The sequence below is a fragment of the Chlamydotis macqueenii genome, chromosome 29 (genome assembly GCF_036417535.1).
Source record: "Chlamydotis macqueenii isolate bChlMac1 chromosome 29, bChlMac1.mat, whole genome shotgun sequence".
In the NCBI taxonomy this organism is placed as follows: domain Eukaryota; kingdom Metazoa; phylum Chordata; class Aves; order Otidiformes; family Otididae; genus Chlamydotis; species Chlamydotis macqueenii.
The window spans coordinates 196,418-265,080 of record NC_141584.1 but is presented as its reverse complement, the minus strand read 5'-3'; the positions used below and the strand labels follow the sequence as shown (position 1 = coordinate 265,080).

At 49.1% G+C, this 68,663-nt stretch overlaps 5 protein-coding genes across 13 annotated transcripts; all 5 read right to left on the bottom strand.

The window, feature by feature from the left end:
- Positions 1-3,997: 3,997 nt before the first annotated feature.
- Positions 3,998-11,396, bottom strand: LOC104480022 (keratin, type II cytoskeletal 8-like). The gene is made up of 9 exons (XM_086768649.1): positions 11,148-11,396; positions 9,577-9,794; positions 8,902-8,962; positions 8,217-8,312; positions 7,302-7,466; positions 6,556-6,776; positions 6,332-6,360; positions 4,331-4,585; positions 3,998-4,155 (listed from the first exon to the last, which is right to left on the bottom strand). Exons 1-9 carry the CDS (start codon positions 11,394-11,396, stop codon positions 3,998-4,000), a joined length of 1,452 nt encoding a protein of 483 aa, XP_086624775.1.
- A 20,037-nt stretch (positions 11,397-31,433) lies between these two features.
- LOC147597022 (keratin, type II cytoskeletal cochleal-like) lies at positions 31,434-35,277 on the bottom strand. The gene is made up of 9 exons (XM_086768728.1): positions 34,768-35,277; positions 33,674-33,888; positions 33,428-33,488; positions 33,182-33,277; positions 32,843-33,007; positions 32,583-32,708; positions 32,138-32,358; positions 31,813-31,847; positions 31,434-31,705 (listed from the first exon to the last, which is right to left on the bottom strand). Exons 1-9 carry the CDS (start codon positions 35,275-35,277, stop codon positions 31,434-31,436), a joined length of 1,701 nt encoding a protein of 566 aa, XP_086624854.1.
- Positions 35,278-40,277: 5,000 nt separating this feature from the next.
- Positions 40,278-44,164, bottom strand: LOC147597021 (keratin, type II cytoskeletal 6A-like). 5 transcript variants are annotated; one of them, XM_086768723.1, is made up of 11 exons: positions 43,834-44,164; positions 43,601-43,791; positions 42,611-42,825; positions 42,365-42,425; positions 42,119-42,214; positions 41,780-41,944; positions 41,520-41,645; positions 41,075-41,295; positions 40,746-40,780; positions 40,601-40,639; positions 40,278-40,531 (listed from the first exon to the last, which is right to left on the bottom strand). In XM_086768723.1, exons 1-11 carry the CDS (start codon positions 44,162-44,164, stop codon positions 40,278-40,280), a joined length of 1,734 nt encoding a protein of 577 aa, XP_086624849.1. The 5 variants fall into 5 exon arrangements, with proteins under 5 accessions (XP_086624849.1, XP_086624850.1, XP_086624848.1 ...); XM_086768724.1 differs by having other exon boundaries at positions 40,278-40,498; positions 40,571-40,639; positions 43,601-43,776; XM_086768722.1 differs by having other exon boundaries at positions 40,278-40,498; positions 40,571-40,639; positions 43,601-44,164.
- Positions 44,165-49,296: 5,132 nt separating this feature from the next.
- LOC104480823 (keratin, type II cytoskeletal 6B) lies at positions 49,297-53,795 on the bottom strand. 5 transcript variants are annotated; one of them, XM_086768715.1, is made up of 11 exons: positions 53,465-53,795; positions 53,151-53,320; positions 52,276-52,490; positions 51,992-52,052; positions 51,647-51,742; positions 51,308-51,472; positions 50,707-50,832; positions 50,277-50,497; positions 49,765-49,799; positions 49,590-49,658; positions 49,297-49,517 (listed from the first exon to the last, which is right to left on the bottom strand). In XM_086768715.1, the coding sequence occupies exons 1-11, from the start codon at positions 53,793-53,795 to the stop codon at positions 49,297-49,299; spliced, it is 1,710 nt and encodes a 569-aa protein (XP_086624841.1). The 5 variants fall into 5 exon arrangements, with proteins under 5 accessions (XP_086624841.1, XP_086624840.1, XP_086624838.1 ...); XM_086768714.1 differs by having other exon boundaries at positions 49,297-49,550; positions 49,620-49,658; XM_086768712.1 differs by having other exon boundaries at positions 49,297-49,658; positions 53,151-53,437; positions 53,495-53,795.
- Positions 53,796-58,793: 4,998 nt separating this feature from the next.
- LOC104480824 (keratin, type II cytoskeletal 4) lies at positions 58,794-63,563 on the bottom strand. Its single transcript, XM_086768725.1, has 9 exons — positions 63,024-63,563; positions 62,199-62,416; positions 61,145-61,205; positions 60,788-60,883; positions 60,517-60,681; positions 60,175-60,300; positions 59,746-59,966; positions 59,477-59,511; positions 58,794-59,375 (listed from the first exon to the last, which is right to left on the bottom strand). Exons 1-9 carry the CDS (start codon positions 63,561-63,563, stop codon positions 59,071-59,073), a joined length of 1,767 nt encoding a protein of 588 aa, XP_086624851.1. The 3' UTR covers positions 58,794-59,070.
- Positions 63,564-68,663: the final 5,100 nt, after the last annotated feature.

The following is a 68,663-nucleotide window of genomic DNA, read 5'->3' as shown; positions in this document are numbered from 1 at the left end:
GAGATGGACCCTCTCCTGCCAGAGCTGCTGCCACCGCTAGAACTCACCCCTCCACTGTGGGGACTGCATCTGCCACTGCCAGAATTGGATCCACATACTCCAGAGCTGTGCCCACCTCCGGAGATGGAGCCTCCGCTACCCAAGCTTCCTCCTCCTCCATACCCTGAGCCACCGCTGCCTCCTTCTCCTCCAGAGATGCACCCGCCAAAACCAGAGCTCGATCCTCCATGACCTGAGATTTCTCCTCCTCCACCTCCTCCAGAGATGGACCCTCTCCTGCCAGAGCTGCTGCCACTGCCAGAACTCACCCTTCCACCATGGGGACTGCACCTGCCACTGCCAGAGCTGGTTCCCCATCCTCCAGAGCTGGTCCCGGCACCACCGGAGCTCGATCCCCCATGACCTGAGCTTCCTCCTCCTCCATACGCTGAGCCACCGCTGCCTCCACCTCCTCCAGAGCTGGACCCACCAAACCCAGAGCTCGATCCTCCAGGACCTGAGCTTCCTCCTCCTCCAACTCCTCCAGAGATGGACCCTCTCCTACCAGAGCTGCTGCCACCACCAGAACTCACCCCTCCGCCATGGGGACTGCATCTGCCACTGCCAGAGCTGGATCCCCATCCTCCAGAGCTGTGCCCGCCTCCGGAGACAGAGCCTCTGCTGCCCGAGCTTCCTCCTCCTCCATACCCTGAGCCGCCGCTGCCTCCTGCTCCGCCTCCAGAGGTGGACCCGCCAAAAACAGAACTCGATCCTCCATGACCTGAGCTTCCTCCTCCACCATACCCTGAGCCACTGCTGCCTCCTCCTCCTCCAGAGCTGGACGCGCCACCACCAGAGCTCGATCCTCCATGACCTGAGCTTCCTCCTTCACCATAGGCTGAGCCACTGCTGCGTCCTCCTCCTCCACAGATGGACCCACCAAAACCAGAGCTCGATCCTTCATGACCTGAGCTTCCTCCTCCTCCACCTCCTCCAGAGATGGACCCTCTCCTGCCAGAGCTGCTGCCACCGCCAGAACTCACCCCTCCGCCATGGGGACTGCATCTGCCACTGCCAGAGATCGATCCCCATCCTCCAGAGCTGTGCCCACCTCCGGAGATGGAGCCTCCACTGCCTGAGCTTCCTCCTCCTCCATACGCTGAGCTGCCGCTGCCTCCTCCTCCTCCAGAGCTGGACCCACCAAAACCAGAGCTCGATCCTCCGGGACCTGAGATTTCTCCTCCTCCACTGCCTCCAGAGATAGACCCTCTCCTGCCAGAGCTGCTGCCACCACCAGAACTCACCCCTCCACCATGGGGACTGCATCTGCCACTGCCAGAGCTCGATCCCCATCCTCCAGAGCTGTGCCCACCTCCAGAGAAGGAGCCTCCACTGCCCGAGCTTCCTCCTCCTCCATAACCTGAGCCGCCGCTGCCTCCTCCTCCACAGATGGACCCGCCACCACCAGAGCTCGATCCTCCATGACCTGAGCTTCCTCCTCCTCCATAACCTGAGCCACCGCTACCTCCTCCTCCAGAGATGGACCCGCCACCCCTAGAGCTCGATCCTTCATGACCTGAGCTTCCTCCTCCTCCAACTCCTCCAGAGATGGACCCTCTCCTGCCAGAGCTGCTGCCACCACCAGAACTCACCCCTCCGCCGTGGGGACTGCATCTGCCACTGCCAGAACTGGATCCCCATCCTCCAGAGCTGTGCCCACCTCCGGAGATGGAGCCTCCGCTACCCAAGCTTCCTCCTCCTCCATACCCTGAGCCGCCGCTGCCTCCTCCTCCACAGATGGACGCGCCACCACCAGAGCTCGATCCTCCATGACCTGAGCTTCCTCCTTCACCATAGGCTGAGCCACCGCTGCGTCCTCCTCCTCCACAGATGGACCCACCAAAACCAGAGCTCGATCCTCCATGACCTGAGCTTCCTCCTCCTCCACCTCCTCCGGAGATGGACCCTCTCCTGCCAGAGCTGCTGCCTCCGCCAGAACTCACCTCTCCGCCGTGGGGACTGCATCTGCCACTGCCAGAGCTCGATCCCCATCCTCCAGAGCTGTGCCCACCTCCAGAGAAGGAGCCTCCACTGCCTGAGCTTCCTCCTCCTCCATACCCTGAGCCGCCGCTGCCTCCTCCTCCACAGATGGACCCACCACCACCAGAGCTCGATCCTCCATGACCTGAGCTTCCTCCTCCGCCATACACTGAGCCACTGCTGCCTCCTCCTCCAGAGCTGGACGCACCAAAACCAGAGCTCGATCCTCCATGACCTGAGCTTCCTCCTCCTCCATAACCTGAGCCACTTCTACCTCCTCCTCCAGAGATGGACCCGCCACCCCTAGAGCTCGATCCTTCATGACATGAGCTTCCTCCTTCTCCAACTCCTCCAGAGATGGACCCTCTCCTGCCAGAGCTGCTGCCACCGCTAGAACTCACCCCTCCACTGTGGGGACTGCATCTGCCACTGCCAGAATTGGATCCACATACTCCAGAGCTGTGCCCACCTCCGGAGATGGAGCCTCCGCTACCCAAGCTTCCTCCTCCTCCATACCCTGAGCCACCGCTGCCTCCTTCTCCTCCAGAGATGCACCCGCCAAAACCAGAGCTCGATCCTCCATGACCTGAGATTTCTCCTCCTCCACTGCCTCCAGAGATGGACCCTCTCCTGCCAGAGCTGCTGCCACCACCAGAACTCACCCTTCCACCATGGGGACTGCATCTGCCACTGCCAGAGCTGGTTCCCCATCCTCCAGAGCTGGTCCCGGCACCACCAGTGCTCGATCCCCCATGACCTGAGCTTCCTCCTCCTCCATCCGCTGAGCCGCCGCTGCCGCCTCCTCCTCCAGAGCTGGACCCACCAAACCCAGAGTTTGATCCTCCAGGACCTGAGCTTCCGCCTCCTCCACCTCCTCCAGAGATGGACCCTCTCCTGCCAGAGCTGCTGCCACCACCAGAACTCACCCCTCTGCCGTGGGGACTGCATCTGCCACTGCCAGAGCTTGATCCCCATCCTCCAGAGCTGTGCCCACCTCCGGAGACGGACCCTCCACTGCCTGAGCTTCCTCCTCCTCCATACGCGGAGCCACCGCTGCCTCCTCCTCCTCCACAGCTGGACCCGCCAAAACCAGAGCTCGATCCTCCATGACCTGAGCTTCCTCCTCCGCCATACACTGAGCCACTGCTGCCTTCTCCTCCAGAGCTGGACCCACCAAAACCAGAGCTCGATCCTCCATGACCTGAGCTTCCTCCTCCTCCATAACCTGTGCCACCGCTACCTCCTCCTCCAGAGATGGACCCGCCACCCCTAGAGCTCGATCCTTCATGACCTGAGCTTCCTCCTCCTCCAACTCCTCCAGAGATGGACCCTCTCCTACCAGAGCTGCTGCCACCACCAGAACTCACCCCTCCGCCGTGGGGACTGCATCTGCCACTGCCAGAGCTCGATCCCCATCCTCCAGAGCTGTGCCCGCCTCCAGAGACAGAGCCTCCGCTGCCCGAGCTTCCTCCTCCTCCATACTCTGAGCCGCCACTGCCTCCTCCTCCACAGATGGACCCGCCACCGCCAGAGCTCGATTCTCCATGACCTGAACTTCCTCCTTCACCATACACTGAGCCACCGCTGCTACCTGCTTCTCCAGAGCTGGACCCACCAAAACCAGAGCTTGATCCTCCAGGACCTGAGCTTCCTCCTCCTCCAACTCCTCCAGAGATGGACCCTCTCCTGCCAGAGCTGCTGCCACCGCCAGAACTCACCCCTCCGCCGTGGGGACTGCATCTACCACTGCCAGAGCTCGATCCCCATCCTCCAGCGCTGATCCCAACACCACCAGAACTTGATCCTCCATGACCTGAACTTCCTCCTCCTCCATACCCTGAGCCACCGCTGCCTCCTCCTCCTCCACAGTTGGACCCACCACCGCCAGAACTTGATCCTTCATGACCTGGTCTTCCCCCTCCTCCACCTCCTCCAGAGATGGACCCTCTCCTGCCAGAGCTGCTGCCACCGCCAGAACTCACCCCTCCGCCGTGGGAACTGCATCTGCCACTGCCAGAGATCGATCCCCATCCTCCAGAGCTGTTTCCACCTCTGGAGACGGAGCCTCCGCTGCCTGAGCTTCCTCCTCCTCCATACGCTGAGCCGCCGCTGCTTCCTCCTCCTCCAGAGCTGGACCTACCAAAACCAGAGCTCGATCCTCCATGACCTGAGCTTCCTCCTCCTCCAACTCCTCCAGAGATAGACCCTCTCCTGCCAGAGCTGCTGCCTCCGCCAGAACTCACTCCTCCGCCGTGGGGACTGCATCTGCCACTGCCAAAGCTGGTTCCCCATCCTCCAGAGCTGTGCCCACCTATAGAGATGGAGCCTCCACTGCCTGAGTTTCGTCCTTCTCCATACTCAGAGCCTCCTCCTCCACATACGTATCCACTACTTCCAGAGCTGTTTCCCCACCCTTCAGAACTTCCACCTTTTTCTCCTCCCACAATTGACCCTTTCCTCGTGTTGCTTTTGGCTTTGCCAGCACTCATCCCCCCTTTCCCACTTTTCAAGCCTCCAGATCCTACTCCAAAAATTCCAGCAGCACTCTCGTTGTGGTCAATAACGCCTGCAAGAAATTGAAAATATGTCCATATTATTCTTTTTACCCCAAAATTATAAGCACAGCTTTTATAAATACTTATATATGGCCATCATTGTATATGACTATCATATGTGGCCTTCACTGTAGTGGTCACAGTTGTATCTTTGGAAAGGGGCAACAAAGGTCTTCATTGCTATATGTATCTGTGGCATCTTTTTACACATGGTTCTTGCTTTGTTAGCTTATCTTAATGTTACTTACTTCTCCATGCACGAATGCTCATTGTAGCCCTTCCTTTAAGGAGGTCAAGAGTACAGGTTTCTCTCTGCTTTAGCTGGCTTCCTTTTTCCACAAATTTTAGGAGGACTAGGGTTTTTTTTTTCATTCAGCTCTACCACATTAGACCTATAGAGTGAGATGTTTCCCACTTCCTACAAATTTGATTGATGTTAGTATGTTCCCAAGTCAGTAGCTCAATGCTGACATATTAATGCATATACAGGTACATTCACACACACACTCAGGAGACACTACTGTTTGTTTCATTTCCCTAGGAAACTAAGAGAGTGTCATGGTTTTGTTTAGTAGGGGGGGGCCTAAGGTGGTAGCTTCTGTAAGAAACTGCTAGAAGTCGCTCCCCTTTGTTCAGGGGACTTGGCCAGGCCTAGGGCGGACCCACTGCTGGCCAAGGCCGAGCCAATTGGTAGCAGAATGTCTCGTGATAACGCCTCTGCGATAACGTATTTAAGAATGGGAAAACAGGAAAAAAAAAAGAGAGAGGAGAGAAGATGTGAAGAAGCTGAGCGGGGGCAGAGGCGCAGAGGGAGAGGCGCAGGCAGCCGACTGGGCCCGACTCGGTCCAGCCCGGCTGCAAGAAGTGGAAAGGAGATGAGAAGTGAATAAGATGTAAAAAAAGAGATCCTGAGAGACATCTACCAGCCTGTTGTGAGGAACGGCTGCAGACGCCAAGGTCAGTTCAGAAGGAGAGGGAGGAGTAATGCAGCTCCTGGCCAAGATTCCCCTGCAGCCTGTGGTGACGACCATGGTGGAGCAGGTTGTCCCCCTGCAGCCCATGGAGGTCCACGGAGGAGCAGAGATCCACTTGGAGCCCGTGAAGGACCCCATACCGGGGGAGGTGGATGCCTGAAGGCAGCTGTGGCCCGTGGAGGGCCCGCTGGGACAGCTGTTCTAGAGGGACTGCACCCGTGGAAGAGATGACCCACACTGGAGCAGTTCCACGAAGGACTGTGGCCCGTGGGAGGGACCCCACGATGGAGCAGGGGAGGAATGTGAGGAGTTCTTCCCCCGACCATGAAGAAGCGGCGTGAAACAATGTATGATGAACTGACTGCAACCCCCATTCCCTCTTCCCCCCTATGCCGCTCGGGAGGGGAAGGTAGTAGAGATAATGTTAAGCCCGGGAAGAGGGAGGGGTGGGGGGAGGTTATCTTGTTCTCTGTCTCATTATCCTGCTGTTTGTAGTAATAAATGAATAGTTTTCCCCAAGTTGAGTCTGTTTTGCCCGTGACGGTAACTTTAAGGATTTCTCCCTGTCCTTATCTCAAACCTTGAGCCGTTTTTCCTTATATTTTCTCTCCCTGTTCTCTCGGAGTGTGGGGGGAGTGAGAGAGAGACTGCGTAGTCTGGTCCCGATCGGGGCTGAACTACGACAGAGAGGAACTAAGATAGGTTCTTCTGATGGTAAGCGTTAAGCACTGCAGACAACAAAATGGTAACAGTGCTCGTAAAGCAAAGTCCTGAGATACTTACAGATTGTGGCTGGTGAGCCTTCCTGTATCCTGTGAAGGAAAAGTGACATTGAGAAAATGCATCCAATAAAGGTAAAAGTCAAGCTAGAGTCTATCAGTAAGCCAATAAAAGAGGTCGCTCCTTCCAGGCAACAATTCATCCTGGAGATCTAAGTGATAGACTGAAGAATGGAACACACTGCTTTGTACAGCTGTTTCTATCCAGGATGAATATTTTGTTCCTACCTGGTCTCTTCCTCCTCAAGGAGTGATCTATACATGGCAATTTCAATATCCAGGGCCAATTTCACATTCAGGAGCTCCTGATAATCATGAAGAAGGTGAGCTAGATCATCTCTGGTCTGCTGCAGGGCATTTTCCAACTCCTGAAGCTTTTGCTGGCCATCTTTGATGGCAGAGCTCCCACGCTGCTCAGCATCTGTAACAGTTTCCTGGAGGCTGGCATTCTGCAGAGGGCACAAAGAGCATGTGTCCATTTCCCTTCTGTGGGACAGGGATTTTCAAACCCTTCTGACAGTCCTTGGAAGTTAAAAGACCTGTCTCAATGTTAGAGTTCGGAAGATACATTGGACTGGGTAAATTAACCCAAATTAAATCCCAGTGCAGACCAAAGTCTAAAAATCTGCTTAATTTTGAAGAGAAAACATCATCTCTAGGTTTGCCTCTAAATTACAGGCTACATTCATCCTCATGCACTAAGTCCCCATGTAAAAGTGACTTAAATAGTTTAGTCATGTTGGAAAGTATCAGCTTTACCTTTTTCCTTGCAATTTCAAGTTCTGGTTGTAGTCTTTGGATCTGCCTGGTAAGTTCCTGGATTTCCTGATAACTGTTCCTCAGTTGCTCACGTTGATTTACCCACATGTTCTGAAGGTCCTGGTACTGATGTGCAGAGAAGAGAACAGGTATTTTTGGTTTATTTTCCATTGAGCAGACAGACTTGTCTCCCTATCTTGTTGATGTCTACTCACCCTGCCCTGATACATGACATGTACTTCAGCTTTGCTTCTCTGAGCAATTGTTTCATACTCCTGCCTGACTTCTTCAATGATGCCATCCATGTTCAGTTCTCTGCGGTTGTCCAGGGACAGCATGACATTGGCGTTGCCAACTACTGTTTGCAGCTGGGACAGCTCCTGCAAGGGAAACAAGACTTTGGATTTTAACAGTCCATGTGAGCTGTCCAGGTTGTGTTATGAGGAAAAGAAAGGGCCAGTTCATAGAATACTTCAGGTGAGAAGGGACCTTCAAAGGCCGTCCAGTCCAAACTCCCTGCCAGGAGCACAGAGGTTGGACTGGACCAGCCGGACATCTCCAACCAGATCAGGTTACTCAGAGCCCCGTCCAACCTGGCCTAGAATGTTTCCAGGGATGGGGCATCCACCACCTTTCTGGGCAACCTGGGCCAGTGCTCCACCACCCTCAGTGTAAAAAAAGTCTTCCTTATATCCAGCCTGAATCTGCCTCCCTCTATTTTAAAACCATCACCCCTCGTCCTGTCACAACAGACCCTGCCAAGGAGTTTCACCCCATCTTTCTTCTAAGTCCCCTTTAGGTACTGGAAGGCCACTATAAGATCTCCCCACAGCCTTCTCTTCTCCAGGCTGGATTCAGTTACCCACTGGATCGTCCGTACCTGCATCCTCCAGGTCCTAGTTTTCCACCATCAGTTTTAATTTTGAAGTGTCTCTTCCAGCCTTCGTGACACAATAGTCCACCTTTTCACTCACAGGTGAAAAAGGACTTCATAACATCCAAGGCCAAGGATGATCTACTCTCCACACCACTCTACAAAGTCTTATTCAGGTGAAATTTCTGGGAACCTCCAAAAGATACACATCCTTTAAGACCTGAGGGTAAGTTTTTAATCTGAGAAGCATACTCACAGCTTCATGTAAGCATCTGAGGAACTCAAGCTCCTGCCTCAGTATTTCCACTCGAACATCAAACTCCATTTTTCCCATGTAGGCACTGTCCAGTTCCTGTAAAAAAAAAAAAAAAGCCATAGGCATGTTTATATTTCTTTGATGGCAAACTCACCACTGAAGTGCAATTCTTGCAAGACTTGGTACATTTCTTTAAAGCCTTCATTCCTGGAGTCAAATAATGGCCCATGAATCTCAGATCTCATTTGAAAAGCAACTGGAACAAAAGAAAAGTTTTTAACTCTTAAAATAAAATAATGGCTTGGAAATAAGCAAAATAGCCATGGCAATAAATATGTTCCTGGAGAAAATGCAAAATGTAGAAACATAGATTTAATTAATTCTTCTAATAAAAGGTTGTCTAAATTTTCTTTTCTCTTATCAATGTCATCTATAAGCAAAATGGTGTCTTACCTAGGTTGTGATTGAGTGATTAGAGAAAGACCTTTTGGATATCCTTTCAGTCTCTAAAGGAAACTATTCCTCTCCTGTCTTGCAGTAGAAAGCTCAGATTTTCAATTACTTCACTTAGAGGAGAGTTAGATTAAGTTAAGCAAAGACCCTGTCTTTGAAAACCTCATCAACCATTCAGTTACTGTTTTATTTCTGAGGCTTTGATTTAGCTCAATGTCTTGGATTACTTCACCTTTTTAAGGGCCACAAACTCCTCTTCTTTAGACGCACGCTTGTTGATCTCATCCTCAAATCTGTTGCAGCAAAGAAAAGAAATAGGTAGCTCATTGCCTGTCTTTTTCATTCAAGTGTGTCAGAAACCAAAGGGAACCATCCAAAAAGGAAATGTGTCGAGTTTTCATTTAACTCCAAACCCTCTGCAAAACCATATGCTAGACTGGCCAACAAAATGTGATACACAGCAGTTCTAGCATCCTTGTAATTCTGAACTAAATGTCCCATTTTTCAGAGCTGTGGACGTATATTATCTTTTGGGTGCAGCTAAACCAGAAGAAATGACAACTCTTCTCAATTTGACCCCACTGTCAGGTGTTGACCACAACTCGCAGCAGGAGCAAGAAGTTCCCCACTGCTTTAGGGAGGAAGGGTATGAGGAGACAGGAGGAGAAAAAGAGGGGAATGAATCTACAAGGCCTTTGATTTTCCTCTTACTGTTCTGGGTGCTACCAAATCTGCTTTAGTTGTCCAGCTTTGATAGTCAAGTTCCACAATTAATACACTACACAGTAGTGCTATAATGGCTATGAAATTCTGGAAAGTGAGAAGCTAAGGTATGCCATCCCGGGGCATGATTACCATTGCCTTTGAAAATTCCAGTATGCCTTTTCCCAGTCTTATGATTATTCACCTCTTTTTATAATCTTCAACAAGTAGAAGCATATTATATGCTTCTGGATCCAGCTGCTCCTTCTGGTCCTGGAGCGTTTCTAGCTGCCTCTGCAGGTTGCTGATGTAAGATTGGAAGAAAGAGGCGATATTTCTGCTCTCTTCTGGTCGGGCACTTTGCTGCTGCAGAAGTTCCCATTTGGCCATCAGAGCCTGGTTCTGCCGCTCAAGACATTGAACCTGCAAGGCAAAGCAGAAGAGCGCCTCAGGCACTGGAAAGCACTGGAGGAAACATTGACATCAGCATTAGTCCCAATAGCAAAACAAATCCTAGTTAATATTTCCATCTAAAGATTTCATTGGGTGAGACCAACTGTAGTAAAACTGGCACCAACACATGAGACAGTTTAGATTAAAGAGGGGGATGCCTCTTTTTTCCTGGATCTGTTATGTGATTTTACTGCTGTTTCTCAGAGTTGATATTCAAATCTTTCCTGGTTTTCATCTCCTAAATGCACAATATTTAGGATGTCTGGGGTGGAATTTCTAAAGTACCTTTGACACCCGAATACATGAGAAGATTCAGCCCACTCTCAGAAGACCACACAGAACCACTCTCTTCCTAGATACACCTTGCATTAGAGAAGGTGGTCAGAAACACTTATAACATGCAGAGCTGGTATTTTAGAAACCACAGGGATAGGATCCCTTCAGCTGGGACACTGAACAGGTTAGAACCTGGAAGCTGATATCCAGAAAGTTTCAACAAAAAAAAAAAAAAAAGAGTCAAAGGCGCTCTTATTTTTCAGGACTAAGCACACTTAAGACTTCTGGGGGTAACTAAAATCTTTTCTGTAGTGTAATATAAGAAGCCCTTAAGTCTTCGAGTGTAACAAATAATAGAATCTTCCACCCTATGCGGAGACAAATGTCGTCACCCAAACACGGTGCATGTTAGGTCTGCGTGGGTCAAAGTGTTTCTGTGGCTGTTTTATTTCTGTGTCTGTGAGTAGAAATGAATGGGAAGGTAAGACTGCAGACAGAGGTGAAAGTATTGTAGTGTAAACCAAGCAAAGAGGTAAAGAAGAAAGATGTGGGGGCCACCAGCCACCTGAAAGAGGCTAGGACCTCCAAGCAAAGAAGATATTTGTTGTTTTGTAATTCAAAGAAATGCAACATTTTCCTTTGCTTGAGAAAAAGAAACAGAACACATAAAGGGTGTCCAAGTTCATCTCCCATTTCTCCTGCTAGCACCAAAAATTCTCACACCCCAGATTACAAGCCACGCAGAAACCCTTTCCCTCAAAAGCGAAGTGAGTCGATGTGTCAATGACATCCCAGTGGTTTGTTATTGTCCTGCCACAAAAGATGATTCAGAGATACTTATCCCAGGGCTACATGCAATTCATGCAGCAGTGATTATAGCAAGCTATTAAGATTTTCACACCAGCATAAGGGAATCCAGCCAACGCTGTGATTTTGGGGAGGGAGAAGACGCAATGTAAAGGTGTCCCCCTAACTCACACATGCAGACCAGTACCACTTATATTCCCCCCTTCCTAGATAACAAGTATAAAGAGAACAGGGACTCACCTTATCAATGAATGATGCAAATTTGTTGTTGAGAACCTTAATCTGCTCTTTCTCTTCTGACCGCACTCTCTGGAACTCGGGATCCACTTGTACTTGTATTGGCCTCAGCAGGTTGGTATTGACATGGACCTCCTCAATGCCTCTGCTCACACCAGCCTGCCCAAACCCCTGTCCAGCCCCTTCTTCAACGAAGACACCTCTACCACGGCCTCCTCCAAGAACCTCCCTTCCTGAACTTCCTCCACACATGCTACCAAGCCCTGCTTGACCATCTTGAAAAGCTCCCACAAAACATCCTCTTCTAACAAAGCCACTATCAAGATGCCTCCTGCCACCAAATCCCAGGTACCTTCCATATCCTCTTCTTTCTCCTCCATAGCCTCCATCAGCAGAAACATTCCTAAACCCACCAAGGTTGTGGAGACTCCTGCTGCCATAACCATACCCATAACCACTGTATCTTTCTTCTCCTCTATTGCCTTCATGATGGCTTATGGTGAATGAACTTCTCCCACCACCCAGCATGCCACAATGAGCTGAAGAAGAACTGAAATTCCCATCCCCAAATCTGGAGAAGTGCTGACTCATAGCGTCACCTCCAGAGTGTTAAGAGCAGACAAGAGAGCAGGTGGGGAAGGTTGTAAAACAGAAGGAGAAATGAGAGTGAAAGATCCTCAGCTCCTCTGATGGGGGTGACAGAAGTTCTCCTTTATATGTTCTGGAGGAGTTAGTCTCCATTCCGTGGTAATTATCAGGTCTGTTAATGTTGTTATTGGGTTTGGTTCATCAGGCAGCAATTAATGGCTGCCTGAAGAGAGGTCAGAGTAAACACCACACACGAATGGAGGAATTGTGAAATTCCCCAAGTCCTGCTTGACTCATGAGCTTTGCTTAGATTATATCTTCTTATCACATTAGCCTGCCCTCCATCATTAATTACAATTCGCAGCTTGTTCTCTCTCAGATTTCCCACCTCTTTTGCTGTTTCATTTCATGAGGCACAAGGCCTTGATATTGTCGGCATCTTGGCTGAGGGGTGGTGCGCCTTGCTTCGCTGTATCACCAGGAGTACCTACTACAGAAAGAAAAGACTGCAGCTCCCTTAGTTTCTCATTCTCCCTTTTCTCTCATTCCCAGGATATCCACCCACGAGTAAGTATTGCTTCTGCAGGGAGAGGGGAGGTGGTGTGATCTGTTCTTCTTGCTAATGGCATTAAAAAAACCCTGCCTTTAGTTCATAAAGCTGAAATAGCATCTAGAAAACAGAAGATTTAATCTCTCTGTATCAATTTTAGCTTTAAATACATTGATACAGTGTTTTAAATAGAAAAGAGAAAGCTCCAAGATAAACTTCAATCAATCACACCGTTTAACTATTAAAGATTAAGACAAGGTCACCTTAGGGAACAGATGACCCATCACTTCCATATACTAAGACTTTTGGCCCTTCTGCTATGACTGCTCTTCCACATGGGAGTAGTTTAGACCGTGAACTGAAAATACTTGTTCGTGGGTGGTTGTTTTTTTAAAGGCCCCACCACTGGATAGATGAGATATCAAATACAAAGCTGGACTCCAAGCTTTTCTGCACAGATTCTCCCAGTCAACATTTGCCTGATCTGTCCCTCCTTCCTCTCCTGATCTCTGTGCACGACGCTTTCCAGTCTGAGCACACTGCAGTGCAAGACTCAGTGGCCATGGACTCACTAAAAGGCATTTGGGAACCACATCCTGCTGATGAAAATGCCACTGAGAGCCTTCACCCTTGACTAATATCTCAAGAATACAACTGAGGTCTGGTACACTGTCTCCAAAAGTACTGATGGAACAATTTCCACATGGCAAGCACCTCCCCTTTGTCCCCTACACAACATTAGGAGGACCTGTTGAAGGGGGTGGTCTTCCTTCCAAAGGTACTGGATAAAGCCACACTATGAACTCTTCAGTTATACAGAGGTTATGTAGTCAGGCCTTTGTAATCCTTGCTCTTGCTCCATTTGGAAAGTGCTTCGTAAATCCCCTAAATGAAAGGTTTGTAGGGAGAGGTAAGAGCTGTTATTAGACCGGCTGATATAGCTAGATGTGGACAAGATTTTGGACACTCAGCAACCAGATTAAGGGCTTTTCCCAGAAGTAGATACAGTGTTTTTCAGACCACCAGATGAGAAGTAGTACTTTTCTCTGCCAAACTTGGTCTCTTATAGTCTTGCAACAGGAATGGCCAACTGGTAGCCCAGAATGTCCATTTGTGCTACTTTTTTATAATTAAACTTTACTAGTTACCGACATTTTACTGAGAATTTCAGCCAAATTTCCAACTTAATTTCCCCCTTTTATATACCTATATAAAAATCTGACTTGAATTGAGAATTTTGTGTCCCACTGGAAAGAATAATTATGGTGATCAGAATAAATATGTAATGACCCTGATTTTAAAGTGTGTGGGGGCAAATCTGGGAACAGATCCATTTCAACACATCTGGGTAAGGTTTACCAAAGCATTAGGATGTTACACAAAAATCTTTCCTGTTCTGTTTTAGTTGGGCTCAATAGTTTCTAGATGCTGGTGCATCTTGGGAGAAACCCAAATCAATTGTTCTCCTTCACTCTCATATATCAGTCAAGCTGAAAGATGTTTTCAGAACTGTATCTGCCCCCTGAAAAATTACGCATAGGACAAACTGTCTGAAAAATGCTGAGACTGAAACTCCCGTGTGATCTTAGAGCCATTATTAGGCTGAGGTAAAGATTAAGAGGACAATATATGACTTCCCATCAGGAGGAGGTGAGACTTCACGAACATGACCCAAGATTTTCCTTGTGAGGTCTGAGCTAAAAACATCCCCTTTGCCTGCCTTAACTAACAACTCCTCGGTAGCACACACGAGAGTTTCTGAAGGATTGCTAGTTTTCACCTGCCTGTTGAGTTTGTGAATGATTTTGGGTGCAATTCATTTTCATCCCTGCTCTTTTCATTTTGAGAGTGGCTCATTCCAATGCATGCTGCACCAGGCAATAATTTAGATCATCCACACGGATCTCAGAAGGAAGTGTTATGACTTAGGGGAGGGAACACCCACAGATCAAACAAGCCAGGTCCATGTGGAACAATGGAACAAGGAGATGTCTATCCAAAAATCAGTGCCCTAAATGCACACATCAACTCGCCACGTGAAGCAAACCAGGTGACAACTCATACAGAACTACTGCATTGATCTCTGAGGCAGCCATGTCCTGCTTGAGAAGGCCTCCTGCAAGCCCTACATGAGAAGAGGAGTCATCCTACTCCACGTGCCACATAATCCAGAGCATGGCATATAGGCTGCTGTTATGATCATTGCTGGCACCAGCGCAGCCTTGGCACAACAGACCAAGCCACACCTGAACTTGTTGAGCTGGCTCCTGAAACACCGATGCATCCAGAGAGGTGTTGGTGCATCCTGTGGATGAAGGGGGAGTCTCCTGTGATACCTTCCTCTTCCTTGCAATTGCTCTTGGATGTGTCTGGGTAGCTTCTGCTCTGATCCTTTAAAAGAAACACCGAAACAATTTCCAACACGCATGGACCAAAAGGGTTCAACAAACATCCTTATCACAAAGTTGGTTTATCACAGAATCTACCAGGGGGTGGAAGTCTTCAGGGGCTCTTCAAATAGCCACATGAATCGACCTGGCTTTGTGTTCTTGGGTTTTAAGATAAATTGCATCCCAAAAGTTATTCATGTAAAATTGACTGCCTGGGCTTCTTCTATAGCTGTTGGAGTGTGCATAGAACCTCCATGTGTTCTTCCTCCCATCCAGAAGTGTCCATGAAGCAGGTGGTGATGTTCCTCCTACTTGGAGAAGCCTCTGAGACAAGTGACAAGATGACACTTTTCTGTCTGCTCTCCTTTCCTTCTGTGGACCATAAGGGAACCTGGGGAGCTCACTCAACTCCTGACTTTTAAGTGGTGAAAGTAATGCAAGTTGAGTTGTCCTCCATCAGACCTACGTCACAGAGAATGAGTCAAGGATTAACATTTTCAAACCATAAAGACAATTCACAAACAGACCCACGCTTTAGCTCTTTAAGCACAACTAATGCAGGAACCTGCCAGCCTCCACAGCCCACATCCATCTCTGTCTACCTCCAGTCAACCTAAATAATAAATGGGATTAATAAATTCTAGTACTTAGGCTAATGCTCAAGGAAATGCCTCCACATTCTCCCAGGACCATTTTAATCAGCTCAAATGAAAGCCTAAATGAGTAAAACCCTGCAGATGTCTCAGAAGAAAGATCTAGCTACTTTTCATCACTGCCGAACAGAAACCAGTGATCTTTACAAGCCACATTGACAGAGCAGAGGGTAGATAAATAACTACAGCAATGTACTTATTACTATTAAATAACTACTCCACACCAGCACACAGCAGCACACAGCAGTGTAGTACAGTAGTTTGTTAACAAATACAGTACTTAGATTTAATAGTTGTTCAGATAAAGTAGATAGACATGCATGCATAGGATTGAAATAGTAGATCTTGATCACTAGTTGCCCAAATACCTGCATAAGTAGAGGCCTAAGTTACTTAGAAAATGGGACTGAGATTACAGACACACTAATAAAAATGTCTTTCATCCCACAGACTTTCATTTTCTCCCACCTTCCCTCACAGAAGCTAATGATAACCTTTTCCTGTGGCCAGTGAAGGTAGTAAGAGATTCTGAGGAGAGAACAAAGGGCAGAGAAATGTCAAAAACCTTGTAATGGCAGATCTACATCTGAGCAAGGCTGAAAATTGCTGTTAAACCACTGAGAAAAAAAAAAAGCCCCATATCAGGGCATGTTCAGAAATATATGAATTGTCAATCCTTCATAATAACATAGTGAATCTTCCTGATGGGGAAACTATAATTTGAGGAGGTCTGGGAAGCCCCTAAGATGGGAGGGTTTTGTCCTGCATAGAGTCATGTAAGAGGATACAGAGTTCAGCTGGTTGGGAATGTTTTTTGAGGGGGAGATGTTCTTTTGCCTCTGATAAACAGAAGCATTTTGTGGAAATGCTTTGGTTGAATTGCACAGGACCAGGGGGGGATCAAAAGTGAGGCGGTAGAGCTGGCCACCCCATACAACATGAGCTCAACAGATAGATAAGGCAAGACTTGGTACAGTACCTGTCATTGACTTCTCCCCTTCAGGAGCTGCTCCATAATCAGGGTGTAAGGAAGTGACCGGTGGACCACAAAATTTCAGATTCTAAGAAGCAACATTGCAGGGCAAATTGTGCCTGACCAATTCAGTGGCCTTCTATGATGGTGTTAAGGCATTAGTGGACAATGGATGACCAACTGACATCATCTACCTGGACTTGTGCAAAACATTTGATAGTGTCCCGCACGACATCCTTGTCATTAAACTGTAGAGGCATGTATTTGATGGACGGACCATTCAGTGGGTAAGGAATTGACTGGATGGCTGCACTCAAGGAGTTATGGTCAAGGGCTTAGTGTCCAAGTGGAGACTGGTGACAAACAGCATTCCTCGGGGGTCTGTATTGGGTTTGGCCCTGATTAACAAGCTCAACAGGAGCCACAATGCATCCTTGCAGCCCAGAAGGCCAACCGCATCCTGGGTTGCATCAAGAGGAGCGTGGCCAGCAGGTCGAGGGAGGGGATTCTGCCCCTCTACTCTGCTCTCATGAGACCTCACCTGGAGTGCTGCATCCAGTTCTGGAGCCCCAACACAAGAAGGACATGGACCAGTGGAGAGGGTCCAGAGGAGGCCACGAAGATGGTCAGAGGGCTGGAGCCCCTCTCTTTTGAGGCCAGGCTGAGAGAGCTGGGGCAGTTCAGCCTGGAGAAGAGGAGGCTCCAGGGAGATCTTAGAGCAGCTTCCAGTGCCTAAAGGGGCTACGGGAAAGATGGGGAGAGACTCTTCAATAGGGCCTGTTGTGACAGGACTTGGGGTAATGGTTTTAAAATAGAGGGAGGCAGATTCAGATAAAATATTATAGAATCATAGAATCATAGAATGGTTAGGGTTGGAAGGGACCTTCAAAGGTCATCCAGTCCAACCCCCCTGCAAGGAGCAGGGACATCCCCAACTAGATCAGGTTGCTCAGAGCCTCATCCAGCCTGGCCTTGAACATTTCCAGGGATGGGGCATCCACCGCCTCTCTGGGGAACCTGTTCCAGTGTTCTACAACTCGCATTGTAAAAAATTTTTTCCTAATATCCAATCTAAATCTACCTCCCTCTGTCTTAAAACCATTACCCCTTGTCCAATCACTGCGGGATGGCTTTAGATTAGACCTTCGATTTTGAGAAAGCCAGAGTTAGGCAGGATGAATTCTACGTGGTGTGAGGTAGGTCTCCTACTTCCAGGAGTAGGTCACTTCCTATCTTCATCTTGCCTGCTTGAGACATTTTGAATGGGGAGACGGGTGGACTATGCTAAGGCTTGATTTTAGCCTCAGGTCTGGACCAGCAAGTATTGTTCTAATACAAAACAAACTACTACTTTACCTTGCAATCCCGTTAACAAATGACTAATGACTATTTTAATAAATGGTTAATTATTCTGGGTTAACAGGAAGGTAAACAAGTCAGTAAGTTACTCGTGACCACCAATAATATTAAATTATCTATTCAGAAAATATTAATTATAATTATGATATCTTTTAATCTCATATTTCCCCTACAAGAATGTGAAAGGATCCATTTAATATAATGTGTGAAAATAATGAAGTGATTTTTATGTTGCTGTTATTGTTAACAACTGCAGTGAGTGGATGAAGTAGAAGCTTGTTGCTTTTTTTACTTTATTGGATAATCTAATGCAAAATACCATGCTCTCTGATCCCTGAGATCTCTTAAAGGCTGTGCACATCCCAGTTCCTCCACACACAGCAAACCTGCAGCTGATGCCCTCGAGCTGGGGTGTGTGGTGCTGGAGCAAGGCAGAGATGAAATCTCCAAAGGGTTTCAGGAGGAAAGGAGATACAGATTGCAGGGGCAGGGGAAGAAAAACACACAGAAAAATGAAGATGAAGAGGAAACTGGGTTGAACTTCAGGTTAAACACACCAGGTGTCATGAGAAAATATGACTTTTTTTCTATGTGCAGCTGCTCCCTAGCAGAAAAACAATCAATGTACATCGCATCAGTGATATAAATATAGGAAAACATTAGGGCAGCTTCATGATCAAGTTCTACAGTGGGAATAAGCAAAAGGAGTTGCTGGAACTTCAGTAACTGACAGCAGCAACCAGTGCTCACAGGAATGGCCTCTATAAGGGTTTGGAATCCTGGGGACGGCTTCCCTTGGTCAGAGAGTAGAGGTAGAGAACATGCTGAGGGCTACAGCAAGCATCAAAAGACACTGTTTATGACTGAGAACAATTTTAATAACATCCCTTCCCACAGGAAGTTGAAACAGCTGGAAATAATTCCGGCAGATGTTCAGAATCCAGTAAACAATGTGATTACCAGCCTACAAAAGAAGTGGGTCCCAGTGCTGCCTTCTCTGCGCAGTGTCATTATGCCTGGGAAGTTCACCACACCCAGTCACACTTACATGTCACCTGGGCTGGCCTCCCAATTGGGTTAGAGCTGATAATTAGTCCAATCAAGGTCAGACTTTGTGATCAAATGAGTAAATCAATCATTTCAGTTATTGGAACTGTTATCATTAGCTCTGCAGCAGCAATGACAGCATCCACAGGACAACAAAACAGGCAGAGAAAAGGTAAAGCAACACAGAAAGTCACAGAACTTTGGTTATTTTCAGGCTAGACTTTCTGCTCAGCAAGAGAAGAGGCCAAAGAAAAATCACCCAGTGTAGGCATCATGTGATGCCCAACTCTGAAGGTAAGTATTTTGGCTAATCTAGTAATCTGTGTTCTCTGCAAAGCAGGTGAAGAGAGACCACCACCTCCAGAAGGTGATCTCCCCTCCAGAGAATCCATCCTTCAAGGTATCTTTTTTTTCCCCACAAAGCAGCAAACTTAGTCAAAGTTTCTTTTAACACAACCCTCCAGTAATGCCAGAAGCATTTTAAAGGATGGCATTTCTTAGCCAAGAGGACTCTTCCATCAGAAGGGTTCTGCCAGGTATATTGTGCATGTCCACAGTTTCAGAAAAGCCACATTCCACTAGTGTCTCCTGGGCTTGCAAGGGTCTGACTGGTGGCAGATGTGATGAAGGCCAGCAACTGAGTTTGACTCAAAGGTACAAGATCCCCTGGCACTCATCTTCTCAAAAGACCTGTGGCATCATGAGATACCTTACTTGAACTTTAGACCATCAGAACGGGTACTATCCCTGGAAGATCCATCCCATCATGCTAAATTTGTCCTAGTTCAAATCCCACACTCCTTTAACAGGATGCCAAGGCTACATGGTGTCCAAACCTGGTGCTACCTGAGCAAATCACTGAGTTCCTGTCCCATGGCATCTCCCAGTTTAAAGCTCCAGTTCACAGCTGCAACTGTGCAACGTGATTTGCCAGCCAAGCCCTTAACTCAGCTTTTTCTAAAGAAGTTGAGGCTGGCAGCCACCTGGCTCACGCTGTATGCCAGAAAAGCCTCCGATCACTTTTGGAGCACAGCCACAGAGCACTGTTTGAGTCTGGGCTGGCAGGTTTCACACGGTAGATTGGGCATGGCTTACTGGTGTGCACCTCCAAGCTGGTGGTGCAATGGGCCCACGGAGGGCAGCGTGCCATGGCCTCCCACCAGCATTTCTTAGGACCACGCATATTTTGTGCCTGCTTCTACACAGCACTAGCCAGGGGTTGGTGGTTCAGGCTACCATGCCTCTCTGATTTGAAAAGCTTTGTGAGTAGGATAAGGTATTTGACCACCGGTGTCATAGAATCATAGAATACTTTGGGTGGGAAGGGGCTTTCAAAGGCCATCCAGTCCGACCTCCCTGCAAGAAGCAGGGACATCTCCAACTGGATCAGGTTGCTCACAGCCCCGTCCAGCCTGGGGATGTTTCCAGGGATGGGGCATCCACCGCCTCTCTGGGCAACCTGGGCCAGTGCTCCACCACCTTCAGTGCAAAAATTTTTTCCTAATATCTGATCTGAATCTCCCTCCCTCTATTTTGAAACCATCACCCCTCGTCCTGTCACACCAGGCCCTGCTGAAGAGTCTCTCCCCACCTTCCCTGCAGCCCCCTTTAGGCACTGGGAGGCCACTCTAAGGTCTCCCCGGAGCCTCCTCTTCTCCAGGCTGAACAGCCACAGCTCTCCCAGCCTGGCCTCACAGAAGAGGCGCTCCAGCCCTCGGATCATCTTCGTGGCCCAGGGAATCTGTTAACGTGCTGGCTGTAAACCTCAGGGAAGAGCTGGGGATGGAAGCAGCTTGCTCAAAGGCTCAGCCTGCACTGCAGTTGTATTTACCATGCGAGTGCATGACATGGGGGTTGCTATTCCTGCACACAATATAAGGCTGTGGGACTTAGGGCAAGCTTCATAGGGCAACATTTGCTATGGTTTGTCTTAGGTGGGAGAGTATAATAAAATTTAAGGCTTGTTTGATCACTCACAACCTTCAGGTACGGTGACTCATAGTGCAGTACAGGGATAGCACACTTCAAGTAACGAACATGAGCAGTCCTGCCAGCTTAAGAGGAATCCATGATGAAGAGCCGCTCAAAATTGTCCTTTAGTATGGAAATTCTCCAAGGTCCCCATTCAACCTCTGGCATGGGGTAGAAGGAAAAAAAAAAAGTCTACTGAGCACTCAGCTCTGTTAGGGGACATGCTGCAACTCTCATCAATGTTAGCAGGAAATTATCAGCGTTGCTACACAGCCCAAGGAACTGAACCGGAACTGAAGCATGAGCACCTCGGGAATTATCTCATCCATTAGCCACTTCCACTCGGGTCTGCAGCTGCCCTTTGCTCACCAGGCGGAATGCCAGTCCGCAGGAACGCTGGAGCAACTGGCGAAGCCGTGCCCCCACGGGGAGGAGGCAAGCGAGATGCAGGCTGCTGGAGGTAACCCTGCGACTCAAAAGGTCACAGTCTTTCCCAAATCATTCTGGATTCAATTCTTCCCATGCCAGAAGCAGTCAACAATACACTAAAGTTTTAAATAGAGTTATTTATTGCTGCTGAGAACCTCAGTCGGAGCCGTCAGTCATCCGGATGCTGTACAAACAAACCATTCACACATTGTCACCAAAAACCCTTTGAAGCCACAGGCTCTCTCCTGCTGTAGCTAGGCCGCTGACACTTCGCAGTACAGAGCAATGTAGATCGTTTACGCACTGAAAATCCTTCCTGAACCCTCTAGTGGTGCTTGGCACGGGCTGTGCTTTAAAAATCACCCAGAGCAGCAGACGGCTGCACAGCTGCGTGTGGAAACAACCACTGGGCCCTCGGCACAGCCAAAGGATGCCCAGGGCCTGAACTACCTGTCCCGGTTTTATTTGGTGGGGGAGCTACGGCGGCAGCTCCGGTAGGAAACTGCTGGAAGTTGTTTCCCCTTTGTCCAGTGGACTCGACCGGGCCTAGAGCGGACCCACTGCTGGCCAGGGCCGAGCCAATTGGTAGCAGAATGTTCCATGATAACGCCTCTGCGATAACGTATTCAAGAAGGGGAAAACAGGAAAAAAAAGAGGAGAAGACATGATGTGAGGAAGCTGAGCGGGGGCAGAGAGGGGGAGGCACAGGCCTTGTGGGTCTTGCACCCCTCACCCTCTGGCCTCCCGCTGCGTGGCGTCTGGGCCCGACTCATCCCAGCCCAGCTGCAAGAAGCGGAGAGATGAGATGTGAATGAGATGTAAAAAGATCCTGGGAGGCGTCTGCCAGCCTGGGGCAGCTGTTCTGGAGGGACTGCACCCCATGGAAGAGATGACCCACGCCGGAGCAGTTTCATGAAGGACTGTGGCCCATGGGTGGGACCCCACAATAGAGCAGGGGAGGAATGCGAGGAGTTCTTCCCCTGACAACGAAGCAGCGGTGTAAAACATCGCATGATGAACTGACCACGACCCCCATTCCCTCTTCCCCCCTGTGCCGCTCAGTGGGGGAAGGTGGTAGAGGTAATGTTAAGCTCAGGAAGAGTGAGGGGTGGAGGGAGGTGGTCTTGTTCTCTTTCTCATTATCCTGCTTTGCTTTTAAGAATAAACAAATAGTTTTCCCCAGGTTAAGTCTGTTTTGCCCTTAACGGTAACTTTAAGGATCTCTCCCTGTCCTTATTTCAAACTTTGAGCCTTTTTTGTTACATTATTTCTCCCTGTTCTCTCAGGGTGGGGCGAGGGAGCAAGAGACCACACAGTTTGATCCCAAGCAGGGCTAAACTACAACACCTCCTCACAGAGGATGAGGGTATTTCCTCTTTGTATGTCTGCAAGTAACTGGGTTTGGTGGGAGAGGTGAAAAGAGAGCAATGCAAGGCAGCTGAAGGGCTTGGTTCCTTGGCTGCCAGCCCAGCCTTTACTCCAACAGATTTCAAACACCTATGTAGGCACAAAAAAAAAAAAAAAAAAAAAAAATTAGAGAACTTATTCTAGGGACTTCAGAGAGTGGTTTTGTAGGGGAGGAGGAAGGGAGGCTGGTCTGAGTATCTCCAGGACCAGCATGAAGTGGCTGTCCATGTCTGAGACAAGGACTAGTTCCTGTTTCCATCAGTTCTGGCCCCATATTAAACCTCTATTAAATCTCTAAAAATCAGGCAAGGCAGAGAACCTGCAGCTCATGCAGGTCTGCCCCAAACACAGTTATTGGCAAACACAACACACCTTTCATGTTTCATCAGGCCGTCGCTTGTGAACGATGACTGCATGTCCTGGTTCTGGCTAGGACAGAGTTAATATTCACCTGAGCTGGGAGGAGAACTGGAGCTGGTGGCCCCTATGGCTGGGGCACCCAGCTGGGATAATTAACTAATTAGCTAACAGCTGGGGTTAATTTACCCAAATTAGCCCAAGGGCTATTTCATCCCATCTGCCATCATGCTCAGTTTATCAGTGAGGGGGGTGCTGAGGGGAGTCTCCTGCTACTTGGAAGAAGCTAGGTGTGGAGATTTGTGGTGAGCCATTATACTGTATTTGTTTTCCATCTCTGTTTTGTTTTGTTTTCTTCTGTTATGGCTGTTAATTTTTTTTTTTTTGTGTTCCATCTCAACCCACGTGGTTTTGCTGGGGTTTTTTGTTTACCAATTCTCCCTTCTGTCCCACTGGAGGGTGGAGGGGGGAGTGAGAGAGAGACTGCGTAGTCTGGTCCCGATTGGGGCTGAACTACGACACGGCACTAAGAATGTATCCGGTCCTTCTTTTAGGTAGTGGTTTTCTACACAATCTGAAATTCACATCTCAGCCTGACCCATAATGTATGGGAAAGTCAATTTGTCATCGACCTGGAGTATGTGTGAGAATTTGTCATCTCACCAAGTGTGTGTGAGAATAGGGCAGTGTCCCTTGCACAGGCTGCAAGACTTCTAGTGACACTTTGTGGCCACGTGTACCTTACCTTCATCAGGTCTACCCGGTAAGCCCTGGACTTGCTTCAACCCATACCTCTAGTTAAGAGTGGATGTTGTCACGCCAGGCCATGCCATGCCATGTAAACTTTCACATAGGCCTGATGGACATCAACAATAGAAGTGTGGTCAGAAAATGTGGATTGTGGGGTCATGAGTGTGAACCTAAAGGAACATCAGCCCGTTCATAGGGTGAGTGTGGAAGCTGGTGAGTGTGGGAGCGAGATGAAGGGCAGAGAAGCACCAGTATCCAAGCCAGAGTGGCGCTGAGGAAGAAGAGGTGGAATGGTTGCTGTCAGCACCAGCCACAGATGATGTGGTTGCCTTAAGTTCTGCAAATACTGCTCTACCGATCCCAGCTTTAGCTGAGAGAGCATTGGATGAAATGGGGCCAGAAGGGAGCTGGAGGTCCACCGCATCCACTGGCAGCACTGATCCAGGTCACCGGGCTGTGTGGGAGCAGATATTCTGTTCAGAGACACGTAACACGGGAGCGGCATGTGATTTACTTGCAGTTCATTGAGCACTCTCACAGAGGAACAGGGCTGACATCAAACAGGAAGAAAAGGCTGGGATGGAAGATGCTTATCTGTTGGCACAATCTCTACTATCAAAGTTGAGACGAATATTAACTTAGATGAAGGGCCCAAATTTTCCTGCAAAGCCTGAGATGATGCTCTAGGACATGGACTTCCCAGTAAGCCAGTCAGCAGGATTTGCCCTGCTAGCAAAAGACTCCCTGGAGGCTGACAACAGAACCAGTTTCCCTCGTGATGAAACCAAGGAGCAAGCAGCTAGGATCCAAAGAGGCAAGGAAGAAAGTGTTTTAGCATCTAGAAAAAAAAAAGAACAGGTGCACAGCTTGCAAAAGGAAACGGAAGAGCTCCACTTTGCTTCTTAGTTAAGTTTCTTTGGTAGCTACATAGCTTCAGTTATGTTTGTCAACGTGTTTGCTTCCAGAAGCTTTTAGGTCTTTGACCGTTGGGTTTTAAAATTTCTTCCCAGCCCAAAGACTTGGTGGTTGTTGCTGCTTTCACGATATGCTGATTTCAGCCTCTCTTGAGAAGGTCAGCGGGTTTTCTAGTGAGTATTTGAGCTAGTTTTTAACTTAGACAAGTCAAGTTAGAGGTGAGTGAGCTGGGGTTTTTTCATTGCTGTTTGAAGTGTAGGTAAGGGACTAAACGGTGCTGATTTCCATGTTTAATATCCTATAACCTCTCTGCACCTCAACTCCATTGCCCTCAACATCTTGTCCTTCGGAATTGTGAAGGACTCCAGCTGCTCAGAAGATACATGCCATGTAAATACAGTGTCAAGGATGCGGAGGCAGATTTCCTCTTGGGAGACAATGTTCCAATCCTTTCAACAAAGCAGTGTCACTCATAAAAGCAAATGTTCACTGCTTACCAGCTGTTCACTGTCATATCCAGTATGACTATGCAGTGGGTGAGTCTCTTCCATATTTGCACAGTGACCAACCCAAGTGAAGCAATCTTGGTAGCTTCTGAGGCCCTCCCATAATAAACATTATTAGTAACAATTAAAATCTCATTACAGCTGGATTCATTCCCCAATAAGGTCATAAAATACTGCACCTATTGTATTTCTTTCCATATTCTCATGCAAAGGATAGAACACCAGTCATGCCCTGAACCAGGTTATATGATAAACATCTGCCTGCTCTCCTCTCTGTCCAGCAGCTTCCTGCGCATGGCAATCTGAACACCCAGGGCCATCCACACACTCAAGAAGTCCTCATATTTCTTCAGTGCATGGCCAAGCTCCTCTTTAGCTCTACTGAGGGCTCTACAGAGTTCATCCAGTTTGCTTTTGACATTGCTGAGGGTGAGATTTCTCTTCTGTACCACCTCAGCAATGGCTGGTGGAAGGAAGAGTGCTCAGAGTCCCACCAGCTTGGACCTCATTGTCCTCTGAGCCATGGAGCATCTAGCCAGCAGCAATCTTGCACTAAACCAGTTGGTGACTGGACAGGCCAGCAATCCCAGACTGTATCTCACAACCTGACATTACTCAGATTAAGTAATGGAGGCTGAGTGGTAAACACTAGGAGAAGACATTTGTCATCTTATTTTGAACTCTGATCTTTGCAAGTCAAAAAATGATCTGAAAATGCAGGCAAGGTTCTTACGAGCATCTAAGCAGAGCCCACAGGAGACTCCTGGAGGCAGATTTTGTATTAGCACAGACAGCACGTCCTTCTCTGTAGAAAACCAGAATTTACAAACCAGCAACAGCTCTACCAAAAAGTATTGAAGAGGTATCCTTGCTTGATCGCACTGAGACTCTTTCACAAGTAAATTCACTCCTTTTAAGCAAAATAGGCCCTGTTGCTGCAAATATGGATCTACTTTTGCACTAGCTAGCAGCCAGCACAGTGCCTCATGAAGCAGATGAAGCCCAGTCACTGGACTGTTACAATCCTTTGTTCAAGTGTGATGCACTTGAGCAATTAGCATTACTCCCTTTTTCATGAGCACAGCAGATGGGAAAGATAAACTTCGGCACCTCCGTGTTCTAGCCTGGCCCGTCTCCAGGAAAAACTCAATGAACTTATAAAAAGCCTGTGGTTTTCTGCAGGACAAAGCCTGCATCTTTGGCTTCCTGGGTTTCAACACACTGGAGAACTTCACCCTCTCTGCAATCCTCCCAAGGAAGTCCCCAGGAATGCTCTAGGGCTTTGTACCATCTTGGTCTGTACCTGTCCTTGGACTCTTCACTGTGACAAGGAAATGACTTCTTGGTCTCTCCTTTCCCAAATTATAAATTGTAGAATCAGAAATGTCATTGTTTATACAAACAAGAGACTAAGGCATATCATAGCCTGGTATAGACATCAGGTTAAGCAGTCAGGTGTGTCAACTCAAAGAATATTTGGGGGAAAAAAAGAAAAGTGGCACAAAAGTAACACTAGTTCAAGTAAGAACTGCCATTTGTTCTTTGTTTGTTTTGTTCATTTAGATAGCAAGGACTCTGGAATACAGACCTTCTCCATTTCCGTACTTTTATCAGACAAACACGGAGCCTGCGTCAGGGTAATGCATACACTACGGTACAGTCAGGGTTGATTCACCCACTAGTCTGGCTCTCGCCCTTCTCAATGCTGGAGAAGAATCCAGTGAAGCATTAATCAAATTAATTTGGTTGCAATGGGATGTTATTTAAGAGAGGGCTAATGACTAACCTGCCTGGGCAATCTAGAGTTATAATAGCAGGTTCAAGGCTGTGTCTCATACTTTCACGCTGCTTTTTTTCATGAGTAATTTGTGCCTGCGTAGCATCTTCAGGCTTCCCACCACTCTCATATGAGGTGCTGGTGCCCATGCAAGAGCCCTGCTCATCAGATAGGTGGTGCTGCTTGCCCTTGTGCCAGGCAAGGGTGGCGGACAGCCACTCTTCATCGGTACATTAACTGCCTGCTGCAGACCTGCCGCTGGTTTCCTCCCCCATCAAGGCTTCCAGGGCTACTGAGTGGGAGCTCCAGGCACCATCAGGGCTGAGCCACTTTGAGATGGTGATGCATTGGCTGTGCGTCCTCTTGGCATGACAGTTGTGCCAAGGACTGGCACTAACTGCCACATCCCAGTGGTCATGTTCAAACTGCTACATCCCAATGGCAGTGCTCAAACCACCCCAGTCCAGCTGCCACAACTGCTCTGTTCAGACCACCATGTTCCGGTCATCACATCTACACCACCACGTACCAGCTGCACCATTCATTGCCATGTCCCAACTACAATGTCCCCCCTGGTGGCCCTGCCTGCCTTACTCCTGAGGTGTCCATCAACTGAGAGCTGGACACCTCATCCTGCCACCACTGGTACAAGAACAATCCCCCTGCCTCATAACCACCAGGTTGTCATCACATATCCCCTCCTCGTGTCATGCTCCTCACAGCCATGGCTCTCCTATCCCACAGAGAGATAGGGAGTCTGCTGTAGAGGAGCATGAAGAGAGAAGGACTTGGCAGTACTGGTGGACGAGAAGCTCAACATGAGCTGGCAGTGCGTGCTTGCAGCCCAGAAAGCTAACTGCATCCTGGGCTGCATCAAAAGAAGCATGACTAGCAGGTGGAGGGAGGGGATTCTGCCCCCTAGTCGTAGTTCAGCCCCGATCAGGACCAGACTACGCAGTCTCTCTCTCACTCCCCCCACCCTCCGAGAGAATAGGGAGAGGAAAAACAGCTCGAGGTTTGAGATAAGGACAGGGAGAAATCCTTAAAGTTACTGTTACAGGCAAAACAGACTCAATTTGGGGAAAATGATTCATTTGTTACTACAAACAGCAGGATAATGAGACAGAGAACAAGATAACCTCCATCCACCCCTCCCTCTTCCCAAGCTTAACATTATCTCTACTACCTTCCCCCCCCCGAGTGGCACAGGGGGTGTTCTGGTTTTGTTAGTGAGGGGGGGCCTAAGGTGGCAGCTTCTGTAGGAAACTGCTAGAAGTCGCTCCCCTTTGTTCAGTGGACTCGGACGGGCCTAGGGCGGACCCGCTGCTGGCCAAGGCCGAGCCAATTGGTAGCAGAATGTCCCGTGATAAGGCCTCTGCGATAACGTATTTAAGAAGGGGAAAACAGGAGAAAGAGGAGGAGAAGATGTGAAGCAGCTGAGCGGGGGGCAGAGAGGGGGAGGCACGAGCCTCATGGGCCTTGCAGGCCTCACCCTCTGGCCTCCTGCCGGGCAGCCGACTGGGCCCAACTCGGCCCGGCCCGGCTGCAAGAAGTGGAGAGGAGATGAGAAGTGAATAAGATGTAAAAAGGATCCTGAGAGGCGTCTGCCAGCCTGTTGTGAGGAACGGCTGCAGACGCCAAGGTCAGTGAAGAAGGAGGGGGAGGAGTAATGCGGCTCCTGGCCAAGATTCCTCTGCAACTCGTGGTGACGACCATGGTGGAGCAGGTTGTCCCCCTGCAGCCCATGGAGGTCCACGGAGGGGCAGAGATCCACCTGCAGCCCGTGGAGGACCCCACGCCAGAGCAGGTGGAGGCCTGAAGGAGGCTGTGGCCCGTGGAGGGCCCGCTGGGACAGCTGTTCTAGAGGGACTGCACCCCGTGGAAGAGATGACCCACGCCGGAGCAGTTTCACGAAGGACTGTGGCCCGTGGGAGGGACCCCACGCTGGAGCGGAGGAGGAATGCGAGGAGTTCTTCCCCTGACAATGATACAGCGGCGTAAAACAACGCGTGATGAACTGACCGCGACCCCCATTCCCTTTTCCCCCCCCGTGCCGCTCGGGAGGGGAAGGTAGTAGAGATAATGTTAAGCCCGGGAAGAGGGGGGGGGTGGGGGGAGGTTATCTTGTTCCCTGTCTCATTCTCCTGCTAGTTTTAGAAATAAAATGCATAGTTTTGCCCAAGTCGAGTCTGTTTTGCCCGTGACGGTAACTTTAAGGATTTCTCCCCGTCCTTATCTCAAACCTTGAGCCGTTTTTCTTATATCATCTCCCCCTGTTCTCTCGGAGGGTGGGGGGAGTGAGAGAGAGACTGCGTAGTCTGGTCCCGATCGGGGCTGAACTACGACAGGGGGGAAGAGGGAATGGGGGTCGCAGTCAGTTCATCACACGTTGTTTCACGCCGCTGCTTCATGGTTGGGGGAAGAACTCTTCACATTCCTCCCCTGCTCCATTGTGGGGTCCCACCCCTATGCCACAGTCCTTCCTGAAACTGCTCCGGTGTGGGTCATCTCTTCCAGGGAGTGCGGTCTCTCCAGAACAGCTGTCCCAGCGGGCCCTCCATGGGCCACAGCCTCCTTCAGGCATCCACCTGCCCCGGCGTGGGGTCCTCCACGGGCTCCAAGTGGATCTCTGCCCCTCCGTGGACCTCCATGGGCTGCAGGGGGACAACCCGCTCCACCATGGTCGTCACCACAGGCTGCAGGGGAATCTTGGCCAGGAGCCACATTACTCCTCCTCCTCCTTCTTCACTGACCTTGGCATCTGCAGCCGTTCCTCTCACAAGAAAAGTTCTTCACAACAGGCTGGCAGACACCTCTCAGAATCTCTTCACATCATCCAGCTCATCTCCTCTCCACTTCTTGCAGCCGGGCCGAGCCGAGTCGAGCCCAGTCAGCTGCCTGGCAAGAGGCCAGAGGGTGAGGCCTGCAAGGCCCACAAGGCTCGTGCCTCCCCCTCTGCGCCTCTGCCCCCACTCAGCTTCTTCACATCTTCTCTTTTTTTTTTCTGTTTTCCCCTTCTTAAATACGTTATCGCAGAGGTGTTATCACGGAACATTCTGCTACCAATCGGCTCGGCCTTGGCCAGCAGCAGGTCTGCCCTAGGCCCGCCGAGTCTGCTAAACAAAGGGGAGCGACTTCCAGCAGTTTCCTACAGAAGCTGCCACCTTAGGCCCCCCCTCACTAAACAAAATCACAACACCCCTACTCTGCTCTCGTGAGACCCCCACCTGGAGTACTGCATCCAGCTCTGGAGCCACCAACACAAGAATGTGGAGCTGTTGGAGTGAGTCCAGAAGAGGCCATGAAGACGATCAGAGGCTGGAGCACCTCTGCTGTGAGGCCAGGCTGGGAGAGTTGGAGAAGAGGAGCGTGGAGAAGAGGAGGCTCCGGGGAGACTTTAGAGCAGCCTTCCAGTGCCTAAAGGGGGCTGCAGGAAAGACGGGGAGAAACTCTTCAGTAGGGCCTGTTGTGACAGGATGAGGAGTCATGGTTTTACAATAGAGGAAGGTAGGTTCAGACTAGCTATAAGGAAAAATTTTTTTACACTGAGGGAGGTGGTACCCTGGAACAGGTTACCCGGAGAGGTGGTAGATGCCTGATCTAGTTGAAGATGTGCGTGCTCTTTGCAGGGGGGTTTGAACTAGATGACCTTTAAAAGTCCCTTCCAACCCCAACTGTTCTGATTCTATGATTCTATAAGATGACACCTCCTAAGAGGAGGGAGAAGGGCCATCTTCATCTCCTCCCCTCAGTTGGGCAGTTCATGGCGCTCAGTGATTTGCACCATAGGACAGAGTGTGGTAGGCATTGCCGTTCCTTGTGGTGAAGAGCAAAGCATATTTTCCCTCCCCTGGGTGCTATTAAGTGATAAGAGGACACAAAGATATCTTTTCATCTGTCTGCAGTTTATTGGCAATGAAAGAACTTGGAGGAAAGGGGTGCTGGTACAAAGCAACCATGCAGTAGGATTCGCGCAGCAGAAGGTTTGCAATAAGGCCATACATATGTCAGGTGTGAAGGAGAAGAGGGAAAGGAATATATGAAATATTACAGCTGCCAAATTACTCCATCAAGGGAAAGTGGACGTCTCCAGAGAGCTGTTTCGCACTCCTAAATCTGACTATGAGACATTATCACCTTTCTTCTGCTTACATGAATTCCCAATATAGCTGAAACAAGCATGTGGGTAACACACAGGACACACGGAAGTCGCAAGGGGAACATGGTCATTGAAAAAGAGACCTTAAAAAGTGAAAGGAAAGAGCATTTTTATATATGCTTCTCCTCAGCCAGAGCTGCATTCAGGGGTAGCAGCGAGAAGTGCAGCGAGAGATGTTCAGATGAGCTCTGCAGTCCCTGGTACCCACAAGGGAGATCTTTCTTAATGGGGCTGAAAACCTTTCATCCCTGGAGAGTGGTGGAGCTCAGAGAAGAGCCAGGCTTTGCTGACAGGTGTTTCGCTGCAAATCTCCCCTTGGGCAGGATGATTTGAGGAGGTTGTGAGCTCTAAGGGAAACAGTTCATTTCTTTGCTGAATACTGGTTCTGGATGTAAGGGGCTGTGCTGCTGGGTGGAGATGGGAGATGCTTCTTTCCTTGGAGGGACTGAGGTCAGGGCTCAGTATTTCACACCTGAAGATTTGACCGTTGTGGTTGTGACACATCTCCGCACAGAGGAGGATCCACCCCCTGTGACGAAGTTGCCACCTCCAGAGCTGCACATTCTTCCACTTCCAGAAGAGAAGCCACCACTGAGTATTCCTCCTCCCATGCCACAGCTGCCTCCAATGATGCTTCCTCCTCCAACTGCACATACTCCTCCTCCCATGCCATTGCCGGCTCCAAAGCCACCAGCTCTGCCTCCAGCAATGGTGGTTCTGCCTACCACAGCTGCAAAAGAAGGATGGGCTCACTGTACATGAACTGACAGCCTGGGACTCCTCATGAAACCCAGGGTGAAAGCCATTCTGCAGAGAGGATGATGGACAGATACTTACAGACATTTACGTTGGATGGGTTATCTCCACAGAGCCTGTGTAGGGAAAGGAACACAAAGTGTAAATCTAATGTAATAGAAAGCAGTTACATTGTGTGCAGTTTCCCAAGTTCTCCTTTTACTTTCTGTTCCCTTTAACATCAATCAAAACTACGGGGACATATTCCCTGTGGGGACCTCATTTCTGTTTCAGGTCTAAAAACTTGGGGGGAAAAAAAAGGTAAATCAGACTCCAACTTTAAATGGGTTCTGAGAAATTATTAAACTTCAGTCTGTCCCAAGGAGAGACAGTACCATGGTCAGGACAACATAACAGCAGGTCTCACCTGTTCTCCTCTCCCTCCAGCAGCTTCCTGTACATGGCAATCTCAACATCCAGGGCAATCTTGATGTTCAACAGCTCCTGGTACTCCTTCAGCAAGCGAGCCAGCTCCTCCTTGTCTTTGCTTAGGGCACATTCCAGCTCTTCCAGTTTTATCCTGGCATCCTTGAGGGCCATCTCACCCCGCTCCTCGGCCTCAGCAATAGCTGCCTGCAGCTGCTGGTTCTGAGAAAAAGAAAAGCAGTTTCTCAATTCCCTTCTGTGCACCCTCCACTTGAGCAGATCTCAGGACACAAACTGGATGGAAAATTGGCAGGAACCATCAATCTCCTCCAAAGGACCGGGATTTCAATGACTACGTTTCCGTCACGCTAGCCTTATCACACCACTCAGCTCAGTTGGGACCAAGCCTGATGCCATCACACAATCAGATGCTGAGGAGCCCCTACCTGCTTCTTCACATTCTCAATCTCAGCCCGCAGCCTCTGGACGTTCCTGGTCAACTCTTGGATTTCTATCTTGGTGTTGCGGAGGCTGTCCCCATGCCTACCAGCAGTGTTCTGCAGCTCTTCATACTGACAATACGGAGGCAAAGCAACTCATCAGTGACACAACCTACCCAGAACTCAGGCAGTTGCCTTGCTCTGTGGCAAGGAAAGCCGCAAACAGCGGAGACTGACCCAGGTGCCTTGACTGCTTCCCCACTCACCCGGCTCTGGTACCAAGCCTCAGCTTCAGCTCTGCTGTTCTGAGCAATCTGCTCGTACTGGCGCCTGACCTCCTCGATGATGCTGTCCAGATCCAGGTGCCGGTTGTTGTCCATAGACACCACCACGGACAGGTCCCGGCTGATTGTCTGCATCTGGGCCAGCTCCTACAACCAAGACATGAGTTAGCCTGACGATCTGAGGAGGAAAGAAAAGAGCAGCAACTCCAGGCAGCCCCTCCAGACCAAATCCACATGGGCACCCAGTCAAACCTCAGTGTCTTTGGCCACCGCACCCCTCACTGCAACTCCAGGACACCTAGGGGAGGGGAGAGCTCTTACCTCCTCGTAGATGCACCTCAGGAAGTTGATTTCATCAGTCAGAGCTCCCACCTTGGCTTCCAACTCTACTTTAGTCATGTAGGCAGAGTCCACATCCTAAAGGGAAGATCACACAGATAGACAACAGCTCCATCCCATTCCTGAAGAGCTGTTGGCAGCCAATGCCCGCCTTGGTGCTGCCTCCGTCCAAAGTCTTTGCAGTTCATCCCCTCACATCCCCTCTCTCCTGTTGCCTCTGTGACTCACCTTCTTGAGCACCACAAACTCATTTTCAGCAGCAGTGCGCCTGTTGATTTCTTCTTCATACCTGTTGAAGAGGACAAGACAAGATGAGTCTCTTGGATTGCTCACCAGTCAACCAGTGGAACCCCCCTTTCCCTCCATGGCAATCTGTCCCGTTTCTGCAGAGGGAAGACAGTGTGGAAATCTGCAAGCTGGCTTTGCCCTCCCATCTTGGCCCTCATTTCTTCCTTTGCCTCTCACTGCACTTACTTGGTTTTGTACTCCTCCACGTATTGCCGCATATTCTGCAACTCTGACTCCAGCTGTCCCCTCTGTCCCAGAAGAGACTCTAGCCTCCTCCTCAGGTTCTGGATGTAATTTTCAAAGATGACATCGAGGTTCTTCCTTGGCCCAGAAGGCCCTTGCTGTTGGAGGAGCTCCCACTTGGTGGAGAGGACCTTGTTCTGTTGCTCCAGGAAGCGGACCTGAAACGTCACAAGGGGATGTGTGAGATATTCACCTAGGGAGACATCACACTGCTCAAACCTGCTGCTTGTTTGAGAGACTAAGGGAAACATTTCCCTTATCACCAACGGGCTTGTGGCTAGTTGAAATACAGTTTTCCAAGAGGAAGATTCCTCCCTTCTTCCTCCTTTTTTTTTTCTCTTATCCTTCACTTATCCTCATGTCTCCTCCTACATTTCCACTCATTTTTTTAGAAATGGTTCCATTCCAGATTTACAGATTACTGCCATTTCCAATTGAAAATTTTGACCCACATTAATTTGCAGAAGCATCAGAACATTTTCTACTTTCCAATGAATGAAATCCCATATGTCTCAATATTGGAGAACGTTCCTTTTGTCAGATACAAAAGGTATTCAATACATATTTATATATATGTATATATATATATATACATAAAAAACTATGAAGCACACTTATAACCAATGTTCTCCCAGTGCAGACAGTCTAAATAATATTCATCTGTACTTGAACTGAAATAAGGAACAGCCAGGAATTAACCGAAAGTTCATTCCTACATTCTGAGTTCCTCAAGAAGAAACTCTCCTTGAAAAAGGACAGACTTAAAAAACCACTTAGGATAATTGAGTGTATATTATTATCATTTTGACCTTACTGTACAGAGAACACTAGAGAGAAAAGCTAAGGAAGAATTTGGATCAACCAAACCCAGAGAAAGTCCTTTGTTTTCCCTGCGAATGTAAAATATTAATGTTCTTGTAGGAAGGAAGAACACTGCCAGCCTTCCAGACCTGCCAAGGACAATACTTCCCTTGCCACAGCACAGGAAAGTTCCTGAAAATCCCCACTGCCAAGCAATTACAGTTCCAGTCTCTCACCTTGTCAATGAAAGAGGCAAACTGATTGTTAAGAGTCTTGATCTGCTCCTTCTCCTGGCACTTCACTTGTTGGATCTGAGGATCAATATCAACATGGACTGGCCGCAGGAGGGTTGGGTCAACCTGCACCGGCTGGATGCCTCCAGGGAACCCAGGACCACCTCTCACAGGACCACCAAAGCTGCCTATTCCACCACCAATGACACCTCCTCCGATGCTGCCAAATCCTCCTCCATAGCCTCCACCAAAGCCACCAATTCTACATCCATATCCACCGCCATAAGAGCCACCCATGGAAATTCTTCCGCTGCCACCCAGGTTATGGAGGCTCCTGCTGCTAAAACCTCCACATCGTCCGCTGCCTCCAGTTCCCCTGGATGTGGAGAATGAGCTATAGCTGATCCTGCTTCTGCCCCCACTTCCTCCAAAGCCACCACCGATGGCAGAACAAGAGCTGTATCCCCTTTTGCTTCCGCCTCCAAAGCTTCTACAGATCGACTGCCGAGACATGGCTGTTCCTTCCAAGGAGAGTTGAGGAGAGCAGAAAGACCAACGGAGCTGTGCTGCTGAGGGAGGGGTGCAGAGAGAAGTGTGCACAGTCTTCTCTGTCTCCACAGCTTCAGGCATTCCCTTTTATCTGATTCTGGAGGTGGGCTGGGACAGCATGGGCGTGAAGAGGAAACAAATTTACTGTCTTCATCAGCTTGGTGCGGTTAACAGATTTTTGCCAAATTGTTGACTCCACCCAGAAATACGCTTTGCATTGCAGAAGTGAATAAAAGAGCAAGAGCATTGAAACAGGTCTCAATGAGTAAGTGGACTCTCATATCTTTATGGCATCTGGAAAAATATGTTTTACAGTGATGTAGTCATGTTCTTCGTCCCTCCCACCTTTCTGTTCACTCCTAATGATTTCATAGTTTGTCTGGATCTAGGTCTTTTGCACTGACACTCAATGTCAGGCAAGCATTTTGGTGAAAACCTACTGGAATGAGACTTTCACAATTCCCCCAAGCACATCCCAAGTCTCCCTCTTAAGTGGAAAATTGCTGATGGCTTTCCAAGTAGCAATTACTCAGGGTAGAGTGAGAATACCACACATTAACATTTAACAACGGTCAGCATTTCTTTGTTATCCAGAAAGGAGGTGCTTAGTTCCTCTCCTAAGAGCATCAGTTGGGATGTGTCTTCTTCTAGGGCACACTCGTGCAAAATATGTCTCCTGGAGTCTGAGATAATCAGGTGCTGAGACTCTGAGCACCAGAGCAGAATGAGCAAGAGAACAAGGATGTCCAAGCTCCTTCCTTGTGCTCAGATGGCCACAGGGATTGCTGAACCTGTTGAGGAATTAAAGGACACTTCGGGCACTAGATATAGTAATGATGACTGAAGACAGACAAATGGCAGAGAAATGGTGGCAGGGATAACAGTGACTTGTTAATTTTTTTTTTTAATTTAAATTGGTACGCAAATTGTCAGGCTGAGTTCATCATACTTGATCATTTTGAAATATGGGGCAACTAAAAGGTAGAAGCTCTGTTGCTTTCCTAAGTAATATTAGTTAAAGTATTGCTGTATATGAAGTGTGCTTTAAGAGGTAGGGCGTCTTTGCCCACATCTTTGACCACAGTAAATTTGGGGTGGAAGAGAGAGGAGGTGCTGACCAAATTCACTTTAGAAAAAATTATCTTTAAGACATCAGCTGCTGCTTACAACTAGGAAATTATAATGTTTACTTTAATGCATAAGCTATCTGACTATGGAGTAGAAAGTTCACCTGAAAGACATCTTGCAGGTATCTTCTGGGTCTCATTTATCAAATACATATTTTAACTACATGTATGAAATTTAAGAAAAAAAAAATCAGTATTTTCCTAGTGCCTAGTTCCTGAAAATCATCAATAAATGTCAATGGAATTTTATTTTAAAGCTTTCTAAGCATTTCAGCAGTCGAGCATTATAATATATCTAAGCTTCCAATGTGGAATATATGTGTGTGTGAATTTTTGCAATCACCCATAAGATTTGTGCAACTAAAAGTTTTTTGAAAGTATCACTGGATACCAGCCTTCACCCACAGACACTTCAAAGATTTTGAAAAACCAGCCCAGAGAATCACTTTCAAAAGCCTCCAGAGAAATCAGAAACATAAATGCCATTGACTGTCACTGAGATGAGGCTGCTTGACACCATGGTCTCTTCAGAGAATGAGGTGTAGGGGAGTGGAGAACGTTACCCTTGAGGGACTCGTATCATGGTTGGCCAAGGGTTATCCTACCCTTGAGGGACACAAGTAATGGCTGGCCATGGGATATCCTATGCTTGAAGGACTCAAGTTACGGTTGGGCAAGGGTTATTCAGGCATGTGTGTGGCTTGCCTTCTGTGACAGGCTGAAGCTGGAGAATGGGAAGGGAGGGGACATCTTCATTGTCAAAAGAAGCTTGAATTAAGAGGGTCTTGTTTCTCCGTTGTTATCCCCAAGACAGGGAGTTACATTCTCCAGATCATTCTGCAGTCCCGTGCACTCGCCTGTGACGTGCAGTCCTGCAGAGGTGTAGAGTAGCTTGATTATCGATTATTAGAGAAAACAGGTTCCCTCCAGACTACCAAACGCACGGTAGCTGCCTCTCTCGGAAGGCAGTGTGACTTGGTTGTAACAACCCGCATGCGAGCTCCACGATGCAGGGGAAGATTTGTTAAGTCAGCCAAATGCCTGGATGCTGACCACATTCAGCACACACAGATAAGACACCCAGATTGAGTCACTCTGACATCTTCAGACAAGATGTGGAGATTGTACCAAACCTGGAGTCACTTCAGCCTCCTCCAGGTAAAACTCGAAAGACAGCCTGGGCTCCAGCCGTTCCTTCAGATCTCTTATGCAAGGAGCTGTGCACAGCAAAATCATCGACACTAGGCAAAACGTGAACTCTGCAGAAAATGTAGATGGAGACCAAGCCAGGCTGCAGCTTCAGATCTCACACAGCAAAGAGATTCTGGCACCACAGAGGAGGATGTCGCAATGACTCCTCACAACAATGCCTACAATGCTGTGTTTCAGATTTTAAAGCTGAGAAGAAACATAGTCTTAAAACTAAGAACGAAAACAGGTGACTCTTGCCCCAGGCCAAACCCCAAAGTGCTCTTGGCACAGCCCCAGCTTCTCAGAGGCATCGCCTTCTCATCATCTTCTGTTTGGGCCAAACACAGCCATATTCCCCGGCTCTACTGTGTTTCAAGGCAAGCAGAAGTCCCTCTTCTGAGAACCCTGTAATCATTCCCCAGTGCCTTGCCTGGACCACTGCAGATCTAGGTCTGCAGGTTCCTGACCTGCTACAGGGACACTGGCAGCTCACAACACGTTGTTGTGGGACTCCTGAACCACTACTGAAAGTGATTTCTGTGTCTTTGATCTCTTCTTGTGGTGGAGGAACTGAAGCGCAGATCAAACACACCAACGTTCTTCTCCCATACCCCTCCTCGAGCTTGACCAAATCTCTCCCACTTGCTCTCAATGTAAAGACAAGACCCTGTGGGGGTCTGACTTTTCAAGGGAGCTGATGGGTACCTGAGCCCACGGGTCTGGGGTAAATCATGCCTTCCCTGCCCTTCATGTTCCCACTGCTGGTCAATGTAGGGGAGGATGGTTGAGTGGTTCTCAAGCACTCCTGGTGATCGTAGGGTGCCAAACTGTGCAGCTTTCCTGGCCACAGCCTACTTGTACACCAGGGGGTAGGTGCTTGGCCAACATCCACATCCATGCTTGCAGGCAGCTGTAAAGCTGCCCACCCACAAGATTCCTACCGTTGCCTCCTTCCCCTGCCGCGTAGCAAAGTCCACTCCAAGGCAGGAAACTCAGATAAGTTAACAGCAGACGGAGCTGATGTCTGCCCCCATCCTGCTGCTAACAATTTCCGTCATCAGTCAATGTGTTTGGGTCTCTACGGGTTTCGCCACTGTGTACTGGCAGCATTCCTGCAGAAATCCTATAACTTTCTCTTTGCCTTTGCAGCATACCCTGTACACTGCTTGTTCCTGCTCTAAAAATCTAAAATCCAAGAGACAGATTAATAAAACCTCTTTCGTTGAATAGCTGCAATTTGTATGCTACCAGACCACTCCACTAAGATGTGACATGAGCAACAGGGTACTGAATGCCTTAGTTCGCCTAAATATTGGCATGAGGTAGCCTGTAGCCTCATCATTGATTCAGAAGGTGTTGGAATCCTCTGTGCTGGAGGTTTCAGGATACAACAAATGAAGATTTCTGCTGTGGAAATGACTGTACATGATTTCAAGGATGACGCTATGTAAGGACCTCCCAAAAATTTGAAAACCTCCTCTAGTTTGGGTTCCTAGCACCCCTGCGTGCTCACGTTTACTGCACGTTGCTTGACTGGAGCATCCAGAATCCCACATTCCAGCTATGGGCTGGTGCTTTCACACACTGCAATGACTGATAGGAGTCAAGAGGCATCACCTGTGCTTGGACACTTGCCTATCTCCATCCACACACCCATGCAGTTCCCTCAGAGCACAGTCGTGATGCTTGGAACTCTAGAACAACGCACACCCACCCAAGTTGCTTCCCCAACAGCTAAAACCACCTTGCCTACAAGTGGCTTCCAAAGCAATTACACAAAGACATCGTGAATGTTCTCTGCAATTTTATTGAGAATGGCAACATCCCAAGGAAGTAGGACATACCACAAACAGAAGAGGAAGGGAGGTGGGGACAGCACATCTTGTTCCGTGTCACAGGGAGCCTGGCACTGAAGAGCAAGCTTTGTTCTCCTTAGAAAAAGTCCATGTGTGCATGAGGTGTTACCAGGTGTTGTGGAGAGCAATGACAAGTGGAAATGGAAGCCAGGGCTGCAGAGAGAGCTCCTGCTGACAGCACACTGTGGCTGCCAGGTGAGCAAAGCTGTCCAGGTGCTCCACCCTAGGGCCATTAATCCCTCTGGCCACCAGCCAAGAAGATGCTCGCTCCCCGGCTCTGCCAAGGGAGGCGTCCCGCTTACCCCACATCTACCCTGACCCCAAAGGCTAGTGAGTGGAAGCAGCAGGATGTACTGCATGCAGAAGCACCCCAGAGATACGGCCATCGAGGAAGGGACATGCGGACAGAAGAGGAAAGAGGGGTTTTATACACATTTGCCACGAGGCAGCCGGAAATGTACAACCCAGCAAGAAATGCAGAGCGTTTCCCTCCTGTAAATCAGCTCTCCGTGCTGGGTAGCCACGAGTGAGACTTTTCTTTGCTCAGATGGTTATTTCATCGCTGGGCTGGGGACTAGCGAGCAGCTTGCCAGGGCTGCTAGCGGGACATGGCATTGTCAGGAGACTCCTTTGATGGGACCAAGCCAGGTAGATGAGCTGGTACGTGGTGGGCCGTGAGGGACGCAGTTCATTTCATTGCAAGGCACCGGAGCTGGATTTAAGGAGGCTGGGCTGCTGCTGGGAGAAGATAGGAGATGCTTCTTTCCATTTTCAATCTGGCTTTGGGGCTTCAGAATCTCACTCCTGAAGATTTGACGGAAGTGGTCGTGATACATCTCCGTACGGAGGACGATCCCCCACCGGAGCTGAAGTTGCCACCTCCAGAGCCGCACATCCTTCCACTTCCAGAAGAGAAGCCGCCGCCGTACATTCCTCCTCCCATTCCAGAGCTGCCGCCCATGCTTCCTCCTCCAAAGCTTCCTCCTACTCCACAGACACCTCCTCCCATTCCTCCGCCCATGCCGCTGCCGCCTCCAAAGCCTCCTCCCATGCCGCTGCCGCCTCCAAAGCCTCCTCCCATGCCGCTGCCACCTCCGAAGCCTCCTCCCATGCCTCCTCTGCCTCCAGAGATGGTGGTCCTGCCTACCACAGCTGGAAGAGAAGCACAGGTTACATACCCGTTCTCCATTGGCAGGCTGTAGCTCCAAAAAGACATGGTCTACTACTGCTTCTCAAGGAAACAGATGCAGATACTTACAGACATTGACGTTGGACATGCCATCATTGCACAGCCTGTGGGGGAAAACAGGACCAGTTAATCCTACGGAGCGTGCAAGTTTCCTCAGCTGAGAATTTCCTTTTTTTAACAAGGTATATATTCATTATTCTTTCTATATTTTCCAATTATTCTTTAGAAAAACTGGGCAACCTTGAACGTAACGTTCTTATAAATATGGAAAACATAAGGGTAAGAATTGCAGCATTAATGATACAAAATTTGTCTTTAGAATTTATGCAAAGATTTTACCCATGTGTTGTACACTTTGTCAAGAATATAGTCAAATATATGCATAGAAAGAGAGGTACCTGTTCTCCTCTCCCTCCAGCAGCTTCCTGTACATGGCAATCTCAACGTCCAGGGCAATCTTGATGTTCAGCAGCTCCTGGTACTCCTTCAGCAAGCGAGCCAGCTCCTCCTTGTCTTTGCTTAGGGCAGATTCCAGCTCTTCCAGTTTTATCCTGGCATCCTTGAGGGCCATCTCACCCCGCTCCTCGGCCTCAGCAATAGCTGCCTGCAGCTGCTGGTTCTGAGAAAAAGAAAAGCAGTTTCTCAATTCCCTTCTGTGCACCCTCCACTTGAGCAGATCTCAGGACACAAACTGGATGGAAAATTGGCAGGAACCATCAATCTCCTCCAAAGGACCGGGATTTCAATGACTACGTTTCCGTCACGCTAGCCTTATCACACCACTCAGCTCAGTTGGGACCAAGCCTGATGCCATCACACAATCAGATGCTGAGGAGCCCCTACCTGCTTCTTCACATTCTCAATCTCAGCCCGCAGCCTCTGGACGTTCCTGGTCAACTCTTGGATTTCTATCTTGGTGTTGCGGAGGCTGTCCCCATGCCTACCAGCAGTGTTCTGCAGCTCTTCATACTGACAATACGGAGGCAAAGCAACTCATCAGTGACACAACCTACCCAGAACTCAGGCAGTTGCCTTGCTCTGTGGCAAGGAAAGCCGCAAACAGCGGAGACTGACCCAGGTGCCTTGACTGCTTCCCCACTCACCCGGCTCTGGTACCAAGCCTCAGCTTCAGCTCTGCTGTTCTGAGCAATCTGCTCGTACTGGCGCCTGACCTCCTCGATGATGCTGTCCAGATCCAGGTGCCGGTTGTTGTCCATAGACACCACCACGGACAGGTCCCGGCTGATTGTCTGCATCTGGGCCAGCTCCTACAACCAAGACATGAGTTAGCCTGACGATCTGAGGAGGAAAGAAAAGAGCAGCAACTCCAGGCAGCCCCTCCAGACCAAATCCACATGGGCACCCAGTCAAACCTCAGTGTCTTTGGCCACCGCACCCCTCACTGCAACTCCAGGACACCTAGGGGAGGGGAGAGCTCTTACCTCCTCGTAGATGCACCTCAGGAAGTTGATTTCATCAGTCAGAGCTCCCACCTTGGCTTCCAACTCTACTTTAGTCATGTAGGCAGAGTCCACATCCTAAAGGGAAGATCACACAGATAGACAACAGCTCCATCCCATTCCTGAAGAGCTGTTGGCAGCCAATGCCCGCCTTGGTGCTGCCTCCGTCCAAAGTCTTTGCAGTTCATCCCCTCACATCCCCTCTCTCCTGTTGCCTCTGTGACTCACCTTCTTGAGCACCACAAACTCATTTTCAGCAGCAGTGCGCCTGTTGATTTCTTCTTCATACCTGTTGAAGAGGACAAGACAAGATGAGTCTCTTGGATTGCTCACCAGTCAACCAGTGGAACCCCCCTTTCCCTCCATGGCAATCTGTCCCGTTTCTGCAGAGGGAAGACAGTGTGGAAATCTGCAAGCTGGCTTTGCCCTCCCATCTTGGCCCTCATTTCTTCCTTTGCCTCTCACTGCACTTACTTGGTTTTGTACTCCTCCACGTATTGCCGCATATTCTGCAACTCTGACTCCAGCTGTCCCCTCTGTCCCAGAAGAGACTCTAGCCTCCTCCTCAGGTTCTGGATGTAATTTTCAAAGATGACATCGAGGTTCTTCCTTGGCCCAGAAGGCCCTTGCTGTTGGAGGAGCTCCCACTTGGTGGAGAGGACCTTGTTCTGTTGCTCCAGGAAGCGGACCTGAAACGTCACAAGGGGATGTGTGAGATATTCACCTAGGGAGACATCACACTGCTCAAACCTGCTGCTTGTTTGAGAGACTAAGGGAAACATTTCCCATTTCCTGAACTATGGCACGTCCAACTCCTAAAGTGCATGATAAGCATTATTAAATGTTGAGTCATTCAGAAATTCTCATTTTGGGACAAAAAAATGTTTTAAATAGAAATCATCATCCTCATTTTCCATGGCATCAGTTTTGGACGTTGATATCATCTTTGCGGTTGTGAAGTCAATACAAAAATATATTTTTTTTCTCCTCCTTGCACATAGATTTGTAAATACTTGTACAAATGATTCTGTATTTTTGGGGTTTCTGTTTGAAATGAAAATTATCCAAGAGTGTTGGAAAGGAATTTAATACTCTCATGTTCATAGAATCAGTTCCTTGAAAATAAAGTTTCATTAAAAATAAAAGTACTGTAGTGAGAACTCTTAGAATAACTCAATATGCAATGATGACTTTACCCTGAATCACACTACAAATTAGTCTGAAGAGATGGCTAGGCAAGAGAATCTACAGAATATCCCACATATCTTGTCTTTAATCTACCATTGATGTGAAAATCTTGCCCATTGTTCAGTATTACTCAATAAGACCTTAATAATAACTTTCTTCTACAACATCAGTCTTGCAAACTTTACTTTGTTGATAAGAAAAACCATTCCCTTTCCACGCCACAGGAATGTCATTTAAAATCCCCACCTCCACACAAGCACCGTCCTGATTTCTCACCTTGTCAATGAAAGAGGCAAACTGATTGTTAAGAGTCTTGATCTGCTCCTTCTCCTGGTTTTTGACTTGCTGGATCTGGGGATCAATCTCAACATGGACTGGCTGGAGGAGGGTTGGGTCAACTTGCACCGGTTGGATGCCTCCGGGAAAGCCAGGGCCACCAAAGCCACCCATTCCTCCACCGCCCATTCCTCCACCACCAATTCCTCCACCAAAGCCACCCATTCCTCCACCACCTATTCCACCACCACCCATTCCTCCACCAAAGCCACCCATTCCGCCTCCGTAGCCTCCACCAAAGCCACCCATTCTCCCGCCGTATCCTCCACCACCATAGCATCCGCCCACGGTAATTCTTCTGCTGCCACCCATGTTATGGAGGCTTCTGCTGCCAAACCCTCCGCAATGTCCACCTCCTCCACCTCCCCTGGATGAGGAGTATGAGCTGTAACTGATCCTGCTTCTGCCGCCACCTCCTCCAAAGCCACCACCAATGGCAGAGCAAGAGCTGTAGCCCCTTCTACTCCCGCCTCCAAAGCTTCTGCAGGCAGACTGTCGAGACATGGCTGTTTCTCCTAAGCAAAGTCAAAATCAAGAAGTGCAGAAAGACCAATGGAGCTGTGCTGCTGAGGGATGGATGCAGAGAGAAGTGTGCACAGTCTTCTCTGGCTCCAGAACTTCAGGCACTCCCTTTTATCCGCTTCTGGAGGTGGGCTGGGACAGCATGGGCGTGAAGGTGGAAACCAATTTATTATTTTCATCAGCACGGTGTTGTTGACAGATTCTCAGTTGAGCTTTACCATATTTGGGCCTGCCTAGAAACACACCCTGCAATATAGAAGTGAATAAAAGAACAAGAACATTGAAACAGGTCTCAGTGACTAAGTGGACTCTCATGTATCTTTACGACATCTTGGAAATCAACTTTTATGATAATGCACTTTTCTGCAGCCCCTCATTGGATTTCCAGCCTTCATTAGTGGTTCCCAATAATTCTAGATATAGATCTTACCAATCAAAGCTCCATTGAAAGGACAAGTTTTTATGACATCCCAGCTATAATATAGTTTTCACAATTCCTTAAACACACCCTAAATCCCCTTTTTGTATTTAAAATTGCCTTTGGCATTTTAAAAGAAGTTTCCCAATCTTGCACAGGAACTCATGACACCAAAGTTTGAAGAGACTCAGCATATTCTCCTGCTAGAAAGGAAAAACATCTCCTTGGAGTGCACGTGGTGTGACTTTGAATGGGAGTGTCTTCTTCCTGTGGATTAAATTCCCTCCAACTGTATCTCCCCAAATCTGTGACAACTGGGATCTTGGATGATGCTGGAGCAGAGTGAACAAGACAATTTGAATCATCACGCTCCTTCTCTGAGCTCTTCTGGGGGCGATGGGGAGTGACAACCTGTGGAAGAACAAAGGGATGCATCAGGCTGCTGTTTTGGTGAGGCTGGGAACAGACGGACAAGCACTACAGAAGCAGAACGACAGATGAACAGTTCAAGGTGGTGAGAGGTTCCATCTCTCAGATAAATGTTGCTGACCTCTTGTTTACCTGGTGATTTCCAAAGATGAGCCAGCTGAAGGGGAAAATGCTGTTAAGAAATGGAGCTATTACAACTTCTAAGGCATAGTATATCCTCTTGGTTTCAAATATTCCGTTGGGAAAGGATGATATTTTAGAAATGTATTCTGTAGAATGTCTCTAAAATAAAGCAGTCTATTTTTTGTTTGCATGTAAATTAAATATTAATTACTCATAAGGTTCCAGATTAAGATAGAAAATATACAATGATGTTGATGTGCAGTGTTCTGAAGAAAGTAGATAATAGGTGCTGGTTAAAAGAAAAGGTCTGTAAATATTTAAAAGGCATTCTGAAGATATTCTCTGGGTATTATCAATTACTTATATGTTAAAAGTTAAGGAGTGAAATATACAATGATTAATCCCATCTTCTCCAGATAATGGCCGGCACAATTAATCAAAAAGTGACAGAGAAAATACATGTTACAGCCCTTCAAAAGATTTAAAACAATTACGAACATGAATTTAAGGTAATTCAAATGACTTACATATGAGCATGTACATTCATAAGGAATTTTCAGAATCTCCTATAAGACTTGTGCAACTAAATTGTTGCTTGAAAGTATCACTATGTGGCCTACAGACACTTCAAAGATTTTGAAAAACCAGCCCAGAGAATCACTTTCAAAAGCCTCCAGAGAAATCAGAAACATAAATGCCATTGACTGTCACTGAGATGAGGCTGCTTGACACCATGGTCTCTTCAGAGAATGAGGTGTAGGGGAGTGGAGAACGTTACCCTTGAGGGACTCGTATCATGGTTGGCCAAGGGTTATCCTACCCTTGAGGGACACAAGTAATGGCTGGCCATGGGATATCCAATGCTTGAGGGACTCAAGTCACAGTTGGCCAAGGATTACCCAGTTGTGTGTGGTCTGCCTTCTGTGACAAGCTGCAGCTGGAGAATGTTCCCTACAGCAAAGAAGGGACACATGGAATATGCGCTCCCATGGAGAAGTAGGGTAGGTTGGTTTTTAGTTAAAGAGAACAGGGTTTTTTTGTTCTCATGGCCTCCCTCCAGACTACCAAACGCACGGTAGCTGCCTCTCTCGGAAGGCAGTGTGACTTGGTTGTAACAACCCGCATGGGAGCTCCACGATGCAGGGGAAGATTTGTTAAGTCAGCCAAATGCCTGGATGCTGACCACATTCAGCACACACAGATAAGACACCCAGATTGAGTCACTCTGACATCTTCAGACAAGATGTGGAGATTGTACCAAACCTGGAATCACTTCAGCCTCCTCCAGGTAAGAGTCAGTATCAAGCCTGGGCTCCAGCCGTTCCTTCAGATCTCTTATGCAAGGAGCCGTGCACAGCAAAATCATCGACACTAGGCAAAACGTGAACTCTGCAGAAAATGTAGATGGAGACCAAGCCAGGCTGCAGCTTCAGATCTCACACAGCAAAGAGATTCTGGCACCACAGAGGAGGATGTCGCAATGACTCCTCACAACAATGCCTACAATGCTGTGTTTCAGATTTTAAAGCTGAGAAGAAACATAGTCTTAAAACTAAGAACGAAAACAGGTGACTCTTGCCCCAAGCCAAACCCCAAAGTGCTCTTGGCTCAGCCCCAGCTTCTCAGAGGCATCGCCTTCTCATCGCCTTCTGTTTGGGCCAAATTTCTGCTGGACTTCAAAGCAAGTAGAAGTCCCTCTTCTGAGAACCCTGTAACCATTCCCCAGTGCCTTGCCTGGACCACTTCCTAGGTCTGCAGCTTCCTGACCTGCTATAGGTTTCTGTCTCTTTGATCTCTTCTTTGTGGTGGAGGAACTTTGTGGTGTAGGTGTTGATGTTTTCAAACACATCAGCAGTTTCTCCCAGTCTTTTTCCCATACCCCTCTTCGAGCTATACCAAATCTCTCCCACTGCCTCTTAAGGTAAAGACGAGACCCTGGGGGATCTTATCTGACTTCTCAGAGAGGTGATGGGTACCTGATCCCGTGGGTTCAGGACAAATTGTGTGCTCCCAGCCCTTCATGTTTCCACTGCTGGTCAATAAAGGAGAGGATGAGTTGTTGGTTCTCAAGCACTCCTGGTTGCTGAGCTGTGCAGCCTGCCTGGCCACAGCCTACTTGTACACCAGAGGGTAGGTGCTTGGTCAACATCCATACAGGATCATAGACTCATAGAGTATTTTGGGTTGGAAGGGACTGTTACAGCCCATCCAGTCCAACCCCCTCCAAGGAGCAGGGACATCTCCAACCAGATCAGGTTGCTCAGAGCCCCGTCCAACCTGGCCTGGAATGTTTCCAGGGATGGGGTATCCACCACTTCTCTGGGCAACCTATGCCAGTGTTTTACCTCCCTCATGGTAAAAAAAAAAAAAATTCCTTATATCCAGCCTGGATCTACGTCCCTCTATTTTAAAACCATTAGCCTCATCCTGTCACAACAGGGCCTGCTGAGGAGTCTCTCCCCACTTTTCCTGTAGTCCCCTTTAGGCACTGGAAGGCTGCTCTAAGGTCTCCCCAGAGCCTCCTCTTCTCCAGCCCCAGTTCTCCCAGCCTGACCTCACAGCAGAGCTGCTCCAGCCCTCTGATCATCTGCATGGCCTCCTCTGGACCCTCTCCAACTGGTCCACATCCTTCTAATGTTGGGGGCTCCAGAACTGGACACAATGCTCCAGGTGGGGTCTCACCAGAGCAGAGTAGGGGACAGAATCCCCTCCCTTGACCTGCTGGCCACGCTTCTCTTGATGCAGCCCAGGATGCGGTTGGCTTTGTGGGCTGCGAGCACACATTGCCAGCTCATGTTGAGATTCTCACCCAATACCCCATGCTTACAGGACTGTAAAGCTGTCCTCCCACCTCTGCCCACAAGACCTCTGCCATCTACTACCCCTAAACATATCAAAGTCTACTCCACTAGCAGATGATCACAAGGGACTGTCACAAGTGGGTGCTCAGTTGTGTTGGTTGATACAATGGCTGTGGTGTGACTGTGTGGACAGTGCTCCTGTCCTATCTGAATTACTGCACGTTGCTTGACTGGAGCATCCAGAATCCCACATTCCAGCTATGGGCTGGTGCTTTCACACACTGCAATGACTGATAGGAGTCAAGAGGCATCACCTGTGCTTGGACACTTGCCTATCTCCATCCACACACCCATGCAGTTCCCTCAGAGCACAGTCGTGATGCTTGGAACTCTAGAACAACGCACACCCACCCAAGTTGCTTCCCCAACAGCTAAAACCACCTTGCCTACAAGTGGCTTCCAAAGCAATTACACAAAGACATCGTGAATGTTCTCTGCAATTTTATTGAGAATGGCAACATCCCAAGGAAGTAGGACATACCACAAACAGAAGAGGAAGGGAGGTGGGGACAGCACATCTTGTTCCGTGTCACAGGGAGCCTGGCACTGAAGAGCAAGCTTTGTTCTCCTTAGAAAAAGTCCATGTGTGCATGAGGTGTTACCAGGTGTTGTGGAGAGCAATGACAAGTGGAAATGGAAGCCAGGGCTGCAGAGAGAGCTCCTGCTGACAGCACACTGTGGCTGCCAGGTGAGCAAAGCTGTCCAGGTGCTCCACCCTAGGGCCATTAATCCCTCTGGCCACCAGCCAAGAAGATGCTCGCTCCCCGGCTCTGCCAAGGGAGGCGTCCCGCTTACCCCACATCTACCCTGACCCCAAAGGCTAGTGAGTGGAAGCAGCAGGATGTACTGCATGCAGAAGCACCCCAGAGATACGGCCATCGAGGAAGGGACATGCGGACAGAAGAGGAAAGAGGGGTTTTATACACATTTGCCACGAGGCAGCCGGAAATGTACAACCCAGCAAGAAATGCAGAGCGTTTCCCTCCTGTAAATCAGCTCTCCGTGCTGGGTAGCCACGAGTGAGACTTTTCTTTGCTCAGATGGTTATTTCATCGCTGGGCTGGGGACTAGCGAGCAGCTTGCCAGGGCTGCTAGCGGGACATGGCATTGTCAGGAGACTCCTTTGATGGGACCAAGCCAGGTAGATGAGCTGGTACGTGGTGGGCCGTGAGGGACGCAGTTCATTTCATTGCAAGGCACCGGAGCTGGATTTAAGGAGGCTGGGCTGCTGCTGGGAGAAGATAGGAGATGCTTCTTTCCATTTTCAATCTGGCTTTGGGGCTTCAGAATCTCACTCCTGAAGATTTGACGGAAGTGGTCGTGATACATCTCCGTACGGAGGACGATCCCCCACCGGAGCTGAAGTTGCCACCTCCAGAGCCGCACATCCTTCCACTTCCAGAAGAGAAGCCGCCGCCGTACATTCCTCCTCCCATTCCAGAGCTGCCGCCCATGCTTCCTCCTCCAAAGCTTCCTCCTACTCCACAGACACCTCCTCCCATTCCTCCGCCCATGCCGCTGCCGCCTCCAAAGCCTCCTCCCATGCCGCTGCCGCCTCCAAAGCCTCCTCCCATGCCGCTGCCACCTCCGAAGCCTCCTCCCATGCCTCCTCTGCCTCCAGAGATGGTGGTCCTGCCTACCACAGCTGGAAGAGAAGCACAGGTTACATACCCGTTCTCCATTGGCAGGCTGTAGCTCCAAAAAGACATGGTCTACTACTGCTTCTCAAGGAAACAGATGCAGATACTTACAGACATTGACGTTGGACATGCCATCATTGCACAGCCTGTAAAAGGAAATTGGTAAATTTTAATTACTCAACAGAAGAGACATTGTAAAAAAATTGAGAGCTGTGTTTTCATTATCCAACCATTTTCCTGTTTCATCCTGTCGTAGTTCAGCCCTTAGGCCCCCCCTCACTAAAAAAAACCACAACACATCCTTGTCAGCAAATTTGACATCACTGAAATATTTAAGGAGAGAAGTCATCAACAATTCCTCTTTACAATGAGGTTCTTCCAGATTGGAGGTTCATTAAAAATTTGCACATAATAGAAATTAAATGGTAGTTATATCACCTGTAGTGGACAGGATATGCCTGTAATCCATTTTGACCACCCAAACTGCCAATCCAGCATGCCAATCACTATATCCATCCATTTTAAACAAAAGAGTTGGTTTGAGATGACATTGTAAATGTTGAAACTCAAGGCATTCAGCATAGATCGTAACATCCCTCTCAAGACAAAGATCAAGTGTTTACCTGTTCTCCTCTCCCTCCAGCAGCTTCCTGTACATGGCAATCTCAACGTCCAGGGCAATCTTGATGTTCAGCAGCTCCTGGTACTCCTTCAGCAAGCGAGCCAGCTCCTCCTTGTCTTTGCTTAGGGCAGATTCCAGCTCTTCCAGTTTTATCCTGGCATCCTTGAGGGCCATCTCACCCCGCTCCTCGGCCTCAGCAATAGCTGCCTGCAGCTGCTGGTTCTGAGGAAGAAAAAAGGACACTTTCTCAGATCTCATTTGCTCCTTTAGGATCAACCCTCAAACTCACAGTGCAGAAGTCAAGGAAAAAAACAGGTAACATTTACATGAAGTAAACGAGGGGTGACTGAAGAAGCCATTTCTGCCCCACACATGGTCATTTGTGATCCAACCTGATGCCAGCATCCCATGAGACACTATCCAACCCCTACCTGCTTCTTCACGTTCTCAATCTCAGCCCGCAGCCTCTGGACGTTCCTGGTCAACTCTTGGATCTCTATCTTGGTGTTGCGGAGGCTGTCCCCGTGCCTTCCAGCAGTGCTCTGCAGCTGTTCATACTGATGGCACCAAGAAAAAGGAACCCGTCAGTGACACATTCCTCTTGCCTAGACAACATTGGTCAACAGTTTCATAGCTCACGTGCTGCCACAGGCACCTATCACTTTGGTCATGGATGCCCAGCTCAATGTCAAAGATGGTTCTGAGACTCAGTTATTGGTTTTGAACTTTGAAATAGATCTTAGTGACTCTAATAAGCATCCCTTAGCTTCTGAAAAGCTACTTTGGGCAGGCATTTTCCAGTTAAGGTACACTTTTGGCCGTCTTTACTGAAAGGCTTGTACCATGCACCAAAGTGAGATTCTGGACCCCTTGAAAACAGTGAGTCAGATTGCTCAGAAGTGACACAATTTCTCTTGAGACTTCCTTGCATGAACTCCAGCACTGTTAGCTTGAAGAGATATCTCACATTGTCATAAATTATCTGTGAACTCTAGCCATCAGCCAGGGTTCCTTAATTGCTTCCCAGCTTACCTGGCTCTGGTACCAAGCCTCAGCTTCAGCTCTGCTGCTCTGAGCAATCTGCTCGTACTGGCGCCTGACCTCCTCGATGATGCTGTCCAGATCCAGGTGCCGGTTGTTGTCCATAGACACCACCACGGACAGGTCCCGGCTGATTGTCTGCATCTGGGCCAGCTCCTACAACCAAGACATGAGTTAGCCTGACGATCTGAGGAGGAAAGAAAAGAGCAGCAACTCCAGGCAGCCCCTCCAGACCAAATCCACATGGGCACCCAGTCAAACCTCAGTGTCTTTGGCCACCGCACCCCTCACTGCAACTCCAGGACACCTAGGGGAGGGGAGAGCTCTTACCTCCTCGTAGATGCACCTCAGGAAGTTGATTTCATCAGTCAGAGCTCCCACCTTGGCTTCCAACTCTACTTTAGTCATGTAGGCAGAGTCCACATCCTAAAGGGAAGATCACAGAGAACAGTTTCATTTCCTCTTAGAAATCCTTCAGGACCTGGAAATTACAGTCTGTGCTGAGGGTAACAGTTGTGATGGTGTTATTCATTTATGCAAATGAAGCACAAAGGACTTCAAATATCAGCCCACAGATCCTACAGTCGTTCCAAATTCCCATTTAAAAGGGAGTCCCCTCAAAGCACAGAGAAAGCCTGATATTCAAACGATCATTTTGTAGTGCATGTGACTCACCTTCTTAAGCACCACAAACTCATTCTCAGCAGTTGTGCGCCTGTTGATCTCTTCCTCATACCTATGGAGAGTGAAAATACAAGTTGAATTTCTGGAATTTTCCTGCCTAAGGCCACACTAAACAAACTGGGAAAAAAAAAAAACAAACAAAAAAACCAAAAAACAGTAAAATAATTAGACTGAAACATCTATGTCCACAATTGCCCTAAAAAGCATCTGTGTGAAGAAAAATTACTACCAGGCTGCTTGAGGTGCTTTTTGAGTTAGACTGTCACTGCACTTACTTGGTTTTGTAATCCTCCACGTATTGCTGCATGTTCTGCAGCTCTGACTCCAGCTGTCCCCTCTGTGCCAAGACTGACTCAAGCTGCCTCCTCAGGTTCTGGATGTAATTTTCAAAGATGACATCGAGGTTCTTCCTTGGCCCAGAAGGCCCTTGCTGTTGGAGGAGCTCCCACTTGGTGGAGAGGACCTTGTTCTGTTGCTCCAGGAAGCGGACCTGAAAGCCAGCACATGGAGTAGCAACCATCACATGTGGAACAGAGGCAGCCAAGGCTCCCTTTCTTTATGTAAGAAGATTCTCCTTTGTATGATGATGAGAGAAAGGCTAGCTTTTATTATTATTATTGTTATTTCTCTTGTTGCCTAAACCACAAGATCAAGAAAAGGAGGAAATTTTTCAAGTCATATTCAAGTCAAAGGAGCTTTTAAATGTAGCACCAGCTCCAAGCACATTCCCACTGCAGGTAGTATAGAAATCTTAGGTTTCTAGTCTAGATTTAAAAGTCCAGGTATTTGAAAACAAAAAGAATAAAAATATATTAGAGAATACTTAAATGGGACAGTATTTGGAAAGAGAATGGGACAGAAGGGAAAATTTGTGCCTGAAACCTGAAGATATTTGGAGGCATTGAGCCTGCTTGCAAGAATAATCTGTTAGTTGAGCCTGGTGCAACAGGCTAGATGAAAGCCCTGAAGCATCACTTTGATCTCGTACAGGAGAGAGATTCTCATCTTTTCCCTAGCAGTACTTAATAAAAAGGTTCTGCTCAGTCTTCTCAGCCTGCTGATATTAAGCTCAAAAAGAACAACATTTCTGCAGAGCTTGAAAGTTCCTCCCAAATTTGACCCCTAATTAGACACAATCCCACCCTCTCACCTTATCAATGAAAGAAGCAAACTGATTGTTAAGAGTCTTGATCTGTTCCTTCTCCTGGTTTTTGACTTGCTGGATCTGGGGATCAATCTCAACATGGACTGGCTGTAGGAGGGTTGAGTCAACCTGCACCGGCTGGATTCCAGGGCCACCTCTACTGGGGCCACCAAAGCCTGACATGCCAAAGCCAGGGCCACCAAAGCCTCCCATTCCTCCACCACCCATTCCTCCACCATAACCACCCATTCCTCCACCATAACCACCCATTCCTCCACCAAAGCCACCCATTCCTCCACCACCACCCATTCCTCCAAAGCCACTCATTCCTCCTCCACCCATTCCTCCACCAAAGCTGCCTAGTCCTCCTCCATAGCTTCCACCAAAGCCACCCATTCTCCCTCCATATCCTCCACCTCCATAACATCCACCCATGGAAATCCTTCCACTGCCACCTATGTTATGGAGACTCTTGCTGCTAAACCCTCCACAACGTCCACCACCTCCAAATCCCCTGGACATAGAGAACGAGCTGTAGCTGCTCCTGCTTCTGCCACCACCTCCTCCGAAGCCACCACCGATGGCAGAGCAAGAGCTGTAGCCCCTTCTACTCCCTCCTCCAAAGCTTCTGCAGACAGATTGTCGGGACATGGCTGTTTCTTCTAAGCAGAGTCAAAAATTGAGACGATCAGAAAGGTCAATGGAGTTGTGCTGCAAGGAGGTGAGTGCAGAGAGAAAGGAAGTAAGTCCCTCTGACTGGAGGGCAGTAGATGCTCTCTTTTATCTGTTTCTGGAGGTGGGCTGGGTTTGCATGGGCGTGAAGGAGGAGACAGTTACTGTCTTCATCAGAGTGGCGTGGTTTACAGATTTTCATCTTCAATTTGCCAAACATTGACCCTACCCAGAAACACACCCTATAATGCAGGAGAAAATTAAAAAAGATACAACTGTGTCTACCAAATGGTATCTCTCAATGACTAAGGAGTCTTATGCTTTTGTGGTACAGTAACAGCCTCCCTAGGACACACACTGGTCCTTTTTTTCACTGTTCATCCATTGTGGTTATTTCCCTGCTTATGTTTATCTTTATTTTGATCTTTCACTCCAAAGCCCCATGGCAGGCAAGCACTGTAGCTCATGCCAAGTTGTAGCATGGCTTTCACAATTCCCAAACACACCTATGTTACACCCTTAGTCTTCTTTTTACATGGAAAATTGCCTTTGGCTTTGAGAAGTAGTTTCTCAATCTAGAGCCAGGGCTCAGCAAATTGCATTTTGATGAGGCTCTGTGTCTTTTCAATAAACAAAACCTTACCAGAAATGAGATACCGGAGCAATGGTTGGCACTGGAAATTCATTTGTTGTTGGACCAAACTCTTACTGAAAGTGAGTGCTGGAGTCTGCGTGCCAAGATCATCTCAGCATCAGCGGAGAAATGCCATGAATATCCCTTTAGGATTTTCTGAAGGCTTCAGGACCATGTGAAGAGTCAGAAAAGACATCAGGAACCCAACTGCCACGATGGGAAGTGTGGACAGGCGGCTCTGAGATAGACAGAGAGAGGGAGGCATGCAAAATCATGCTGCCCACATAATAAATCCTGGAACTATTTAAATGCAATTAGCTGAGCAGAGGATGCTAGAGAGCTCAACTCATTTGTAGAGACACATGGGAATGAGGAGAACAGAGGGCACAATAACCTTCACTTGAGGAAATGCATGTTTTCCAGCTGCCTGGCTTACTTTGGTATTTATATGCAAATATATTTTTGGCAGACAGACACGCTCATAAGCTGTGTTGAGCCCTCCTTCCAGAATACGGGTAGTACCCTTTTTCAGCTTATTTGAAAGCAGCCACCAGATTTTAGAAAGGCAGGAGCTTTTCAGACCGCTCTGGTTTTGCTGCCCTTCCGAGAAAGGATTAGCTTATGAGTTAAACTTGCAATAATGAGGCTATGACCCATCATGCATTCATCCTTTTGTCTTGCAGAAGCCTGCTTATCAAATAGCAATTACTGTCATTTTAAAAATTTTACTGAGAAATTAAATTTTTTATTAGTTTTCAGTTATCCCCAACAATAGCAGAATGAGACAGTAGCATTTTTAAAGCCACCTAAGAAGTTTTGAAGTTCAAAAATCTTTAGGACTATTGAGGCATCTAACTGTGCTGGTAGCTGTCTAGCAAGGTTCTCAGAAGTTCCCACAGGACACGGGCAATTAAGCACTTCTTGAAAATCCACACTAGCAACTTTAATATCTTCAGATGTTTAAATACCTCTAAAAATATCGCCCAGACACCTATTTTCAAAAGTGCCTAGGGATTCCGACCATGGTGTAACGTGCAGTATTTCCACCAAAAAACACAACTGTCCCTGCACAGCCTGCTCGTCCCACCTCCCTCCCCAGCACCAGCATGGATTCATGAACACATGAGGAAGCAGATCAGGGGACAGACAGGGCTAAAAAAAATACATAACGACAACAAGTCGCTGTGAGATCAAAGGACAGAGAGGACAGGGGTTTCAGCAATTGTACAGCATGGTTTATGGACATCAAAAATGTGGGCTGAGGAGGTCTCGTATGGCTTGTTTGTCGTCAGCAAGGCTTTGTCTCCTAAGTGCCACATCTGGGACAAATGCCTGCCCATCCTGGGAGGTTTTGAAGCACAGCCTCAAATATGAGAGCAACGATGAGCCAGAAGAATCAACAGACATCTGATCCCCTCTCAGGGCGAAGGCAAAAGCCATTTCTCAACAGCCCTTCCCATCTAGAGGAGAGGCAAATCACGGGCAAGACCTGGCAGCACCGTCTCTGCGGACCCAGGCTGCAAACACACTCTGCTTCTTATTTATCCGTCGAATACATTCCACCACCGCCTGCCACACCGCAAGGTTCAGGAGGGTGCCATGGGTTTATAGCTACTATAGATGTAATCACGTATATGCGCATGCACAGACACACACACATTTAACAATGTCTTCCCTTGCCTCTCTCTGCATTACCAAATACGTGGTTATGTTTCCCTGGGTTGGTTTTTTTTTCCCTTTTTTCTGTGGGCGGGAGGACATGATCAGAAAGTTTTCACGTTCCCAGCCGCACTGGGAGGAGATGCGTTAAGTCAGCACAATGCTCGAGTCCCGAGTGCCCGTGTTTAGATAACGCGCTTGTTGAGTCACGGCTGCGTCTCCAGCCAAGTTTAGGAAATCAAACTGGGATTTGGGTATCAACATCATCACCCCAATCAAATGCAACGGGCAGCTTTAGACTGCATGGATCTCATTGTATCCAAAGCCCTGATGAAGGAAAATGACCTTTAAAGGTCCCTTCCAACACAAACTATTCCGTGATCCTGTGATTCTACAAAAACAAACAGGTAGGAATACAGGAAAAGCTACTCAGGCCTTGAATGCTTGGAGAAAAAGGCTCAGCAGCAACACTGTCAGTCGACATGCTCTGAACTTAGGAAAAGTCTTCAACCACAAAAAGAGAGAATTTCTGTGAAAAAAAAAAAGCAAAGCAAAGCAAACCATTTAATTCCCACAGTTTCCGTAAACCACTTGACATCTAAGTGTTTTCACTGTGCTTTAGAATAAACTTTTAAAACGAGGGGGAATCATGACAAAATTAAATGAAACTTATTTCAGGCCACGTAAAATGTTTTCGCTCCTCCAGCAAAAGGCAGAAATTATGTCACATCTCGGTCCAGCCCAGGAGATTTTTTCCCTAATTGCTAGTGCAATCATGGGAACAAAAGACAAGGTCTTTTTGGTGTCTATTTATTTTAACAGCAGCGTTTGTAGGCATCTAGAAGCCTTTTGTCTCTTCATCATGCTGCCCTGATGTCAGGAGTCATTTTCTGTAGGCAAGTTTACACAGAGGCGGCTAGATTGGGGTGACTCTGAGGGAAGTAGATGTCTTTTCATTCAATGCCATCTCAGGTCCCTTTACGACTCTCTAGAATATTTAACCATTGGCCAAACCATATCCCCATCCAAGTAGTTACATGCCTTTGCTGGCAGCATTGTGACATTCCACAGTGGCTGGTACGTTTATGTCTCGAGCATTTACAAACAGGGAACAGAGAATGGGATAAATGAACTGACTCATCCGGATTGCAGAGCAAGTCTGCGGTTGACCAGGGACATGATTCAAGGTCTCCTGAGCAAGAGGTCAAACCACACTGGGAGTTTTTGGCTCTAAATTCACAGGTCATCAAAAATATTTTACTTTTGTGGAGAGGTAGGGCTTCACAGGAGGTTGAGAGCTTGCTCTTCCCATGTTTTCAGTTACCTTTTGGAGATGCCTTAAAAGCAACCCATGGATCCCTGGCCAGTCCAGACAACAATAAAAGCTTCAGAGCTGGCTCCAGCATCATGGATACTGAGGAATTATCGCTGATTTAGCTGGAGGGGTGATGGTCAACCTTCCCTCTTCCACACCATGCCTTCTAGGATGCTCCAAAAGCACTTCAGGCTGTGCAATGTCTTTGCCATGACAGCCCCAGCTGCAGGCACCACAGCGTTGGGACCACCTTGGAGGACAGGGAAGCACAGGTGGAGGGCAGTGGTGTGCTTGGAGGCAATGGTCAGTCTGAGGTGGACAAGCTAGGGAATATCCCAAGTTGGCCAACATGAGCAAGGAAAAGAAAGGAGAAGGGAACAGTCTCCTAACATCAACTGAGTCCAAAAGTCTGCTCTGCTCTAAGGTGGCCAATTGCCTCTTTCACGCCAGGACATCCAGCAGAAGGAGAGAGGAGAGGAGCGCCTGGGTTCAACCCAACTGCCTCTTCCTCTCCTGTCACACTGCCAGGGATGGGCTCGCTTCCACAGATGTCATCCAAGAAAACCCCATGTGTTTCACAGACTCAGCCAGGTCAGACCATCACACTGAGCCTGACCCAGCAATTTTGCCACCCCAACCACCTCATCCCTGCAAGATCTCCTCTGCTCTCCCCGCAAACTTACAAACTACCCAAATTTTTTGAAAGTTTGAGGGTGGGAGAGGGGTGAGAAGGACAGGAGACCACACTGCACATTCACTTTGGTTCTTTTAACTGCAAACTTCAAAGGGCGAGAGAAAGTCAGGTAACACTTCCAGATCTCAGCAAAAGAGGAGTCTGTCGCAACACGAAACTCTTTGGTCAGAGAGAAAAACCACACCAGCGTACTGCCTCTAGTGTTTATTAGGGTAGGTCACACGCCAAAGGAGAAAGGCTTAAGCAAACAAGCGCAATTGTTCCCATGATCACAATGAAAAGGTAAACCCTGAGCAAAACTAAACATTTTAAAGCAGCTTCTAAAGAACACTGGTGAAACTGCTGGTAACTTGCTTAGGAAAAAAAAAAAACACCAGCCTGCAGTGGGATAAGAAATATCTTCAGCTGGGACTAGTCACCATTAGGAAATTCTTGTTTTGGAGTTCGAGCCCTGGCTGATGAGGAGCACTGATTAAAATTGCAACACATCTGGATCCAGCACAAGATCTTGGAAGAAGTCAAGTCTTTCTGCAGGCCTCACAGGACGCCAGTTTTCCGAGCAGCAGGTGGACCAGTCCCCTCCACCCATCGCTGGTAGGGTGCCTCTCACATGGACCACGCTGCTTTGTTGCCTTATCCCAGCCGCGTTTGGGGCTTCCTAGTGGCTGGGCAGGTTCTGCCTCCAAATGACTCCCAGCACCCTGACGACCAGCAGCTTTGCAGCATCTCGAGGGGAGCACTGGGGAAGCAAGCTGTTCTCAAACACTGTCGAGAATCTCAGTCGTTAGGTGGTGAACACAGCCGTATTTTACTTTTCTGTGCAGTTTCTGAAGGAGGGTGGTGGTTTAAAATGATGGTTGACACCTTGGCAGGGAAGCGGAGGTGGTGGTCGTCATGGAATTTGCTGCCTTTCTCCTTTGGGTGCCAGGGACGGGCGAGATAGCTCATGTTCCTAGACCCTCCGGTTGGCAGACGTAGAGCTGGTGTTCTTCAGGATGGTGCCAGACCCCACCACCACTGGGTTAGGCCCTCCTCCCATAGAGCAGAATCCTGCCCCTCCAGAGCCAAATCCACCCCCAGCTCCGAATCCTCCCCCGGAGCCAAATCCACCCCCTCCTAGGTTGTAGCAGAAGCCAGCACCGCCTGTGTTACAGCTGCCTCTCCCACTTCCAGCACCAAATCCAATTCCTCCTCCTCCAAGGCACAGTCCGCTGCCATATCCACCTCCCACAGAGCTGCTGCCACCTCCCACCACAGCTGCAGAGAAGAACAGAAGACATGAGGTTACCTCTGATGCCACCATCAAGTTTTAGAGCATCAATCCCAGCCCACCATGCTCCTGTGGGAACACTACTTACAGATGCTCACGGCGCTCTGACACTCTCCAGACATCCTGCAAGGAGAAGAGACAGAGCATCAGCTCCAGCCAGAGCATCTGGACTGGTCCAGCTCCATGAAGCCAGGCTTGGGCCACCAGATCATGGGCGTAAATAACAGCAGCTGCAAGACTGCAGCCCATAGCTAATGGCAATGCCATTGATATTTGTAACGTGGGAGATGTGATGTGCCACGTTCTTCCCATCAATTCAGCGAGACGCAATCAAACTCCTGCTGTATCCTCACCCACCTGCTTTCCTCGCCCTCCAGCAGCTTCCTGTAGGTCGCGATCTCAACATCCAGCGCCAGCTTGACGTTCATCAGCTCCTGGTACTCGCGGAGCTGCTGGGCCAGGTCCTGCTTTGCCTTCTGCAGGGCGGCCTCCAGCTCGGCCAGTTTGGCCCTGGCATCCTTGAGGGCCACTTCTCCACGTTCCTCAGCGTCTGCAATGGAGCTCTGCAGAGTTTCACACTGGAGGACAAGACACAGCCATCAGTAGGGCAGGGGCGGCCAGCGGGAGATGAAGCTGTGATCCCAGATCACTTGGGCTCAGCTGTTCACAAATACAGAACTTTTCCACCTGCTTACGATCACTTTTACCAGACTGTGTGCTTTTAGGGAGGCTCTGAAGGGCATTACCAAGAGCTTACACCCATTTCTCAAAAAATGCAACCCCTACCTGTTTCTTCACGCTCTCGATCTCAGCCCGTATCCTCTGGATCATGCGGTTGAGCTCAGAGATCTCGGTCTTGGTGTCCTTAAGGCTGTCTCCATGTTTGCCTGCAGTAGCCTGCAGCTCTTCATACTGGTAGGCAGAAGTGAGAGGAGCGTGTTAGGTCCACCATGAGGGGCGCCTCACAACAGCTCTCCATACCACCCCTCGCAAGCCAAGGTCGGCAGGCACATGCTAGCTCCAGTCTCGCCAGATCAGCACCAGGTCTCTGCATGGTCTGAGCTCCCACCAGTGACTCTTCCACCTCCTCAGCCATCGGTGATCACAAGCAAGGTGTGGAGCACTCACCTTGCATCGGTACCAAGTCTCAGCCTCCACTCGGCTCCGGTTGGCAATCTCCTCGTACTGCGCTTTGACCTCTGCGATGATACTGTCCAGGTCCAGGTTTCGGTTATTGTCCATGGAGAGAACCACAGAGGTGTCAGAAACGGTCTTCTGCATCTGAGACAGCTCCTACAATTTACACCAGATCTGCCTTTAACCCTGCTGTAATTTCCTCATGGTGTCACAACCGTTCTCCATCTCAGCATCCCCCTCCAGAGAGAGCTGGACCACTTACCGCCTCATAAAGACACTTCAAGAAGTTAATCTCATCTGCCAGAGAATCTAACTTTGCCTGAAGCTCCACCTTGGTCATATAGACGGCATCCACATCCTGCAGGAGGAATGGGAAATGAAAACCTTCTGCCAGACACACATCATTTTATCTAACATTCAACGGTGAGCCCTTCGGTGCTTCTTTTCCCTATGGCACTGGCATCGTTTAGCCCTGCTCAGGACCAAGCTACGCAGTCTCTTGCACATACACCTAGGTTTATGTCTGATGCTAATGAACCGGTGCTGATGGAAGCAAGACATCCTCTGAAGTGAGTGGTGTCTTTGTGGTAAAAAAAAAATAAATAAAAAGCACCTTTACCTTTTTTAGCAGCACAAAATCATTCTCCGCAGCTGTCCTTTTGTTTATTTCCTCTTCATACCTGTTGATTATAAGGAGGGAGATTGAATCTGTCTGCTTGTTTTGGCTCTGGCTGCTGCTGGCACCTAGAGGTTGTTGGCCTCAGACTAATGAACGCAGCAAAAATAGACCTGCCATGAGCGAGATTTATGGACAAGCAATAGCACTTTCACCCTAGCTCCTGCCATCTCCAACACCTTGCTGAAGAAAACCTGCAAAGAGAAATCCTGTCTCTGCCTAAACTGAATCCTGGTGGCTGTGGCCACTCCAACTCCTTGTACAAGACCCAAGGACCTTCAGGTCCTCCCCATGGGCCATTTCCAACCGCTCACTGGGACAGGTACTTGCTGTAGAGCGTGGAGTGGTGGAGATGATGATTTCCAGAACAAAGTCATTTTTCAACCTGCAACCTCAGTAGAGCAAGGGATCTGGTTCATCCTGATGAGCTCCAGAGTTGCTTTCCCACCATTTTTTGGAAGTCCTTCAGTGGAAGCATTTCTGCAGGCTCTGTTCTTGCTTTTGCAACTGGGCAAATTAATCCAATAAATAATAGCAGGAAATTAATCTTTTTTTTTTTTTCACCACATCATCTTTCCAAAGAAAGCTCTAAGATTCAAATCATGATGGATATTATGGGAAGGAATCCATGAGGAAATCCATGAGGAAATTATAGTAGAATTTAGCAACTCATCTAATTAGTTCATTAAATCATAATGTCATGGGTTCTTAAGTGAGGAAGACAAACAGTAAAGGATCCCGCGTTAGTGAGAAGCATAACTCAGACAACAATACATATTGAGAAATACCTTGAAAAATCACTGCCTATTGTCAAAACTCAGTTGAGGAAACTGAATCAAACTTCCCCAAAACCTTTTATATTTTCTAACCATTGAAACAAGTGAAATATTCTCAATTCATATGATTCTTTCAATTTTCTGACTGTTCAAAGTAAGTTTTTATGTCTGTATTTTCACCACCAGACAGCCCAACCATGAGTACACTGAGAACAACATACTTGGTCTTGAAGTCTTCCACCATGTCTTGGAAGCTTCTCAGCTCTGACTCCAGCTGATGCTTCTCACTGGAGAGGCTGTCCAGCTGCTTCCTCAGCCCGCTGATGTAGGTTTCAAAAAAGGGGTCAAGGTTCCTGCTGCCCGTCGCTGTGCCACCCTGCTCCTGCAGGAGTTTCCACTTGGTTTCCAGGACTCGGTTCTGCTGCTCTAGGAACCGGACCTAAATGATTGCAGGGGTGGGTAGAAAAAGAGTCAGACTATTCCCGAAAGCATCTTTTCAATTGAGATTTTTTTTCCCATGTTTTACATACTTTTTTCTCATTTAATGAGTTTAACCTTCCTGCCTATTTTCATCTCCAGTGAGATCTCCCACTGGAAATGTGGGACCGCAGCTCTAGGATGAGTGGGCAAAAGTGGACACCTTCCCTTTCCAACCTCACAGTCTCTAAACAGGAGAAACACAGTGAACTTCACAGCTTTGGCATCATCTCCTTAAAAATGGGCCAAAACACCCAAAGTCCTTCAGCCCATGGATGGACAGAGTCCCTCAGCAGAGACTCCTCTGAGGATGCTCTGCAGATAGGTGCTGGTCCCACAGCTTAGCACTAGCATCGTGGTCTAAAGAACCAAGGATTTTGTTCCTGGGTTTCCCTATAACCTTGGGAAAGTCACTTCTCCAGCCACCATCTCTCTATCTGCAGGGGTGGTCTGGGCAACGCCTGGCTCTCAGGGTGTTCTTGGATGGGTATCTCCCAGTCATTTCAACGAACAGGAGCCATGGTGAGCTCAGACCGCCACCTCCCAGCCCCAGGTTGAAGTCACATCACCTTGTCAATGAAGGAAGCGAATTTGTTGTTGAGCTGCTTCATCTCCTCCCGCTCTTGCGTCCGCACCTTCTGGATCTCAGGGTCAATTTCAAGGTTGAGTGGGGCCAGCAGGCTCTGGTTAATGGTCACTTCCCTGATGCCACCCGGTGGGCAAGGAGGAAAGCCTTGACCTCCCATCCCACCATCAAATCCTCCGCCAAAGCCACCAAAACCACAACCGAGGCTCCCACTGAAGCTGCCTCCGGCCCCGCCACCATAGCTGCCACCAAATCCTGCCCCAGCTCCGTAGCCATAGCCAAAGCCTCCTTGGCCACCAACCCCAAAACCTCTGCAGACACCACCACCTCCACCGAATCCTCCCAGGGAGGTACTTTTACTCCCTCCCAAGCAATAGAGGCTCCTGCTGCTGAAGCCACCAGCGTTGCCAGGTGCCCTGCATCCTCCACGGGACCCAGAGCTGAACGTGACCTTGTTCCTCCCTCCAAAGCAAGCGGAGCTGGAGCTGAATCCCTTTCCAAGACCACAAGACTGGCGAGACATGGTGGCGGGTCGCTGACAGTCAGCCTGTGAAGAGAGAATTGCTGAGTGGTGCGGTGCGCAGGAGGACGTTCAGAGGCAAGAGGAGGTGAGTCCTGCGGGTGCAGCGGCTGAGTGTCCCTTTTTATCTGCTCATGGAGTTGGCCGGGTGTCAGGGGAGTGGAGATACCTTTTTTTTTTCCTTTTATTCTATTCATTGTTTCAGGGCTTGGAAGGATGCCCTCCTGTCTTTGCCACCACCATGACCTGCCTCAAAACACTCCCTCGACAGCTAAGAAAAACAAAGCTATTGTTGGTGTTGGAAGCACAACTCCAAATCAAATTCCCTGAGCTGCAGCTGTCAACTCATCATGGGCCTCTCTGAGCCTCTCATGGCAGTGACAAAGCACCTGAAATTCCTTGACATATCACACCCTCGAGGGAGACCCTTATTTTAGCTAAATCATTCATTTTGAGCCTGATGGCAGGTGCTTGGTTCACTGAACTCCAACAAAAACGTGGTTTCCCAATCACACCCTCAGATGCACTCCAGTTCAACCTTGTGCTCGGAGGACGTTTGACTTGGGTTGTCCAAAACTGTTTCACAACCAGAGAGCATTAGTCCTTGGCAGGGTTATAAAATTAGTTTTATGTCGATAAAGAAGACTTAGAAACACTTTTAAGAAGGTTTTAACATCATTCTAGATCACTATGACTGGTGCGTTGAGCCTGGAGGGACACGGAGGGGTTTGTCTTGATATTTCTGTGTTGCAAAACCTTCGCCGTACCTCAACAGGGTCAAGATGGCATTACAAGGAGCTCTGCACTGCGTCCGTGACAGCAGGTCCCAACCGCTGCCGGAATATTTCCTGGTCATCTTCATAGGGTCTCCAGCCACGAGCCCCCTCCACAGCACGTGGTGCTTGGCGAAGCCACTCCCACACTAACCCATTAGCGAGCTTGCATTGTTTAAAAAAAAAAAAAGACTTAATTGCTTAACCACTTTTAATTTATATTTTAATGAGCAGAGGTGTCTGAAGATCATTTCCAACTGAGGATCCCCATTTAGCCCGCCGTTAAAAAAAAATAAAAAGCCATTAACGTTCCCCTCAAACCACAAGCTGCAGCTGAAGCCATGCAATAAAAGCCAGCTCTGTAATTATCCCTTTCATCAGAGAGCCTCCTAAGAGAACCAGTTTCAGCTCCGAGCCTGTTCACTTTTGGCTTTTTTTTCTGCCAACATGCAAATCTGGGTCTGGGTGCATCTCTGCAGGAGGGGAGGACTTTTCCTCCTGAATCTCATTGGGCACTTGTTGAGCTGCAGGATTTTCAACCCAAGGGGATTTGCATGGCAGGGAACAGGGAAACTCGCGCTCCCCTTTGGCGCAAGCACCCTGCACATCCTGGCTCCACTCGGAAGCCCTCTCCCATCCCAGTGCTCTGGGATCCCCGATTTTCCAGCTCACTGTGGGGACGTGGTTGGGGTGAGGAGGGAAACGGCTTGAACCCAGCTCTAGGCGGGGGAAAGGAAGCAGCAGCTGCATCTCCCTGACCTTACGCAACCAGCAGATCGGCTGAGAAACCAAATGAACCTGTTCGAGCCCAGGCGGAGAGCGTAGCTGCTGGGAGTTCCCAGGGTGGCTCCGCCACCGGCTCCTGGCACAGCTCCTGGCTCATCACCAGCCAAGGTGCTTGCCCAAGAAGCCAGCTGCTGGGCCAGTAAAGCGCCCTGCTACCCCCATGAAGTCCTGTCCCACCACAGTGGGGTGGGAAAACCTTGCTGGCGCACTGGAGCTCCCTCCCAAATCCATCCTGCATGCCAAGGCTGAGCATCTCAGATGCTCCAGTGCTTGCTGGGCTGGTTAACACACCAGGAGCAAAGCACGGGTGATGTTGGTCCTGGGGAGCCAACGCTGGCCACCATCACCCACCCAGTGCCGGGACGGAGTCATCCAACGGCAATGACCAAGTCTTGGGATGAGTGCCCTGGGGTGGGAAACACCATCGGGGTGGGGTGGGGACTGGAGACGGAGCCCAGGGGACAACCTGGCCCCACTTTAATTGCTGGCGCCTCCTCTTTTGCCTCCCCCATAGCAGGCTGGGAGGAGAGGCCATATTCCAGCAACTCCTTTCTCCTCCCAAGAGCCATGACGGTAGCAAAGCTGACGAGGCACGCGGCAGAAATTGGACATTTCCAAGTGCAAGAGGGATGAGTCCTCCTCTTAAAGACTGGCTCATAGCTCAGGCTCCTTCCCTACACCAGAAATCCAGAGGACATCTCCACGTCAGGTTACTGCTGGGTTTAAATCTGTGTGACTCCGTCGCTGAGGACCCGGGCACCCCACTGAGAACGTCCAAGAGCTCATCAGTCGTTGACCTTGTCACTTTCCAGCGATGCCCACACGTGCACCCACCTTCAGAGGGGTTTCTCCTCCCGCTGAGGACAGCAGACAAACCCCCAAACCCACAGACAGACCTAAGAGCTTTGCTAGGCTGGGCTTGAGTGAGATGCTGGAAAGAAAAATCGGCTCTTCCCATGGAAAGATCTAAATAACCAACTTCTTTGTGTCCTAACCCCAGCCCAGAGGTGAAACCTGATCCCCAGAGGTTTTGCAGCTCTGCTGACACTACCGCTGCCTTTCTGTAATGAGGTTCTGAGACTCGCTCCGGGCTCTGCAAGGCCGCAGCAGGAGAGTCGGGCACCAGCACATCCGGAGCGTCTGTGGCAGGGCCCCGCCATGGCGGGGCAGCGGCTGCGGGGCAGGGACCCCCAGGCTCGGTCCTCGCTAGCCGGACCAGGCAGTTGGTTCGTCTGCCGCAGGTCAGGGTCATCCCTCAGCTGCGGGCAGATCCCTGCGCAGGGACATGAGGGTCTCCGGTCTCAATGGAGGAGCAGGCGCACGCCGTGCACCTCAGCAGGAGAGGATCCACGGTGGGATGTGAACCTTTCCTGCACCAGAGGGGTGGAAAGAGGGGATGTCTCCCCTCTGAGGGGTTAAAAAAGGCTCTGGACAACCCTGTGCAGCAAGGTTGGAGCTGGATACCCAGGATATCCGCACCCATGGATGTACCCCACACCTCCACGGGAGAGGGGACCGCTTATATGAGCTGAAAGCATCCGAGCCGCAGCCCCTGTAACCTGAACCAGGGGAAAGCAGAGCAAAGCTCAGAGAGCCCAAATGTAGCCGGTTTCACCCCAAAACTGCACTGGGACTGCGTTGAACCGAGAAAACTCTGCTTTGTCCAACAGTAAAGGAGCAGGAGACTCCTGGCTGCTCAACCGGCGATTACTAACCAGGCAAATTGCAGGGCCGGGACGTGAGCTGGGAATCATAAAAGCAGAAATAACAAGGTGGGTCCCAAGACAGATCAAAGCGGCGTGTTGCAGAAGACGGGCGGCACCTCTGCTCCTGTCAGAGCGACGATTGCAGAGAGTGAAGAGCCCCGGGCACTCGCTCGGGAGCCTCCTTGCAAGAAATGGCGCTGCTAGCACGTAGCTTACAGGCAAGCCCTTCTCCTGGGAACTCGCGGCCCTTCGTGCATGACGTTAATAACAGCAATAACTCTTATTATTGTGGTGATGCCGTCAAATAGTTTTGCCTGACGCAGTGTTGGCACCTCCAACAGGTGGCTCCTCTCCCACTGTCCCCTGCCACCCTGCTTGGTGTGGGATGCTGCCGAGCATCCTTCCCCGCCACAGGGGAAAGCTCTTCCTGGTCCTGCGGTGGGAAAAACAGAGACAGGTCTCCCACGAAATGAATATCAGGGACCATTTCAGACGTAGCTGGGAGGAGCATCTGCTTGGACTGGAAGCGGGAAGCAGGGCAGCCCCCACTGGATCCCCCCATGGGAGATGAGGACCCACTCCAAGGGACGTGGGGTGGGGGCTTGATTAACCCCAGGCAGGGACAGGGTCTATCCCCAGGGTAGTGAGGGGGTCCTGCGGCCTCTCAGCAGCCCAAGCAAGGCCAGCGCAGAGCCGTACAGCCCCATCCCATGGGAATACGGGCCTGCCGGACACCCATTTCCCCCTGTTTCTTCCCATGTCAAAAGAAACAGCGCCGAGCATTCTTCATCCACGCCAGGGGCAAACAGGAACACAAATTTAGATGGGAAAGGGTTGTGCGGGATACACCCGCAATGGGGCCGGGGGTGGGGAACGGCAGCTTTAAGCAGCTTCACTTCAGGCAGTCAAGGAGCTTTTGCAGGGCAGAGCATCTCCCCCAGCCCAAAAGCATCACTTGGGGTCAGAACACTCATTTTTCATGAAAAGGGACGGGGAAAAACAGATCCGAAGCCTCAGAGCCTCACAGAAAGGGAAAAGCTTCTCCAAACGCCTGTAGATTTTGCAGGAGGATGGAGAGGATTCTCCCCCATGCGAGGGTCCCCTCATATCTCATAAACTGGGGGGGTGGCAATGAGGCCGTTTAGCTCTGGTGCTTAAATGAAACAATTGGGAAAGGAGTGGGTTTGGGAAGAAAAGAGGCAAAATGGCTGGGAGAGCATCTCTGAGCCCAGGCTTGGCAGAGAAGGGAGCATGAATTTGGGAGCCGGAGAGCAGAAACCCCAAACCCCACGCTGGGACCAGGCCGTGCCCGCACAGCCTGGGAAACCCCCCCAGGTTCGGCATCACCTGGGAGCCCCCTGAAAATGTGTCTGTCCCTCCCCACCACCCCATCTCGTCCCAGTTTCCCCTCCCGGGGGCTCACCAGCACCCGGGGAATGCCCCACACCTGATCCCGAGGTGTTTCTCCCCCCCCCAAAAAAAAAAAAAAAAGCAACACCATCCCCCAAAAAATGCTGGGGCTGCTTCACCTCCACGGGACCGGGGCCGAAAGGGACGAACGGGGCCGCGGGGGGGCGATGCTGGGGGTCAGGCGAGGTTTGGGGGCTCCGCGGGGGGGAGGGCACCGCCCCGGGCAGGGCACAAGGGTGTGCGTGTGAAAATATGAAGAAGTGAAGCGTTGGGCGGATCCTGGCCCCGGCGCCGATTGCAGGCGTGAACCCGCAGCAGGCCCGGGCTTGCTGCACCCCTGCCCCGCGCCGCGCCCGGCCCCGGCGGCCCAGGAGGGACCAGGCCCCCGCTATGGGGCAGGGGCCCCGCGCGACGCCCCATGCACACGC

Coding starts and splice junctions, on each gene's coding strand:
- LOC104480022 (XM_086768649.1), bottom strand. CDS start 11,396: ATGTGTGGAGGAAGTTCAGGAAGGGAGGTTCTTGGAGGAGGCCGTGGT. Junction 6,361..6,555: donor CTTGAGGAGGAAGAGACCAG/GTAGGAACAAAA, acceptor TTTCCTTCACAG/GATACAGGAAGGCTCACCAG. Junction 4,586..6,331: donor AGGCTCACCAGCCACAATCT/GTAAGTATCTCA, acceptor AATTTCTTGCAG/GCGTTATTGACCACAACGAG.
- LOC147597022 (XM_086768728.1), bottom strand. CDS start 35,277: ATGTCTCGGCAGTCGATCTGTAGAAGCTTTGGAGGCGGAAGCAAAAGG. Junction 32,359..32,582: donor TTGAGAATGTGAAGAAGCAG/GTAGGGGCTCCT, acceptor TCTTTTTCTCAG/AACCAGCAGCTGCAGGCAGC. Junction 31,848..32,137: donor CTGGAGGGAGAGGAGAACAG/GTGAGACCTGCT, acceptor TTCCCTACACAG/GCTCTGTGGAGATAACCCAT.
- LOC147597021 (XM_086768720.1), bottom strand. CDS start 44,164: ATGTCTCGACAGTCTGCCTGCAGAAGCTTTGGAGGCGGGAGTAGAAGG. Junction 41,945..42,118: donor TGAGGTGCATCTACGAGGAG/GTAAGAGCTCTC, acceptor TCTTGGTTGTAG/GAGCTGGCCCAGATGCAGAC. Junction 41,296..41,519: donor TTGAGAATGTGAAGAAGCAG/GTAGGGGCTCCT, acceptor TCTTTTTCTCAG/AACCAGCAGCTGCAGGCAGC.
- LOC104480823 (XM_086768711.1), bottom strand. CDS start 53,795: ATGTCCCGACAATCTGTCTGCAGAAGCTTTGGAGGAGGGAGTAGAAGG. Junction 52,491..53,150: donor TTGCTTCTTTCATTGATAAG/GTGAGAGGGTGG, acceptor GCTGGCTTTCAG/GTCCGCTTCCTGGAGCAACA. Junction 52,053..52,275: donor GTGGAGGATTACAAAACCAA/GTAAGTGCAGTG, acceptor CACTCTCCATAG/GTATGAGGAAGAGATCAACA.
- LOC104480824 (XM_086768725.1), bottom strand. CDS start 63,563: ATGTCTCGCCAGTCTTGTGGTCTTGGAAAGGGATTCAGCTCCAGCTCC. Junction 60,682..60,787: donor TGAAGTGTCTTTATGAGGCG/GTAAGTGGTCCA, acceptor TGTAAATTGTAG/GAGCTGTCTCAGATGCAGAA. Junction 59,512..59,745: donor CTGGAGGGCGAGGAAAGCAG/GTGGGTGAGGAT, acceptor TTCTCCTTGCAG/GATGTCTGGAGAGTGTCAGA.